At 42.1% G+C, this 60948-nt stretch overlaps 1 protein-coding gene and 1 long non-coding RNA gene across 4 annotated transcripts in view; both read right to left on the bottom strand.

The window, feature by feature from the left end:
• Positions 1 to 450: 450 nt before the first annotated feature.
• Positions 451 to 5982, bottom strand: LOC142106955 (uncharacterized). Its single transcript, XR_012679825.1, has 3 exons — positions 4588 to 5982; positions 1837 to 1947; positions 451 to 900 (listed from the first exon to the last, which is right to left on the bottom strand). It is a non-coding gene; the product is annotated as an uncharacterized LOC142106955 (long non-coding RNA).
• Positions 5983 to 39334: 33352 nt separating this feature from the next.
• Positions 39335 to 60948, bottom strand: part of MFSD12 (major facilitator superfamily domain containing 12) — a 65453-nt gene continuing 43839 nt past the window's right edge. For 2 of the 3 annotated variants that reach the window (XM_075204739.1, XM_075204738.1), the window contains one exon: positions 39335 to 39637. In XM_075204739.1, coding sequence (XP_075060840.1) covers positions 39561 to 39637 — 77 coding nt within the window. In that variant the 3' untranslated portion in view covers positions 39335 to 39560. The remainder of the gene's footprint in view (positions 39638 to 60948) is intronic. The other variant, XR_012690818.1, reaches the window with a different exon arrangement.

Genomic DNA, 60948 nt, shown 5'->3' with positions numbered 1-60948 from the left:
CATTTTACTAGGCTTAAAAATGTTTATATGTGCTGCTGCAAAGGAACATTGCATGACTACACAATATAGTGAAAGTGTAACATATGAAAAATAGCGTATGAGGTCACCCAGCAGTGCTGTCCAAAAGGGACATTTAAAAATATGTTGTGACCAACTCCAACAGATGCCTAACTTGCATCTGACTCAAAGACTTTGGTCTTTATTATGTGGACTTTGTGTGCAGCATTTGTCTGTGGCCACGATTCCAAACAAAGCTGCATTTGAGTTGCAAGTGTTTTTGGCCCTGTTGCCTTCTACAGGTCCTAGCCTAGGAAGTGTGCCATTCAATGCCATCAACATTTAAGAAACACTTTGACAGAGGTGTTGTGCAAATCTCTATATGTGCACAGACCATGTTGAACGTGCACAATATCACATTTTAAAATTCACCACAACCAGAGACTATACTAAATACACAAATATCTGTAAAATTAAATGAAAACCACTACAAATAGTGTGAATTCAGGGGTCGACCAGTATGTGGCTAAGGGGCCAAAAACCAAACATGGCCACAATATATTGGACAAGTAGACCTGTCCCTAAACATGCCCCAAAGGACTATGTATGGATTATTGGGTATGACAATACAAAGAACAGCAGTATAGTAGTCAGCAGATACTTGATTGGGACTGATTGATGACACTAATACATGGTCACATTTATTGTAAACAAACATGAATCTATAGTTTCAGCACAATACATAGCAAATAAGACAGTGGTCTTTGTGGCAAAGTTACTTGCATCAAGAGTAGACAATCTGGCCAAAGTCAAGAAACATAAGCAGCCTAGGAGCATTGGATAAATACTTCAACGTGTAGTGAGACACGAACTGCTGAACTCCAAAAGGAACACCAGCTTGGCCTGTAGAATGGAAAAACAAAACATTACTTCTGCAAGATTTGCTCAAATACTAAATTAAAGAATGTACTTAGTATATGCATTGGTGCACATGAAGGTGTCCCCTGTAATGTAACCTGGAAAGCTTGCTTTAGCTGTGTGTTTTGCATCATTGGTGGCTTGAAAGTCCTCCCACAAAAGATAGTTTCCAAATGTGCAAAATGCCTATTGACCACAAGGCCGAGCAGCAAATTAATCTCACACATGTACTGTTTTGTTGACACTAAAATTTAAACCAGCAATACCACTTTACTGTAACATATTAGGCAAAACACTAGACTTTCATTCCTCCACAGCATACCCCATGGCCACATCCAGCCAAACATTGACGACAGCTGGTGTTCCATATTAATCTATATCATTTGTACACAAATGATTTCTTGCCATACCTCAATAGAGAGATATTGGAAGGGAGATTTTGCAACAGGTGCCTATAGTACAGGAGCAGTTATCTAGGTAGCAAGTGACCCAGAAGAGACCTGTGTCTAGATGGACAATGGAGTGAAGGATGTGTAGGGTGTTAATCAGTGTTCAAAGCAGCAGAGAGTTACAATTGAATGAGTATCTACAAAACATTCTACATAATAATTGGGGATAATACATTTACAGTAAGCAACTGAAACATTAAAAAACTATTAAAACAACTTCTTTCTAAGCATTGCTTAGAAGTGTAGCAAGGTAGCTCATGCAGGAACCCAGAATGCCTGTCTATGTTTCAAATATCAGATAGAAAGCAAACAACCTTGGGCCAATTTAAAGTAACAATTATTGCCTGTGTTCTTTGTACGCCTGTGTTCTTTGTACACACCTGTACTTTCAAGCATTAAAATCTACAATATGTTATCTTAACTGTAACACAAGTCCACAAATGACATAATAGGACCATAAATATATACTTACACGCTGAAAAAGTCTACAAGTCCATGTCAGTTGCCTTCTGGATGCAATGGACATTTGCAATCCACCTTGATTAATTATTTTCAGGTGAGCCAGACATGTCCCAGCCAAGGCCTGTTAGTACACAAAGGAAAGCCTTTAGTTTTGCTATAAACACAACAATCATCAACATTATTGTTCAAACTGTTATGCCTATAAAAGGCACATCTGATAAGCTCCATAATTCCACAAAGCCTTCCAGCAGCACTTCGATTTAGCAGAAATCAAAGGTACACTTTTGATTCCCTCCCAAGTATCTGGTCCCAAACATTTGTATTTGTTTCTTAAAAAGAAAAATCCATCCCAGAACAATCAATAAGGCATAAAATACAGTAAAACAAAAAATTAAGGCGCTAGGAATCAATTAATAGTATATGGTGTTCGGACCGCAGCTCCCTTCAAGCAGAAATCTGGATCTGCTTCATAGTAAATAGTAACAAAAAGCAATAAGGGGCGCTGTATCCAACAGTTTCTATTTATTGAATATAATAGCAATAGCAAAATCGTTAAATGCAATAAAATAATTATACAAAATCAACATACAGTGGACATCAAGTGATCCCAAATACAAATCCCCTAAGGATCACAGTATAAAAATGCATCAGCTGATTTGTTGCCCGTGAGTTGCATTTTTATACTGTGATCCTTAGGGGATTTGTATTTGGGATCACTTGATGCCCACTGTATGTTGATTTTGTATAATTATTTTATTGCATTTAACGATTTTGCTATTGCTATTATATTCAATAAATAGAAACTGTTGGATACAGCGCCCCTTATTGCTTTTTGTTACAATCAATAAGGGGCCTCAAATCAGCATTCCCATTTAAATGGCAGTCTTCACATTTTTTGTTATTTTGGGGTTTCTATCGCAAGGTCCAATGACCAGCTATTCCAATTGAATTTCCCTCCTCTTATAAATAAAATAAAAAAAAAAAAGACTTGGCAACCTGGTCGTCCTCCAAATTCTCATGGTTTGGCAAAATGAACATCATAAAAATGAATGTAAGCACTTCCGATTATAATCCCTCAGAGATTCCTTGACAGTCTCCAGCGCTTGATACGCGACTGTCTGGGGAGGTAGGAGACCCCGATTTAAGCATGCTCTTCTTTATAGGCGGAAGCATCAAGGAGGGGCGCAATTGCCGATGCTCCAGGGTTATCTTCAGGCAGTTTTTCTTAGCAGGATAGTGGATTGGACCAGAGGGGGTGACCTCAAACAATGGGTGGTTATTGAAAATGAATTTAACACAACTCCGCTAAATGTGGTACCTTGGTTATTTAAGATACCCAGAATCCTCCACCCAACCATCGGTCCAACCTTAAAGGTTTGGAAGAAAATCAGTTTTGGAAAAAGCATCTTAACCTTTCCTTCACCTATCACCCCCTTCGTGTTCAATCCAGACTTCCCACCAGGCCAATCGGGTTCTGACTTCAGAAGGTGGTCTCGGGCGGGAATAAAGTGCCTCGGCCAGCTGGTGACGAGTGGTAGACCTCTCTTTTGCGGACCTACAGTCAGCTTTTTCGCTTCCCTCCATTGAACATTTGAAATATGTTCAAATCTTTCGTTACATTAGTTCTATTGGAGGAACCAGAACTCTTAACAGACCTCCAACTCCATTCGAAAACCTATGCTTGTCCAAATCTGCTCCAGTCCATATTATATCTGAAATTTACAAAATATTGATGAAGGACCAGTTCAGTTCTCCGCCTCCTTTTGTTAGATTATGGGAACGGGACCTAGCTCCACATATAACCCCAGCATCCTGCAAAAAAATTTCACAAATACACACTCCTGTTCACTAAGCATCTCAGTAATAGAAACTCACTATAAGCACTTGACCAGGTGGTACAGATGCCCTACTCTGTTACATAAATTTAATCCCCAGTTATCTTCTTCCTGCTGGAGATGCTCCCATTCCCTGGGTTCTTTAATTCACATTTGGTGGGAATGTCCACTTATTACCCCATTCTGGAACGAGGTCATTAGATTATCCAGTATTATTGTGGGACATGAGGTTCCCAGGGATCCTGGCTTCTGGCTACTTTCATACTCCTCTACTCAATCCTCAAAATATAAAAAATCTCTACTAAAACATCTCAACAATGCGGCTAGGGCAGTTGTACCGACGCGTTGGAAATCCCGAACACCCCCTCTGATTATGGACTGGTTCAATAGAATTGACTATTATATGTCCATGGAAGACATCATCCTCTCAGCCAATGACAAATCCACAGAATTCTTGACCACATGGTTTTCCTGGATTGAGTTTAAAAATTCAGAGGATTTCAAGAGTTTGTTCTTTACCTGTCTGCGCTTGTTAGCTCCCCTCTCTTCACCTTCCTTATGTGTCCTCTATCCCCCCCCCCCATTTCCCCTTTCCTTTCTTGTCCATCTTTGTCTCCCCTGTTTTTTCTTTCTGAGTCTGTGCCTTATTACCAATTTAAAACTTTTGCGTAGTGAGTTACGTCAATGCTCCGGGCTATTGATGGTCCATTTGTTACAAGTGTTTTGTACTGACAGTATTTTTTCCTAATGGATCATTCTTTTGGTCAAGTTTGTAATAATTCTTGCTCACTCGCAATGAAAATAAAGAATTTAAAAAAAAAAAAAAAAAAGAAAAATTCATTAACATAAATCCCAATACAATAGTTTGTGTGGACTGACAGATAGTACCCAAAGTGTGAAAAACCATATTTGATGGTGTTTTTTACCTTGCAAATCAATGTTGAAGGTTAAGTGTCCAGGCTGCACATTTTCGTGAGGACTGGTGATCTGTGGAATAAACATGCACCATGGCAATTTGGCTATACCACATAAGAGTTTAAATAATAGGTATAAGACTGAAATGCTTCACAACACCACACCCCTAAAAAAAAAGATTACAAATCAATAGTCAAATTAGACACATTAAAATGCTCATTAAACCTGCAATACAAAATGCACGGTTATTGTGTAACATCAAACATCTTGAAAACATTTAAAGTGCCTATAACACAGTAACTTTAAATAACACGCAATACAAATAAAATGCAATTAAGGAAACCAACAGCAGCAAAACACAGTACTACCTATTGCTTTCTAATCTAACAAACTTTTAGTGTGCATGAGGGTGTATTTTATAGGTGATTGTAATGAGCTAAGTATATGCAGGTGTATAGGCCAGGTATCAGCTGACGAGATCTGATGCTGGGTCTATGCAATGGTGGTTATGAGTAACTCTCTTTTATTTTATGCTGATTAAAACAAGTTTGTGTTTAGTTCTTATAGTATAAATATCTGATATTCATTAGACTACACATTGCTTTCTTGATTTTCACATCACCAAACATGATCCTTTCTGTCTGTTACTAAGAAGGTGTGTTCAAGTGTTCAATTAATTCTGTTGAAGGACATTTTTGTGTGCAAATAGTTCATGTGCAGTTTGGTGTGGGTGTTTCCATCTGAACTATACCTTAGTGGCTAAAGAAACGAGCTGTCAATGAGAAGGTAAAGAGTTTGAACCTTGAATGATGCCTGTATGTGGCTTAACTTTGTCTCTTTCCATGTTTCACTTCATCTATTACACTCTGTCATTTATCTAAGAGTGCTTTAGTATGTTTTGGTGTGTAATATGCATGTTGAACAGTGTGGTCAGCTACAACAGAGAAAAGCAGTTGGTGCAAATTACTTGATTGCAAAGACATAGGAAATCTCTACTGGCAAAAGTGGAAAAACCTAAGTGTCCAAAATCACCTTAGAGACAAAGAAATAATTGGAAGTGCTAGCAATATTATTATACTTTGGGTTTGTATTAATATACATGGCTACATTTCAATATGCAGACATTTTCACTCTGCATGTAACAAATCTGTATGTGTTTAATATTTCTAAGTATTGGCCTTTTAACAAAGTTTTATGAAAAACAACTTATGAATGAAGTAGGTGGTCAGCTTGTAGTTTTATGACATTTCCTTGACATGTTGTTTTCATCACTTGTACATTGGCGTAGCAGCTAGCTATTCTACCTTGCAAACCTGCATGCGTGAGTTCAAGTCCTCACCGATGCTCTTGTCTCTGAGGGATCATTAATATACTTGCCATATTTGTGTTGATGTTAAAAGTGTTCCTGGTTAAAGTCACATATATCATGCGTGTAATTTGCAAAAATGTAATTTTTTTCCTTTTGCTTCATATTGGTTTTGCATGCAAAAGCACCATCAACAAGTGTCACATTATCCATTTCAAATTGACAGTAATTAGAATGGTGGTTGTGGTGATTGTAAAGAGAATTAACATCAATATTTATACCAACGTTGACTGTTAGTGCTATAAAAAAAAATTTTTTTTTTAAATCATGCACACTGCACTCCATTCCGGAAGCCACAATGAATGGCAAATGGAGTGTGCACTCCATTCCGGAAACTGTAATGAATGGGGAATGGAGTGTGCACTCCATTTTGGAAACTGTCATGAATGGGGAATGGAGTGTGCACTCCATTTTGGAAACTGTCATGAATGGGGAATGGAGTGTGCACTCCATTCCGGAAACTGTCATGAATGGGGAATGGAGTGTGCACTCCATTTTGGAAACTGTCATGAATGGGGAATGGAGTGTGCACTCCATTTTCAAAACCGTCATGAATGGGGAATGGAGTGTGCACTCCATTTTGGAAACTGTAATAAATGGGGAATGGAGTGTGCACTCCATTTTGGCAGCCGGAATGGATAGAGAGTGATAGTAGAAAATATATCTGTCTAGCATACCAAACTGCAGTGTAGAGGCCTATAAAAGCCAGGCCTCTTTACTGAAGAGGCAGCAAGCAGCATAGTGCGCTATATTATATATATATATATATATATATATATATATATATATATATATATATATATATATTTTTTATTATTTTTATTTTACATTTGTGAATAAAATACAAAATATTAATATGTGTGTTTGTTTAGCATATTTTGTTTTAATTTTTCATACGCAGAGTATGCTTCTAAAGGCTTTTAACAGTTGTTTGCGCTAGGTGTTTTGGATTTAAATATGACCCTGGCCTTCCTTAACTTTTGTGAAAGATTTGAGACAGGAGTGACGTCAGTTTCACTTAACTGCACAGAGGGAACGCCTACTCTTCTCAAGTGAAAAAGCAGAACGCCTACCTTACTAAAATGATATCTCATCTCAGCCCAGTCCGCGCCTACTCTCTGCCCATTCCCACCCCTTTGTTCTCAAGTGGTCAGCAGCCATTTAAAATCTATTTCCGTTGGACTTTTAGGTTGCGTTGACTTTGAGAGTAGTATCTGCTGTGATTGCGTAGCGTATGTTGTGTTTTGCGCATCTCAAGTGTCGTTTCGCGCATGCGCAGATCAAATTAGCAGATGCGTTTGTGTTCCTTGATGAATCGGGCCCTTTATTCTCAGTCATCCATTTCAATGGAGCATGATCCGTAATCAAACAAAATTTTCCCCCCAAAAGGTAATAACTTATTTTTTCCAGTGCCCATTTAATTGCCAATTTTTTCAACAATGCCATAATTTCTTTTGTGCATATTCAGCTTTCTACTTAAATAAATAAGGGGTTGTTCTTAACCATCTTTTAGGGACAGAACCTCACCTATCCCTACATTTGATACATCAGCCTGAACAACAAATTCATTTTTAAAATCAGGTGTCATCAAGACTGGTTGGGTGCATAATGCTACCTTCAACGCCTGAAAAGCCTTTTATGCCTCAGGATTGCACTTAACCATAACTGATTTTTTCCGTTGGTAAGGTCAATCAAAGGGACAGCAGCAGTGGCAGAATTGGATATAAATCTTTTATAATACCCTGTGATCCCCAGGAAAGCTTCCGTATGTTTTTTCCTTAGAGGTCGTGGCCATTTTTGTATTGCCTCAATTTCATTAAGAAGCGGCTTTATCAAACATCTGTCCACGGTATTTCCAAAATATTTTACCTCCTCCATCCTAAAATAACACTTTTGGAGTAGCTGTTAATCCTGCCTCACGGATTGAGTCCAACACTGCTTGTACCCTGGGAGGATGAGATTGCCAATCAGGACTATGGATGACTACATCATCAGGGCAAACAGCAGCATATGGTCTATGTGGCCTTGGTCCATTATTCACTGAAAGGTGGTGGGTGGCGGGTGGTAACCTCTTATATTGGAACAGAACCTCCAGGGCTGAAAAAGCTATTTTTGCTTTGTCCATTAACGGCATTTGCTAGTACCTTTTAGTTAAATTTAGAGTAGTTATGTACATTGTTGTTCCCGGATTTTCAATGAGCTCATGCACATGAGGCATTGGGGAAACTTAGACACGGGGGCGGCTGTGGTTTTGCTTCTGACGGGCATCGGGTCTTTCTTGCAGGTCCGCCGATACAATGACGTCACGCGAGAGAAACTTGCTGTGCTCTCGCGTGACTTAGTGGTGCTGCTTGTTTACTGCAGCGCGCCTATAAAGAGCGCGAGTCACGAGGCTGCCTTCATTCAGTGCAGGCTGCAGCTGGGGATATCTGTTACTGTGAGGTGAGTAAAACTGGAGGATTGGGCTGAAAATTATCAAATATATAAGCTGCCAATGCCATAAATTTAAATAAAAGAATAACATTGGAAATATTCTTACTATTTGATGTGTATAATTGAGCAAAAAGGGAGGTCCATTATGAAACTGGCCAAAGATTTGTGACTTCAAGGGGAACCGGTGAAGGCTGGAGCAACTTTATCTCAAATGCAACCAAGGTAATATGTTTTCTTATAAAGGATAAGGTATTTGCGTTGCTTAGAGGTATACTTGGAGATCCGATCCAAACCCATGACTGCTTCTTCCATTATCATGTGTATACTGCAATTAGTTAATACCCTATTGAGCTTCCAGGTAGCTAGCTTGGTGCGTCCAAGTCTTGATGAGACAGACAGAAACTAAGCAGCAATCCCTCCTTCATTTTAGGGTAAACTTTGCCATGGATTTGTATCATCATAAATCTGGCGCACAGAAACGTAAAGAAAAAAAAGCAAGAGAGAAAAGGACCAGTGAAGGTCAGAGAACTCTTGAAAGTGTAGGATTTACTGTTTCCTCTCATTTGTCTGAGCGTGAAGGTCAGAAGTAGGTGGCTGGATCTTCAACAATAACAAGTGGAATTGATGAAGTTAATGAAAATCGAACTGTTATTGTTCTTAATGATGATGATGATGATGATGATGTCAGTGGTTCAAGTAGTATGCTAACATGTACTTCTGGCACAGACACTACACTGATTTCAGAACCACATACAAGTTCTGCATACTTAACTTCTGCACGTAAAGGTGATGTTACTGAGGTTTGTTACACAGCTTACTCAGAGGGGGCATCTGATATTGAAATAGATAGCAACAGGCAGTTATTGAAATGTGATATAGGCCTTCTTCAACCAGGTTTCTCAGTGGCCCAAATAGAAGATGCCATACGACAAGGACCAGAACCACACCCAACATTTTTCTCACCTGATAAACATGGCAGCCAATTTCCTTTTTATATATTGAATTTTCACTTAAAAACAAAGAAACATTTACTCGTGACTGGTTAGTTTGGAGTAAGAGTAAACAAGCTTTGTTCTGCTTTCCCTGTTTTTTATTCAGTAAACTCCCAGTAACACATCGTTCAGTTTTGACAGCCGAAATTGGTTGGGGTCCTTCGAAAGGCTATAAAAAACTGTACAATAAAATACCTGACCATGAAAATAGTAATAACCATCGGACATGTTATGTAGAGTGGCGAGATTTTGATACCAATCTTGAAAAAAACATGACAGTTGATAGTTTATTATGGCACAAAATCCACAATGAAACAGAGGTTTGGAAAGCCTTATTGCAGAGATTTCTGGATGTAGTTCTGTTTCTTGCAGAACGTGGACTGGCTTTTAGAGGATCAAGCAACCTAATTGGACATCCAAGAAATGGCAATTTTCTAGGAATGTTAGAAGTTGTAAGCCACTACAACCCTTTGCTTACAGAGCATTTGAAAAAAGTAAAACAGGCGCAAATGGAGAAAAAAAGATTACAAGTACATTACTTGTCAGCAGAAATTTAAAATGAATTTATATCATGTTGTGCCGAATATGTGTTTAACTGCATTTTAAAGGAAAGAGAAACTGCAAAGTATTTTTCTATTATTATAGATGCAACACCAGACTCAGCACACATGGAACAAACTACATTCATTTTGCGTTATGTTCTTGTCGTAAACAATGAATATCAAGTTTTAGAATGATCTTTGGAATTTGTCAACTGCAATAAAAAAACAGGGGAAGCTATTGCAGATTTAATTCTGGAAACACTTCAAAAACGTAGTATTCCAATAAATGATTGTCGTGGACAAGGCTATGACAATGGTTCTAATATGAGTGGATGTCACTCACCGGACTGTGAGTGCTTCTTCCCGGACATTTAGGAACCGTGGCCGTCCTCCATCCTGAGGGACTGCGCATGCGCAGCCCTTTCCAAACCTTCAGTGTATGTTCCTTTAACTTAATTGGCAGATCAGGCAACCTCCCTATATTAAGCACCTGTGGTCAACACCACGTTGCCTGATCTTGGAGTCTCATTCCCCATGAGCCTCTGAAGGTGTTCCTGTGTTTCCTTGTTTATTCAGCCCTGCTGATTCCTGTGGTTTCCAAACCACTTCTACCTCTGTGGTTTCCAAACCACTTCTACTACTGTGGTTCCCATACCACTTCTACCATCTACTGTATCATCGTGACTGTGAGCTGATTCCTATCCGCTGCCTCCGTGCACTACAGTCTTCTAATCACTTCAACTCTACCATTTATCATTGGGACTGTTAGCTGATGCCTATCCGCTGCCTCCGTGCACTACAGGCTTCAACCACATCCACTCACCTGTTCATGATTGTGACTGCCAGCTGATTCCTATCCGCTGCCTCCGTGCACTACAGGCTTCAACCTGCAACTCGTCTGTGTTTCATCATCGTGACTGTTTGGCTGATTCCTATCCGCTGCCTCCGTGCACTACAGTCTTCAACCTGCAACTCGTCTGTGTTTCATCATCGTGACTGCTAGCTGATTCCTATCCGCTGCCTCTGTGCGCTTCAGTCTTCAGTCCTCGTCAACTCTACCGTGTTTCCTTGAGTTTGCTGCCACTATTGCTACCCGCTACTCTCCGTGATCATCTGTTCCAGTTCAACTCTGCTCCGGGGTCCCATCGTTACTGCACCTGCTGGTTGCTATTGGTTACCTCCGTGTTCCCGCAGAGACCCGCTGCTGTGACTTCTCAGCGCTACTCATCCATCTACTGCTGATCCGCTCTCCACGCCTTCCTGTGTTCCCTGCTGGTCTACCTACCTGTGCGCTGCACCTGCTAGACCCCCGCTTCACCCATCCAGGGACTTGTATCCTGCTGGCCTCCTGCCCTTCAGGTATCTCTGCACTCCTGTCTGACTGCCCTCTCCTGAACCACGGTATGCATACTTCCCATTGACTGTGCTGTGTATTGCATACCTTGCTGGACTGTGTTGGTTCTCCTCTGGAGTGTACTATCCGCTGAGTCTATTGCCATCATTGACTGTGTTGGTTCTCCTCTGGAGTGTACTATCTGCTGACTCTACTGCCATCATTGACTGTGTTATCTCATGCTGGATTTCTTCAAGAGACTTTCTATATTGGCAGTGTTGTTCAGTCATTTATACATTTATATTGTGCATATTACTGTGGATCAAAGTCAAGGTGCCCGTGTATATATTGTGTTGCAGTCTCTCCCCGTGCACCTCCTCACATATATATTCAGTGGTACAACTTGCTAGTGGCAGACCACTGACTCCTGTTTACAGTTTCACCTGTTCCAGTATCCTCTCACATAGCAGTGGTACAACTTGCTAACGCAGACCACTGACTCCCCGGATACCTCCACTTGGATTCCATTCCTTCACTCAGACAGCGGTACAACTTGCTATCCGCAGACCGCTGACTCTCATCACCTCCTCGTTTCTGTTGGACATTCCTCCTCACTATAGCAGTGGTACAACTTGCTACCGCAGACCACTGACTACCTTCACGTGTCCTTTGTCCATACAGTTCCTCGTGTATTACTACCTCCATATTGCCAGTGCTGCTAGTCATAGACTTTCCTGAGCATCTCATCATCTGCTATTTCCTGTTCCGTGATCACCCTGCTACCAGAGTACCATATTACCACCTATACTGCTCTGGTAAGCCTATCACCTGGTGATCCCTGGGTAAAGACTCCTAGTGCCCGTGACAGTAAGATCAGGCCATGACAGACCCAGATACGGAACCTACTGCTAAAGAGATGCTGCAGCATCTGGTCAGCCGTGTGGAGCAACAGGATGCTCGCCAACAGCTGTTACTTCAATGTTACCAATCGTTAACCTCCCAAGGAACATCTGGACAGACTGTTACAGCTAGTATTGAAGCTCCTGTGCTTTCCTCCGTTTCCCCAGTGCCATCCCAGGTGTCTACAGCTCCTACGCTTCACCTGCCTACTCCGTCAAAATATGACGGGGACCCCAAAACTTGTAGAGGTTTCCTTAACCAATGTTCAGTCCATTTTGAACTCCAACCTCAAAATTTTTCTACCCATCGTTCCAGAGTGGCCTATCTTATCTCATTGTTTTCTGGACAAGCCCTGGCTTGGGCCTCCCCTCTGTGGGAAAGAAACGATCCAATTCTACAAGATAGTGCCAAATTCATTTCCACGTTCCGAAGTGTGTTCGATGAACCAGGTCGTGTGACCTCCGCTGCTTCCAGCATTCTTCGTTTGCGACAAGGCTCCCATACAGTAGGACAGTATGTCATTCAATTTAGGATCTTAGCCTCTGAACTTCAGTGGAATACTGAAGCATTAGTTGCCGCCTTCTGGCAGGGGCTCTCCGATAAAATTAAAGATGCACTGACTACCCAAGAGCTTCCTTCGTCACTAGAAGATTTGATCTCTCTTTGCCATCGTGTAGACATGAGATTTCGTGAAAGAGAATCTGAGAAAACAACTTCTGCTAAAGCACCTCTTCGTTTAAACCCTCAATTTCGTCCAGTTTCACCTTCTGTGATTCCCATGGAGATAGGACGTTCCAAATTATCTTTAGAAGAGAGGAAACGAAGAGTAAAGAATAGACTCTGTATCTATTGTGCTGATTCCACACATATGCTCAGTTCTTGCCCTAAGAAATCGGGAAATGCCAGGCCCTAACTAGTTCTGGAGAGGTGAAGTTAGGGTCCCTGGAGTCCTCTCCATTGTCTATGAAATCTAAAGTCTGCGCTTTCGATGTTACGATTTCCTTTGCTACCAAATCCTTTGAGTCACAGGCATTGATTGATTCCGGAGCAGCAGGAAATTTCATTTCTAAATCACTAGTGAATCAATGGTCCCTACCAGTGATCACTTTAAAAACACCCATTACTGTGACGGCTATAGATGGATCACGTCTCATCAATGGTCTCATCACCCAGAGTACGTCTCCAGTAACCCTTCAGATTGGTGTACTACACCATGAAGAAATTTCGTTTTTAATTCTTCCTGTTACGACAAGTCCGATTGTCTTAGGCCTTCCATGGCTTCAATGTCACTCTCCCCAGATTGACTGGCGCACCCCTCAAGTTACGTCTTGGGGGCCTGAATGTCACCATCGTTGTCTCTCTCAAGTTATTCCTCTTAAAGTACAGCAATCTTCCATCTCATCTTCCTCCCCGGGACTCCCTCCTCAGTATGCTTCATTTGCCGATGTGTTTGATAAAGCTCAGTCTGAACGTCTTCCTCCTCATCGTTCTTGGGATTGTCCGATCGACCTTCTACCTGGCAAGACTCCTCCCAGGGGTCGGGTCTATCCTCTCTCGTTACCTGAAACTCAAGCCACATCTGAGTACATACAGGAGAATCTCCAGCGTGGGTTCATTCGACCTTCCACCTCTCCCGCTGGAGCTGGGTTCTTCTTCGTCAAAAAGAAGGATGGATCATTACGCCCTTGTATAGATTTTCGTGGACTCAACGCCATTACTATCAAGAATCGGTATCCCATTCCGCTGATCACTGAGCTATTTGATCGCATCAAGGGAGCTCGGATATTTACTAAGTTGGATCTTCGTGGTGCCTACAATTTAATTAGAATCCGTTCCGGTGACGAATGGAAGACCGCGTTTAACACCAGAGATGGGCATTACGAATATTTAGTAATGCCCTTCGGGCTGTGTAATGCCCCCGCGGTTTTCCAGGGTTTCATCAATGAGATCTTTCGGGACTTATTATATGTATGTGTCGTTGTCTACCTGGACGACATATTGATCTTCTCACAGGACCTGCCTTCTCATCACCAACATGTGGCAGAGGTCCTCTCCAGACTACGGAAAAACTCGTTGTTCTGTAAATTGGAAAAATGTTCATTCGAGTTACCCCAGATTCCATTCTTGGGGTATATAGTTTCCGGAGTTGGCCTGAAGATGGATCCAGACAAAGTAAATGCTGTACTACATTGGCCTCAGCCAACTACTCTTCGTGCCATCCAGCGTTTTTTAGGTTTTGCCAATTACTATAGACGCTTCATTCAAGACTTCTCATCCATTGCATCTCCCATTGTGGCCTTAACTCGGAAAGGGGCTAATGCTAAGCAATGGTCATCTGAGGCTCTCCAAGCCTTTCAAATCCTCAAAGAGTCCTTTTCGTCTGCTCCCATTCTGCGACAACCTGATGTGACACTCCCCTTCTTCCTAGAAGTAGATGCCTCTAATGTGGGCTTAGGAGCTATTCTCTCCCAACGCTCGGAGCAACAAAAATTACATCCTTGTGCCTTCTACTCTCGGGGTCTTCTGCCCGCAGAGAAAAACTATACTATCGGGGACAAGGAGTTGCTGGCCATCAAAGCTGCATTAGAGGAATGGAGATACTTGTTGGAAGGAGCTCGCCATCCGGTGACGATCTTCACGGATCATAAGAACTTGTCATATTTGCAATCTGCTCAATGCTTGAACCCTCGTCAAGCAAGATGGTCTCTTTTCTTTTCCCGTTTTGAATTAATTATAACCTTCAAACCAGCTGCTAAGAACAAGAAAGCTGACGCTCTATCTCGAGCTTTTGTGACGTCCTCTGATGTAGAAGAGGTTCCCAACCATGCTATTCTAGATCCCAAATGTATTTCTCTGGCTGCTTCATCCACCAAAATGCTACCATTTGGGAAGACCCTCGTGCCTCCTACTCTGAGGAGGAAAATCCTTTCGTGGTTCCATGCCTCTCGTTTTTCTGGACACGCCGGTGAACATAAGACCTTTGAGATTCTCTCTCGTAGTTACTGGTGGCCTTCAATGAGGAGAGACGTCAAAGAGTTTATTGCTTCCTGTGATTTATGTTCTCAGTTCAAATCCTCCCGCAGAACTCCAGCAGGGTTGCTGCGACCACTACCCATTCCGTCCAAGCCTTGGACCCATATTAGTATGGATTTCGTTACTGATTTGCCACCAAGTAAGAATCACAATACTATTTGGGTAGTGGTAGACAGATTTTCGAAGATGGCTCATTTCGTCCCTCTGTCCGGTTTACCTTCCTCGTCTACTCTGGCTGAACATTTCATTAAAGAAATCTTCCGCATCCATGGATGTCCGTCTGAGATTGTGTCAGATAGAGGAGTACAATTCGTTTCCAGATTCTGGCGGGCCCTTTGTAAAACCTTGGGCATACGATTAGCACTCTCATCGTCTTACCATCCGCAATCTAACGGACAAACGGAACGAGTCAATCAAGATCTTGAGACTTTTATTAGGATGTTCTCTTCAGCCAACCAAGACAACTGGGTAGAATTGCTCCCTTGGGCTGAATTCGCCCATAACAACATGTACCATGAGTCATCATCCAAAACTCCATTCTTTGTGGTCTACGGTCACCATCCGTCTTTTCCGGAATTTCCTGCCCTCCCGCCCACCCAAGTTCCTGCTGTGGAGACTGCTTGTCAGACCTTCAAAAATATCTGGTCTCAGGTCAAAACCTGTTTAAAGAAGACATCTAACAAATATAAGTCTTTCGCAGATAAGAAGAGGCGGGCTATTCCACCACTAAAAATTGGAGATCGTGTCTGGTTATCTACCAAAAATATTCGTTTGAAGGTTCCATCTATGAAATTCGCCCCTCGTTTTATTGGTCCATATAGGATCATTCAAGTTATCAATCCAGTATGTGTTAAACTTCTTCTTCCTAAGAATCTTCGGATCTCCAATGCCTTCCATGTGTCCTTGCTCAAACCTCTCATCATCAACCGTTTCTCGACTCCTTCCTCAGCACCGCAGCCAGTTCAAGTTCATCAGGAGGAGGATTTCGAGATTACTGAGGTATTGGATGCAAAAATTTCGCGAGGAGTCCTCCGTTTCCTCGTTCATTGGAAGGGCTTTGGTCCTGAAGAGCGTTCATGGATCAAAGCTGAAGATCTTAATGCTCCTGCCCTTCTGAAGAAGTTTTATTCCAAAAATCCGGACAAGCCCGGTTCCAGGCGTTCTGTGCCCACCTTTAAAAGGGGGGGTACTGTCACTCACCGGACTGTGAGTGCTTCTTCCCGGACATTTAGGAACCGTGGCCGTCCTCCATCCTGAGGGACTGCGCATGCGCAGCCCTTTCCAAACCTTCAGTGTATGTTCCTTTAACTTAATTGGCAGATCAGGCAACCTCCCTATATTAAGCACCTGTGGTCAACACCACGTTGCCTGATCTTGGAGTCTCATTCCCCATGAGCCTCTGAAGGTGTTCCTGTGTTTCCTTGTTTATTCAGCCCTGCTGATTCCTGTGGTTTCCAAACCACTTCTACCTCTGTGGTTTCCAAACCACTTCTACTACTGTGGTTCCCATACCACTTCTACCATCTACTGTATCATCGTGACTGTGAGCTGATTCCTATCCGCTGCCTCCGTGCACTACAGTCTTCTAATCACTTCAACTCTACCATTTATCATTGGGACTGTTAGCTGATGCCTATCCGCTGCCTCCGTGCACTACAGGCTTCAACCACATCCACTCACCTGTTCATGATTGTGACTGCCAGCTGATTCCTATCCGCTGCCTCCGTGCACTACAGGCTTCAACCTGCAACTCGTCTGTGTTTCATCATCGTGACTGTTTGGCTGATTCCTATCCGCTGCCTCCGTGCACTACAGTCTTCAACCTGCAACTCGTCTGTGTTTCATCATCGTGACTGCTAGCTGATTCCTATCCGCTGCCTCTGTGCGCTTCAGTCTTCAGTCCTCGTCAACTCTACCGTGTTTCCTTGAGTTTGCTGCCACTATTGCTACCCGCTACTCTCCGTGATCATCTGTTCCAGTTCAACTCTGCTCCGGGGTCCCATCGTTACTGCACCTGCTGGTTGCTATTGGTTACCTCCGTGTTCCCGCAGAGACCCGCTGCTGTGACTTCTCAGCGCTACTCATCCATCTACTGCTGATCCGCTCTCCACGCCTTCCTGTGTTCCCTGCTGGTCTACCTACCTGTGCGCTGCACCTGCTAGACCCCCGCTTCACCCATCCAGGGACTTGTATCCTGCTGGCCTCCTGCCCTTCAGGTATCTCTGCACTCCTGTCTGACTGCCCTCTCCTGAACCACGGTATGCATACTTCCCATTGACTGTGCTGTGTATTGCATACCTTGCTGGACTGTGTTGGTTCTCCTCTGGAGTGTACTATCCGCTGAGTCTATTGCCATCATTGACTGTGTTGGTTCTCCTCTGGAGTGTACTATCTGCTGACTCTACTGCCATCATTGACTGTGTTATCTCATGCTGGATTTCTTCAAGAGACTTTCTATATTGGCAGTGTTGTTCAGTCATTTATACATTTATATTGTGCATATTACTGTGGATCAAAGTCAAGGTGCCCGTGTATATATTGTGTTGCAGTCTCTCCCCGTGCACCTCCTCACATATATATTCAGTGGTACAACTTGCTAGTGGCAGACCACTGACTCCTGTTTACAGTTTCACCTGTTCCAGTATCCTCTCACATAGCAGTGGTACAACTTGCTAACGCAGACCACTGACTCCCCGGATACCTCCACTTGGATTCCATTCCTTCACTCAGACAGCGGTACAACTTGCTATCCGCAGACCGCTGACTCTCATCACCTCCTCGTTTCTGTTGGACATTCCTCCTCACTATAGCAGTGGTACAACTTGCTACCGCAGACCACTGACTACCTTCACGTGTCCTTTGTCCATACAGTTCCTCGTGTATTACTACCTCCATATTGCCAGTGCTGCTAGTCATAGACTTTCCTGAGCATCTCATCATCTGCTATTTCCTGTTCCGTGATCACCCTGCTACCAGAGTACCATATTACCACCTATACTGCTCTGGTAAGCCTATCACCTGGTGATCCCTGGGTAAAGACTCCTAGTGCCCGTGACAGTGGAGCATACAAAGGTGTCCAAGATTGAATTTTACAAGTAAATCCGCTGGCTATTTTTTCTCCTTGTGCCTGTCACAGTTTGAATCTGTGTGGTGTCCATGCAGCAGAATGTTGTCCTGAGGTTGTGTCATTTTTTGGCATTGTACAAAAGCTGTATAATATATGTAGTGGCAGTCCTCAGTGGTGGGAAATTTTGAAAGAAAACATCGGTGCTTCACACCACTCCATGTCAAATACACGTTGGTCTGCAAGGGTAGACAGTGTCAAACCCTTTGCTGAAAGACAATTGAGTCAGTGTTGGAACTAAACCTAACCTCAGAAATCCGGATAGATCTAGATTTTGTAAGCATCTATTTGGAGTCATTTGATTGTGTTTTGATGGCATCTATTTGGCTAAAAGTCCTTACAGCTATAAATTACAGAAGCACAGTTTTGCAAGTACGAAAGACCACAATTGATAAAGAAGTTGAAAATCTTTCCAGTCTGGTAGATGAATTAAAAGCAATCAGAAATAATTGGCAAGCTCTCTTAAATGAATCCAGACTGGTTGCTGAAAATTTAACTATACCAACTGAGTTTAGATCTCTTCAGGAAAGACGTCAAAGAAAAAGGAGAAGATTTTTTGATGAATCATCAACTGAAGAATCTTTCTCTAATTCAACCCCAGAAGATATATATATATATATACACATATATATATATATATATATATATATATATATATATATATATATATATATATATATATATATATATATATGTGTGTGTATATATAGATATATCTTTTTTTAACGTATATATATATAGGGGCCCCGTTGCACTGGCTTGCCTGGGGGCCCATAATGTTGTTAAGAGGGCCCTGCCCCAATGCAGGAAATCAAAAGGCGAGAATTCCATGGAAGATTGTGTCTCTCTAATGGCCAGTAATAAATAGAATAACAAATAATACCAATTTTTCCATCTAAATTGAAATTAGCATATTCTTTAATATTTTGTTGAACTTCTTCACTAAACTATCAGTCTGAGGATGAAACACAGAGGTCCTTAATTGAGTAATCTTAAACAGGCGCCACAAATCTCATGATTTTGGACATAAATGTGCTACCTTGATCAGTGATGATTTCCTTAGGTAATTGCACTTAGCTAAAGACCTGTTCTACTTCCCTAGCAATTGTCTTTGTTGAGGTATTGCGCAATGGTATCGTTTTCGGGTATCTGGTAATGTAATACATTATCACCAAAACATACTAATGATCCCTGGCAGACTTTATTAGAGGTCCGACCAAATCCATTGCTATTCTCTCAAACGGGACCTCAATGGATAATGGAACAAGCAAACATTCATAATGTAGCCTGAGAGCATGGAACTGACAGGGCAGGATGTTCAGGAGTCAGATACATCTTTATGGACCCCTGGCCAGAAAAACTGCTGCAAAATTCTGTCTGAGGTTTTTATCTTACCCTAGATGCCCTACAGTTATGTGACCATGAGCAAGGTCTAACACCGTTCTTCTATATGCCTTAGGAACTATCAGCTTTTCCACAATACCTTCTCCTTTTTTAAGACATTTGATACAACAACCCTTGAGGTATTGCCATGTGAGGGTATGACCACTCTACTGTGTTTACATCAACCACTTTTACATTCATTCATATAGCCTCTACTAGAGTGGGGTCTTTTAACTGTTCTGAGGCAAAAATACATTTTCTCACTTCAAGATCAGGAATACAGAGAACAGGTTTAACAAAATTTCCTACTTCAATAGGAAGTACACTATCCTGCGCTGCATTGCTGCCCTCATCATTTTCTGACTCCCCGATCATGCTTGAAAATGGGAACAATTAAGACTTTATCTGCAACATTTTCAAATGGGCCTGGGTTACACAATTTTGAAATCAACTGGGTTTCCCACAGCTTCCAGAAGTGGGAAAAATCTCTCCCCAATATAGAATCAAACAAGGAACTAATCCCACAGTGAGTACCAAGGGACCACACAGTGTTTCTGTGTTCAATTAAGCAGTAACATAATGCCGAGTATCTCTATGTATACAGGTTACCACAACAGACTTCCCTTGATGCTTTAATAGGCTCACCAACTCGGCTTTTACAAGAGTAGCCATACTACCAGAATCTAGCAGAGCCTTTACCTGTTTGCCTTCTACAGGAATTATACATATTTGTTTGTCTGGCTCAGCTAGCTGGGCAAAGAAAGATACTGTACGATGTACATAAATATTATCAGATTGCATAAGTATGTGGACAATTAGCAGCAACATAGCCAAAGCCACCACATTTAAAACATCTGATCACATTTTTATCAAGTCTTATATGAGGCTGGAAGCTTCTTGGCATAATTGGCCAGGTTCTCCAGTTTCTGAGCCTATAGTCTCTGGAAGTTTAAGTTTATTCCACCACCCAGCACCCTTTTCCCCTGGAACAGTCTTACCGGAAGTCAGTGGATATCAGTGTTGCAGAACTAGGGGACGGTGGGGTGCATTCATCAGTTCCCCAGGTGCCATATACCACTCTAACTTCTCTACAAGCTAGTCTGCTGTTTTAGGGCCCTCAAAGCTTATCCACTTTCGCAGAACAGCAGGCAGGAACATAGATATCAATCCATAATGACCCTTTCCACAATATGTGGCCCTGTCAAAGTTTCAGGTTGTAGCCACTTCTTGGTGAGATAGATGAGGTCATGCATTTGAGAGCAGGGATGTTTGTCCACCTGGTATCCCCAGCGATGAACGCTACACGTGGCATACTGCGATCGCACGGTAAAATATGCACGTACACACTCGCATTACAACATTTAGTTATTTATATAATTCATATTCATATTGAATCTATTCTACAGTGATTTATGAGCAGATAGCATTTAGTTTATTATTAGTTTATATATTATGATTATATGTACACCTCAGTGTTATTTAAGGTTCAGGTTAAAGGAAATGTGTCGTGTCTGATAGCATGTTAATCCCCTTTACATCAGCAGCTGTCCGGTGCATTCGGCCAAGAGATTGCACATTGCATACTCTAGTTATTGATGTTCGGGAATAAACCTTTAATATGATGCTGACTATAAAATGCTAATAGACTAGTTGTAACTGGAGTCGTGGCGGGAACAAAGGAGCACATCCCCTGGAGAGATGATCCCCACCTTTGGATTCTTTAGTTTGAACTAGCCTATGTCCTGTTTACCCTGGACCCACCCGAAGTCTGGACCTATAGAAGCAAGCCACGTCATCTGCATTGTTCACTCTGTAACACTGAATGTATATATATCATAGCTGCGCTCCGACTAGCTCAGTCTACTCTGACCACAGTATTCAAGTGTGATACTTCAGAGGCGCCGCCGGACAGACTATCACATGATCACTGACGTTCCCGGGTCGCTGAACCGCTGACTAGATTACAAAATCTAGTCAGCAGCGCCCTGCATGTCCCGGCGCCCTAGGCAACTGCCTAAGGTTGCCTAATGGGAGCGCCGGGCCTGCTGGCAGGCTTGGTCTTCTAAATCTGCAATCACATTGTACTGTGTTATATAGGTAAAACACAAAGAGGAGAGCTCCATTGCTAATTGTCATTGCCGAAATAGAAATAATAGGGCTGGCAGTGTTGTTCTTAATCTGCAGTCTCATTGTACTGTGTTATCAAAATGGATTCACAGCAGTACACATAAGACCAGGAGCACCAAGCAGCTGATGGCACCAGTCATGATGATGGTAACCCCTCTATGTCATCTGCTAAAGCCTATGTCAAAAAACACCTTTTACCTTGGTCAAGAAAAAAAGATTTGTAATCCAGGCAAAGTTATCTGCAGAAAAAAATAAAATTGCCAAAATGCCATTCTACACATGCAGTGGCAAGGAAAGAATGAGGCCTTCGCCTTTCTCTATGAGTGCTAGTTCTGCAACTGTCACTGAGGCATGTTTTTGTAAGGTCAGTCATGACCAAGCAAGACCTTGTCATTCGGACTCCAAAAGTGGTGTCCAAATACTTTTACGTGTAAAAGCCGAGCTGGAAGAAAACAGTAAGGCATTAGAGGAAAATGTATGTTCAGATTCAGAAATGACACAAATTCCTGAGGAGAGTCTATCCACGATTGCTATGTGTAATCCTGACCTGTCTGATAGTGTACCCATAAAGAAGGCCCCTTTCAGCATTTCTGAAGATGTGTGCATGAACAGCCCAAGTGTAGCCGGTGGTACACAAATTGAGGATGCCACTTTGGAATTGCAACAGGATGAGGGGGATATTTGTGTAGCTGACGTGGACGCTAATTAGGATGTTGATGAGGATGATGTTGTTTGTGTAAGTCCTGCACCAGTGGAAGCAGTTCTTGCATGTGATAAGAAGAAGGCCATTGTCATGCCTGGCCATAAGACTAAAAAATCCACCTCTTATGTGTGGAATTATTTTTATCCAAATCCTGATAACAGTTGTCTAGCCATTTCTAGCGTTTGTAAAGCCACAGTCAGTAGAGGTAGGGACCTTAACCATCTAGGAACCTCATCCATGTTACACCATTTGAAGCGAGTTCATGGCAAGCTGTTGGGAAAATCAGAAACTTATGCTAAAAAAATAACAACAAGCAGTCCATCATCAGCTAGGTCCCTTCTCTCAGCTAGTTCCCGACACCTGCAATCTACACCCACAACACCATCCTCATCAATAACCTCAGTAGCGATCGGAGTTAGCCCTGCACCAAGTTGCTAAGGCTAGATGACTCCTGCACTCTCCTAGATTCCTCAGAAGAATTCTTGAGCGTTAGTCCCACTGCTGTTGCTGCTGTTGGGGGTGAATCTTCATCCCAAAAGCCGACCAAGAAGAAGACTACTAGTAGTTTATAACAATTGACCGTTAAATAATCCTTTGCAAGAGTAAGCAAGTATGAAAGCTGTCACCCAGTCGCAAAGCGGATCACAGACGCTATGGCAACTATGCTAGTATTAGATCTGCGTCCAATATCCACTATTAATGCAGCTGGTTTTAGATAATTACTTGAGGTCTTGTGCCCCTGTTACCAAATTCCATCACGACACCATTTTACTACAAAAGCTATTCCTCACCTCTACCATAAGGTTTGTAAAAATGTAACTATTGGGCTACAAAATGCCATTCTACTCACTGTACACTTAACCACAGATATGTGGACAAGCGGAACTGGGCAAACTAAAGATTATATGACTGACAACCCATTGGGTTGGTGATTCGCCTTCACCAGCAGGAACAGCAGCAGCACATACCCAAATAAGCCATATTTTTCAGAGGCAGGCTACTCTGTGTATCACCGGCTTCACTAAGAGGCATACAGCTGACAATTAATCATTGCCACATGGCTTATCCCGCTTGGATTCTCCTCAGAATATGTCATTTCTGATAACTCCACCAATATTGTGAGAGCATTACAGCTGGGTGAATTCCATTACATTTCCTTTTTGCTCACACAATAAACCTGGTGGTGCAGAGCTTTTTGAAATAATGACAAGGACTTGCAGGAGATGCTGTCTGTGGCCCGTAAAATATCTGGACATTTCCGGCATTCGGCAACAGCATGTAGGAGATTGCAACAGCTACAAGAGCAATTTAATTTGCCCTGCCACCAACTGAAGCAAGAGGTGGTGACAAGGTGTAAGTCCACCCTGTATATGCTTCTGCTGATGGAGGAAGAGCGAAAAGCCATCCACGCTTACTCCACAAGCCATGACATTGGGAAAGGAGGGGGGATGTATTTTACTCAAGCGCAGTGAAGAATACTTTCCTTGTTGTGCAAGGTGCTGAAACCATTCAAAGTAGTCACCTGTTAAGTGAGTTCAGACACTGCTTGCTTGAGTCAAGTGATTCCCTTACTTTAGACTTTTGGAAAAGCAGCTTGAGAAACTGAAGGAGGAGATTAAACAAAGCAATTGCCAGGCGCCGTTCCCCATTCTGCTCCCTTGCCGGGGACGGACACCACTCTCTATTTCCTGTGTACCCCGTTGCTAATCAAAGGGACGCTTTCTCCGGCTGGACCCTGGGCGCATGCGCGGCCGTTGCTACGGCAACGTGACGCATTCCTCGGCTTCCAGTCCACCAATGATAGTACACCTACCTCTATATCTGGGAGACTCTGGCACCATTAGGGTGCCAGAGTATCTAGGTCCCTCTATGCTCCAGCACTTCTGTGGTCATTACTACTTCCTGTCTGATTTCCTGTGTACTGAACCAGCTTGTCCTGACTTCACTTTGGATTCCCCTCTGGTCTGCTTCGCATTTCCTGGTTTTGACTCCTGGCCTTCTGACTTCGCTTTATCTACTCCCTGGTACCTCGCATGCCCACACGGTTACAACTCCTGCCTGTACGATGATTGTTCACCACTCACCTCGCTGGTAGCTTCCTGGGAGGGCTGCGACCTGTATGCCACTTGCAGCGAAATCCAAACTCCCTTCTAAGGGTCCCTGGTGAAGACCAGTGGTGTGTTAGACTCTCAGCCTGAAACATTCCGTGACAGTATTCTGTAACCATGACTTCTGAAGTACCTGGTGAACCGTCGGCTCGAGATTTACTTTTGCATCTCGCCCACAGAGAAACAAGAATCTGAACAGGCACAACTGCTGCAGTGCATCCAAGGGGTTGCTGCTAGACTTGAGTCCCTCCAAGCCTCTGTGGCCAGCTCTCAAACGGTACTGGTAACCTACTCCAGAGCTTCTCCTGCGACCTCTTCATATGCCGTAGTATCCACCTCTTCCCTGCGTCTCCCTCCTGCGGACAAGTTTGACGGGGAGCCCAACAAGTGCAGAGGCTTCTTGAATCAGTGTTTGATCCTCTTTGAGTGCAAGGCAGCATCCTTTCGAGTCAAGCGAGTCAAGGTTGCCTTCATCAACTCCCTGCTGTCCGGGCAAGCTTTAGCATGGGCCTCTCCCCTTTGGGAACGGAACAACCCTCTCCTGCAAAACACCTCGTCATTTGTTGAAGCCTTTCACAAGGTCTTTAATGAGCCCGGTCAGGTATCCTCTGCGGACTCCAGTCTTCTAAATCTGTGCCAAGGGACTTGGATGGTTGGTCAGTATGCTATACAGTTCCGTATGCTTTCCTCTGAATTAAAATGGAACAATGAGGCCTTAATGGCAACCTTCTGGCAAGGTTTGGCAGATCGTGTCAAAGACGAATTAGTCTCCCGTGAGCTCCCAGCAGATCTGGATTCTCTTATTTCCCTGTGCAACAGGATTGACCTGCGTTTTCGGGAGCGCACTATTGAGCGGTCTTCTACCAGACGGCCCTCCCCTCGTCTAGCTCCTCTCTCTCAGAATCCGGTGCCTCCAGAGGAATCCATGCAGACTGGCCACACCCGACTCTCCCCTGAAGAGCGAGAGAGACGCTTCAAGCAAAATCTCTGCCTATATTGTGGGGAACCTGGTCATGTTTTGTCTACAGAGCCTCCCCTCTCTGCCTTGCCTTACACTGGCTCCCCTTCCCCTACAGAATCCTTTTCAAACTCCTCACCACCACTTACAAGGCTCTCTCCAACTCTACTGCCCCTTATATCTCTAACCTCCTCTCCATTCACACTCCTGCCCGCTCCCTGCGCTCGGCCAACGACCGCCGCCTCTCCTCCACCCTTATCACATCTTCCCACTCCAGAATCCAAGACTTTTCCCGTGCAGCCCCCCTTCTCTGGAACGACCTGCCTAGTTCCATCCGTCTCTCTCCTACCCATCTACTTAACCCCCATCTCCTCCCTTTGCTCGTCCTCCCTTCTCTCCTCTTGCCTCAACTAGCTCCTCTTGTGCCTGGTCTGTTTACCCTCCCTTAGGATGTAAGCTCGTATGAGCAGGGCCCCCTCCCCTCCTGTCTCCATACCTGTTCTTCCGCTCCGTTTTTACTGCATATGACTAACCGGAGTTTCTGAAGTATTGGTACTTTTTGGTCATTGTTCTGTATGGTTTCACCCTGTATGGTTTCACCCTGTAAATGTGGCCCAGCAGGAGTTTTGGTTGTGGCAAGGGGGCAGCGCTGTTAATGAAAAAAAAATCCTGCAAAAAAAAAAGAAGAAAATACTTACCTTGCGGTCACGTCAGCTGGCGCTCCGGCTTTCTCCCTGGTCTCCTCCTCCGTGCGGCGCTCACAGTGAATGTCAGGGGTGACGTCATCACACCCGACATCCATTGCGTAGCGCAGCACAGAGGAGTCACCCGCGCGAACTATCAGCAGCAGTGAAAGATTATCCAGTATCTTATTGTTGTTACTCTGAATTTGGACTTTCTGCACCATGCAATTATGAACTAGCTGTGTTCTCTGTATGAATCTAATATAAATATTAAGAGATGATTGTATTTTTAATATTTTAAACCATTTTAAATGTGCAGTAGTGAGTAGGGTGAAAATATCACCCACTGTTACCCTCATCGGAGGTTGCTCCATGAGCCATTTTTCCCGCCACCTTTAAATCTCTGTAGATTTCTATTAGTCCTCCTGATGCTACCCATATCTGTGACCATTTCAAACTGGTCAATAAAAAAAATGATTCATGGGTGCAGAAAGAGAGGAAAAAAAATGTTTTGGGCATTTAATTCCCCGAACCCCACTAAGGGTCAGATGCAGGTAAGTTAAATTGTAGCTGGTAATGGGACTACTGCTTTAATCATGATTCTGCAACAGGTTTCTTAACTCTTACTAACTTCATTTCCAAGTAAGTTTAATATGTTAACAATGTTTTCTATGTTTTTTTGGATGATCAGCTATCGTTAGTGTTAGTGTATTTTATGTGCGGCCCAAACCAACTAGTCGTCTTCCAATGTGGCCCAGGGAAGCTAAAAGGTTGGACACCCCTGCTCTAGAATGTCATGAAGAGTGATCAGCTGAATTACAATTAATTTCAAAGTCCCTCTTTATCACGACAATGAACTTTATCCCAAAAACAACATTTCCACTGCATTTCAGCCCTGCCACAAAAGGACCAGCTGACATCAGGTCAGTGATTCTCTCATTAACACAGGTGAGAGTGTTGACGAGGCCAAAGCTGGAGATCACTCTGTCATACTGATTGATTTAGGATAACAGACTGGAAGCTTTAAAAGGAGGGTGGTTCTTGAAATCATTGTTCCTCCTCTGTAAACCATCGTAACGATGGTTAACAAGGAACCAAGGAAACACATGCAGTCATCATTGCTTTACACACAAAGGATCATCAAGAACTTCAAGGAGAGAGGTTCAATAGTTGTGAAGAAGGCTTCAGAGCGCCCCAGGACCGTCTCCTAAAGTTTATTCAGCCATGAATAAAGATGATGATGGTGAAGAACAGTGCCTTTTCCAGCATGATAGAGCACCTTGCCATAAGGCAAAAGTGATAACTAAGTGGTTCGTGGATCAAAGCATTGAAATTTTACGTCCATGGCCAGGAAACTCCCCAGGCCTTAATCCCATTGAGAACTCAAGAGGTAAGTGGACAAACAAAAATTCTAATAAACTCCAAGCATTAATTAGGCAAGAATGGACTGCCATCAGTCAGTATGTGGCCAATAAGTTGATTGACAGCATGCCAGGGTGAATTGCAGGTCTTCAAAAAGAAGGTCAACACTATAAATATTGACAAATATTTACATAATGTAATTGTCAATAAAAGTTTTTGACACTTATGAAATGCTTGTAATTTTACTTCAGTATACCATAGCAACATCTGACAAAAAGGTCTAAAAACAATGAAGCAGCAAACTTTGTGAAAACCAATACTTGTGTCATTCTCAAGACATTTGCACATAACTGTATTGGAAGAATTAGTGAGGTACTCCATTTGTTAAGCAAATGTAAATCTAGCTCAGAGCTCTTAAAATGTAGGATATACTGTGTACTGTGAATACACAGTCCGTTTGATTACACAGGCCTGTTTCCTGTGTAGATAGTTGGCTGATCCAATCTGATTCACTGTCTTCAAGTCTTTTTACATGCAGTATTCTGGCTGGCAACACACCGCAGCTCTGCCGCAGTCTATCTGTCAGCAACAACACTTGCCTCACTTTTCCTCACAACAGCATAGCAGAAAAACGTGTCTCTTTTCACAAAATGTATCCTCAGTATTTACTCACGCCGAGGCTCCTCCTTTCAACAATCTCTGTTACAAAATCCTGGAGCTTTCCAGCAGTCTTAGACTGGACTTTTTGTGGGCCCTAGAGTCTCTCCTGTATCATGCTGTGAGACAGTCCTGTTCCACTGGTTACTAGTGCCCAACAGTTTTCTGGGTATCACACTGAGTGACAACTTCATTGTCCCTCCTGTTTCTTAATTGACCAGGGGCTAAGTGAGATTTAAGTTTTCTAGCTTTTTAATAAATCATACGTGGTCGTTTAGGTAAATGTGGATCCAAAATGGGGTCTTTAATATATCCCAATGTTTTTTCAAGATTATTATCTATTTTATAAAGTTTCTGTTATACCTTGTAATAAAGGGTCGATTCTAAACCAATATCTTGTGTATTACTTTCATGCTTTTTTTTATACCGTAATAACTTTGTTTAACCCATTGATAACGCTTTATAAACGTCCCCTTAACAATTCAACTGAATAGCCTTTCTCCAAAGGTTTTGAAGTCAATGAATTGGAGTTTTCCATGCAATCATTGTAGTGTCTGTAAAAGTACGGATAAAAAAATATAAAACCATTGTAGGTAATATAAAATGGAAATATATAATTAAACATCGTATGACATGTATTTCCACATATGTGGTGTCCATGATTAGATGTGATTGTAGTTTAATTAACATTGGAAACTGCTCATAATTTGCAGCGTTTAATGATAGAATGATGTGTACATATTTGATTGTTTTTTGAATAATGTTTTTTGGAATAACATTTACAATTTTTAATATGACAATTCGGATTGTTCTGTAACTAGTAACCACATATGTGAACAATTTCTTATAACATTGTCATTTTTGATTTGGTAGTTAGCTATGAACATAAAATTGTATTAAATGGGTGGTTCTAATATAGTTTATAAGTTTTGGGGTTTGGCTTACATCATATGTTAGAAATAAGAGGCCAACATATTATTATAGTTGTACAGATATATATAATGAAAGGACTCATCCCATGATTGACAAAAGTCGACTGAATTATATTTTGGATAAACCATTTAATTGGGTATTTATTATGATATCTCTGCAGCATGTTCAAATTCCTTTATTGGTATGCCTAAATTGATTGTTAGTGAATTATAAAATGATTTGAACATATTAATTTATTTGATGTTTGAGATATCTGTATTGTGATCGTGGTATATTAAATGATTTAATTTCAATTTAAATTGCATATATATAGGGCACAACTCCTATTATGATTTTTTTGTGGTCAATATCAGCAAATGCTATGCATGACATCTTGAATATTTATGGATACGACTTGAATACTTGTGCATACAAAAGTATGATACATTTAGAACAGCCCATTCATTTATATGAACTTTTCTTTTAATGGCTATTTCCACCTCTGTAGTAGACATCTTGAAATATTAATATCCCCCCAAGGAGGTTTGGGCTGGTAGGTTCACAGTCGCGGTCCTCTGCCCTGTCTCCAGGTGTGATGAGCTAGTGACAAATGAAAAGAAGGGATTGCTCAACGAAACTGGGACTGATACATGGATGGGAAGCCAGGACAAGCTGGTTCAGCAATCATCAGAACCAGAAGCAGTACCAAATGGCAGACAGAAGTGCAGTTCTGAACTGTCTGGGTCAGAATCACAGGAATCCGTCACAAGATGCCCATGGAGCCTAATAATCTGGCACAGAACTGTGCACAGCGCAGGTTTAAATACGTGAGCAGATTGAATTGGGCAAGCTTGTGATATCTGTGTTCACATGACCACACGCCCCCTGCTATACAGAGCGGAGCAGCGGTAGAGGAGCTCATGTCGGGAGCGGAGACTAGAGGTAGCAAACCAAGCATTAGGTCCAGCACATGAAAGCCCAACTGCATGACATTATGTTATTTGTATTGTGATATAGAACAATGATAAATTTATAAATAGAAGACAATAATTATATAAAAGTTACCTTATCTGATTGGTTACAGTTTGTTCTGTCCCTGCCTACTTCAAAACCATATGTATATAATAATTTAAAGGGAACTTTCTCATCTTCTTATATACATTTAGGTATTATTATCATCATTGGAACAAGCATTTTTTTTTAGTGTTAATATGCTTTTTCGTACTACCTCTTTCATACTACTACTGGCAAACCTACATCCTGAGGTCACATTGTCATAATGTGACACAGTCCTAAGCATGTGTCAAAAAAAAAAAACGCAGCCCCTTTTAGCCCCGGGAAAAAAATGGCCTTGTGTTGAAAACATTGCACCTTTTCCTAACACCCCTAGCCAGTGGATGTTGGAGTAATAAAGAATTTATGTTAGGAATTAGCATTTTGGTTTGAGGCACTACTGGTACCAGCAAGTCATTGTAGCCATAGTTTGGCTATGCCTACATTTGTAGAATTACAAGTGTTAGCATATCCATAGCTGCCAGAGCATGCTGCCACTAGTATTCTGACATTGAGTGGGCCCTCGATGCCAGAAATGCTCTGGCATCCAGGGCCCACTGATACCTGGAGCATTATATGGAAAAAGACTGTTAAAAGAAACACCAACACCATGAATTTTTTGTTTTTATTTAAATAAAAATTGACGCCAGAAAATAAAAAGTCACACATCTTACAATCCCCTTACCTATCTTTCTCTCTCTCTGCTTCTATTAGCCGGTGATATATCCCCAAATCCAGGTCCCCCACACTCCTCACACACACATACATCAGAACCCTACCACTCTATAGCAAACCTCAAACACATCACCTTTTTCCCCTCTTCCAAAGTCCTTTAAATATGCCATTTGAAATGCACGCTCTGTATGTAACAAACTTACCTCTATACATGACCTCTTCCTCTCAAAAAACCTCAACCTTCTGGCAATAACAGAAACATGGCTCACACAATCAGATACTGCCTCACCTGCAGCACTTTCACATGGCGGCCTCCATCTCACCCCACCTCCTTGTCTGAAGGTTTTTAACCCATTCTCTATGCGAGTTGCTGTCATCTATCGCCCCCCTGGTCCACACCAACAGTTTATTGAGGATTTCTTTGCATGGCTCCCTCACTTCTTATCTTCAGACATCCCCAACCTTATCCTGGGTGATTTCAATATACCTATTGATAACCCACCTTCCAAACTACTCTCTCTACTCTCCTCACTTGACCTCTCCCAGTGGATTGAATCATCTACTCATCAGGATGGCCATTGCCTTGATCTTGTTTTCTCTAGACTATGCTCACTTTCAAATTTTCTTAACACACCCTTCCCCCTCTTGGATCATCACCTTATCAGCTACACACTCACCCCCACTGCTCTAACCTCTCTACTGTCTTACTCTACCAAGCCTCCTCATACCCGCAGAAATCTTATTTCTATTAATCTTCAACAATTTTCCACCTCTCTCCAACACATTCTCCTCCCCTGAGATGGCAGTACCTCATTTTCACCAAACCTTAACAACAGCCCTTGATCAAGTGGCTCCGGCGACACTACATACTACACGTCGGCTTTAATGTCAGCCGTGGCACACTACAGCAACGCAAAATCTTCAAAAACTTTCCCGTAAAGCAGAACATTACTGGCGTAAATCTCGCACCTCACATATACATCTATCTACCGCTCCTATTGAAATGCTCTGGACACTGCAAAACAAACATACTTCCAATCTCTTATATATGCTCAGGCTTCTAACCCCAAACACCTTTTTAACACATTTAAATCTCTTCTCCATCCTCCCACCCCAAACCCTCCATCTACTATCAGTGCCCAGGATCTTGCTTCCTACTTCAAGGACAATATTGATAAGATCAGACTAGAAATGGTATCCTCTTCCTCGACAAGCTCAATTCCTTACCACAACCCTCTGACACCCTCTCTTCATTTACCCCACAAATGAACTGGAAATTTCTACTTTCTTCTTATCTTCCTACTCTACCTCCTATCCTCTTGATCCTATTCCCTTGCAAATTGGTAGATCCCTGTCTCCTGTGCTCATTTCACCTCTAACTAAAATCTGTAATCTCTCGCTCTCTACTGGCATCTTTTCATCATTATACAAGCATGCAGTGATTACTCCTATTCTAAAAAAACAAGATTCTGACCCAAACTCGGTCTCAAATTACCGTCCCATCTCTCAGCTCCCGTGCCCCTCCAAGCTTCTAGAGACTTGCCTACACTCGCCTCACATGCTTCCTTTCCGAAAACAAACTGTTGGATCCTCTTCAGTCTGGCTTTCGCGCTCAACACTCCACAGAGACTGCGTTGACTAAGGTTGGCAATGATCTGATCACTGCTAAAACTAAACGCCATTACTCTCTGCTAATCCTCCTGGATCTCTCGGCTGCATTTGACACTGTTGACCACTCCCTTCTCATACAAACGCTGCAATCCCTAGGTCTTCAAGACACTGTTCTATCCTGGTTATCATCCTACCTTTCTAATCGCTCTTTCACTGTTAATTTCTCTGGGGCCACCTATGCTCCGCTTCCTTTATCAGTTAGAGTACCGCAAGGTTCAGTGCTAGGTCCTCTGCTGTTCTCTATCAATACCGCTTCTCTTGGAAATCTAATAAGTTCCTTTGGATTTCAGTATCATCTCTATGCGGATGATACCCAAATTTATCTATCCTCTCCTGATCTCTCGACATCTGTGTTGTCCCATGTAACTGACTGTCTTTCTGCCATTTCATCTTGGATGTCCTCTCGCCAACTCAAACTTAATCTTTCTAAAACAGAGTTAATAATATTCCCACCCACCAACAATAGCATACTTGACATTTCTATCTCTGTTGATAACATGACCATAAATCCCACCCCACAAACTCGCTGCCTAGGTGTAATCCTTGACTCACACGTATCCTTTGTTCCCCACATTTACTCTATATCTAAATCATGTTACATATATCTAAAAAACATTTCCAGAATTCGCACATATTTCACGCAGGACACTGCAAAAACTTTAATTCATGCACTTATCATCTCCCGCATTGACTATTGTAATTCCCTCCTTACTGATCTTCCCCAAAAGAGACTCAAACTCCTACAATTTATTTTGAATGCTGCGGCGAGATTGATTTTCCTTGCAAATCTTTATTCCTCTGTATGTCTCTACACTGGTTGCCTGTTTTCTACCGAATCCAATATAAAATACTTTTACTAACCTGCAAGGCCATCAACAAAGCTGCCCCAACATACATTTCCTCTCTTGTCTCAAAATATCTCCCAACTTGCCAACTCCGTTCTGCACAAGATCTGCGTCTCTCATCCACCCTCATTACATCCTCCCATTCCCAGTTACAGGACTTTTTTCGGGCTGCACCCACTCTATAGAATTCTCTCCCTCGGACAATAAGACTCTCCTCTGGTCTACAAACTTTCAAGTGTTCTCTGAAAACCCACCTCTTCAGACAAGCTTATAATATTCCTCAACCACCCTCTTAACCTCACTAGATTACCCTATTACCACACGTTACACAATTTCAAACAAGATAACTACCCCTTGACCAACATTGTTGTGTGACAGGATCATTTAGCTTATGAGTCACTTTTACCTTTGCAGTCTGGCTGGGCCGAAATACAAAATGTAGACTTAACCTTATGTGTCAAACTCCCATTGTCCCATAGATTGTAATCTTGCGAGCAGAGCCTTCTCACCTCTTTGTCCGTTTTACCCAGTCTGTTTATTAGTTTACTGTTTGTCACCAATTGTAAAGCGTTACAGAATATGTTGGCGCTATATAAATAAATGATGATGACTCCCACAATTACACTTTAACTTGGTTAAATATAACCAGTTTATTGTTCACCTAAATCCATTTTCTTTCTTCAGGCTTTTAATCCAATGGAAATAAAAACAATACACACTGATGACGGTAACTTGCTCTTTGCAGAGCCATGGTGCAAAATGACAGACCAGAAGACTTGTCACTAAACAACAAAATTATACCGAATGGCCTCACTTTGATTGGACAGTAGATACCAAGTAGTTTATTGATACATTTTATCAATATGAAAGGGATTCCAGGGGACATCAAGTTCAAATATCTGGATCTCTATATTACCTGCTTCTTCCACTAATTGGTTAGATGGAAACCAAGTGGTATATTGGTTCTATTTATGTGCATTTGCTCAGGGCTTGTGCTATTTTTCCTGTTAAACTCCTCCCACAACATCACCATATCCATCTTCTGCCCTGTGGGTGACATCTCATTTAACCACTTCAAAGGGCTTGTTGTCCTTCCTATGTTATACATATTTTGGTCCGGTTGAGACCCATTCATTTTTCTCCTTTCTTTACCGCAATTAGTTCAACCCCTCCAGCCCACTTAATTATATGTTGACATATCTACAACTAGCTTAAATCACTGGGAGAAGGCAAAACTTGGTTTAGGATGTTATCAAAACCTACTTAATTTAGAAAGATATCTTGCTGCTCAGAATTTCACAATGTGGCCCACAGGTTTGAAAAATATTTCCCTTTTGATGGTTATTTTTAAAGATTGATATATTTATGTTCTGTTCTGTAGGGGAATGTCCTCTTTCAACTGCACCTTTTTTCACAGGCAGTTGTTGGGCAATTGCCATGACTGCGCGCCTGAATGGAGTTGTCGGCTCATGTTCCCCAAAACTGATCAAACAATGCCTGGCTTTGCCACCTGCCCCAACGGAGAATTCTTAGGATTCAAGCTTTATATTACAGTGCCTATGGCACTTAGAAATTAATCCCAACATCCCATATTTCCTTGATTTTCTACTAAGCCCAGGGGCCTCCTAAATATATTTTTGAAACCTTTGGGTATAGATGACAATTAGCATTCTCTCCTTTTATATAAAGAGCTTAAACTTAAATCTAGATATAATTTAATCCTCTTGAGAATATAGTTATGTGATTGTTAGGGCCCGCAATCACTAAGATGAGCTTTTAGAACGGATAATGTTGAGGTCTTCACCTTTAGCAGCCGCTTTTCCTGTAGAGCGTTATGTGCTCACAGGTACTTGGATGCCCCCAGATCTTAAGCTCAGTGTAGTAAAAGCTCATCAATGATGGCCGCAGCTCAGATGGAACCGGAGGCGTTAGCCCAGACTGGAGTGGGTTCTCAGAGACAGGCCGAGGTCAGGGGTCCGTAGCAGACAGGCAAATCAGTATCCAAGCAGAGGTCAGGGTCACAAGCGAAACAGTGTCCAGTATTCAAGCCAAAAGGTCAGGGCAACAGGCAAGGTACAGGCAAATGTCACAAGAGATCAGGCAAACAAGAGTCCAACAGCAGGTCAGCAACAGCACAAGACTGGAAATGCAGGGAGGCCCAGTTCTTAAATACGCAGAGTCACCAATGGGAGCAGAGCAGGCCAGCCTAACCTAATCATCCCCAGGAGGCTGATAATGAATTATTATTTAAAGAGCACGCATCCATCTAATTTGCCACCGGGACGCCGGGGGCAGAGGAGAGGCACGGCGGGTATGGAAAACGTGTAACAGTACTCCCCCCCCCCTTGAGGATGGACAACTTATCTCGGCTCCAAACTTTAAAAGGCACTTCCCCCTACAGCTCAGTGCCTGTTGATTGTGTTACCTGTCTAGGTATCAGACATGGCTCCATTGCTTCCTGTGCGCTCCATTGGTTGTCAGAGCTCTTGCTCCACCACTCCGTTGTACTGCTGTCTACAAGAGCTTACGCTCCATCTTATCTCGCTGTACCATTTTCCAAAAGAGCTTATGCTCCATCTCATCATGCTATACTGCGGGCTACAAGAGCTTACGCTCCATCTCATCCCGCTATACGGCTGGCTACAAGAGCTTACACTCCATCACTCCGCTGTACTGCTTGTCTACAGAGCTTACACTCCACCCCTACGCTGCACTGCTTGTCTACAGAGCTTACGCTCCACCCCTCCGCTGTACTGCTTGTCTACAGAGCTCACGCTCCACCACTCCTAGTTTCTCAATTGGCTCAAAGCTTGTGCTCCATCTCTCCTGCCATTACCTGCTATCTGCTAGTTTCACCCTTCTTACTCCCCTAAGAGATATCGCCCGATACTCCTAGTAGGGGCCGCGACCTGCGGGCGGACGCAGCTAAGACCAAACCACCTTGCGTCAGTCCCTGGTGAACACCGTCCGTTCGACCCCGCGCCTTGCTAGGAGTAGTGCTAAATTGGACAGATCAAGAATCCTATCTGCAGAACCGTGACACCTCTTCAGTAAATTCACTGGCCGGTTATAATGTTAGGGGCCGCGACCAAGATGAGCTTTTAGAACGGATAGTGTTGAAGTCTTCACCTTTAGCAGCCACCTTCCCGTAGAGCTTCATGCGCTCACAGGTACTTGGCCGCCCCCAGGTCTTAAGCTCAGTGTAGTAAAAGCTCATCAAGGATGGCCGCAGCGCAGATGGAACCAGAGGCGCTAGCCCAGTCAGAGACAGGCCGAGGTCAGGGGTCCGTAGCAGACAGGCAAATCAGTATCCAAGTAGAGGTCAGGGTCACAAGCGAAACAGCGGGGTCCAGTATTCAAGCCAAAAGTTCAGGGCAACAGGCAAGGCCCAAGGTACAGGCAAAGGTCACAACAGGAGATCAGGCAAACAAGAGTCCAACAGCAGGTTAGCAACATCACAGGACTGGAAACGCTATAACTGGCAGGGAGGCCCAGTCCTCCCTGCATTAAATACCCAGAGGAGCCAATGGCAGCAGAGCAGTCCAGCCTCACATAATCAGCCCCAGGAGGCTGGTAATGAATTATTATTTAATGCACACGCGCCCGGATAATATCCCCGCTGGGACGCGGCGGTCTGATAGTGCAGCCCTAGCAACGGTCGGCCCGGAAAGTGATTTTCCCAGTCGTCAAGGAGGCGGCTCGTAACAGTGATTCAGTAATCATATTTCTTAATTGCCCATCCTGAATTAAAATGCAAAAGGTTCCCAATGTCTTTCCACCTTTGCGACCCTCATCAGAAGAGATGTTAACTATCCTTCTAACACATCATTTGACTTTTGATCTTTCGAAAGCTATTATGGACAGATAACTTACTATGTTGAGTAAAACTAAACTACCTACCTATTACTCTGGCAAATGTATAGCCAGATTCTAAGAGGCCTATAAGGCTGGGTACACACTACAAGGTTTTCAGCCAATTATCGTGCCAATCACATGATAAATGACCATTCGGCCCGATATAACATTAGTGTGTACACTCCAACAATGAACGATAATCATTCGAAAGCACATTGTATCATTTGAAACCAGATTAAAAATCTCGTTCAACGATGGAACAATGCCACTCTAATTCTGCACTCACGACCAGCAGATAGATCTCCATGTAGTGCGAGGAGTCACAATCTTTTCAGCCTTTGGTTATGATAGATGACAGAACTAAAGGTAAATCTTGTAATACGTGTATAGTGTGTACAAAGGAAAAAAGTGTCGATCAGCATGCCAATTCATGTCGTTGGTAAAATCATTAAAGATGTTGCATCGGTAGAAATTTTCTGTAGTGTGTACCCAGTGTAAGGGTGTAGGCAGAGGTCATTTGACTTGTCTTGGTGGCCTGAAAGGTTTCGCAGGAGCTTCTTCTAAATCATTTAAGCTAATACCTATGCCTCATCCGGTCTCCCATTTCAATAGTATTTTAGTGGTCAATACGTTTCTCCACAGATCATCGAAGCAAGGAACTAAAGAAAACTGTTCTAGCTAATGTTTGTGAAGGTCCTTGCATCCCAATTAAATTTCTTTCTTCCACAATTGATCCAGAATGATCAGATTGGCTTAATTCCAGGAAGGCATTAACTCTGAGGCACCCACTGCACTGCTATTAAATGCAGAGAAGGCCTTTGACAGAATTTGAAGGACTATATTTTATACTCCAATGAGATCTATTGAAAATGGTGAGAGGCCTACCAACATTAGGGCATACTATGCCGCAACCCGTATTCATCATATGGGCAGCTCTGTGGTTAGCACGTCCTCCTCACAGCACTAGGATCACGAGTTTGATTCCTGAATTAGGCTTGATCTGTGTGGAGTTTGTATGTTCTCCCTGTGTTTGCATGGGATTGCTCCCACACTCCAAAAGCATACTGGTAGGTTAATTGAATGCTGACAAATTTAACCTTAGTCTGTGTTAGGGAATTTTGACTGTAAGCTCCAATGGGACAGGGACGAAAGTGAAGGACAAATATTCTCTGTGAAGAGCTGCCTAATTGGTGGCGTTATATAGATGGTGATGATAATCATATGGATCTCTCCTTCCAGCCTTAAGAGCTGGGTTCAAATTGAGCAAGTGGTTGTGGTTAAGACAGATAAACTTACCTCTCCATACACTTCTCATCAGATCTGGTTGTTTTGCAAATCTAATTACAAGCTGACATTTATTTAATCTCTGTCCCATTAGGAATGGACCACACATCTTTTTCGATCCTGGCAATACATTTGAAACTGCTCTGTATTTGACTTTTAAGCATTGACACTGGTGCTTACTAGTAGATCTGATACATAAATATCAGTCCTCAGATTAAATGTGTTTGAATACCCTCAAATAAAACATTATATACACTCCTTAACCAGACACTCTAAAAGTCACCTTTGTCTGCCGACCGTTGTGCGCCTGTTTATTCCCCATCCTAAAGAGTATTATTTAAAATAACATTTTGTTATTTCCTGAAAACTCTCCTCAGCAAAAACACTAGTTAGATTGGGAAAGAGACCTTGGACCTCCGTCCCCCCAGGAATCCTAAACTTGAGATTGTTTTTGTGGAGACTCTTTACCCCCTTATCCCCTTTCCTTATTTATTCCCTTTCTCTTCTCCTAATCTTTATTAGTCTTTTGCTTTCCTTATTTAAAACATATTAAACACTGCCGACTCTGTATGAATGCGAGTTTGTTTCGTACGTATATTCTTACCCATGGAAATTGTTTTGTCTGCATTTGTGACTAAATAGAGAATTTAAAAAGAGTTGAGACACGCTGCACTAGATTTTGAACTTCAAATCAGAATTCGAACATATTGCTGTCAAAGGTGACAATCACTTTTCATAGAATTTAAGAATATTCACACAGGCAGTTGTAAAATGATTTTATTTTTTTTATTGCTTTTTCTTTCTCCTGACATGTGCTACTCTGTCAAGGACACAGTTTGCAGTTAAAAGTCCGTAAGAGAGATTTTATACTGTGATAATGTTGCCTCCAATTTACTGGCCAACATAGAGGATGCAAAGGAAAAATACTTTGTGAAAATGCATGTGCAAAATAAGACAAGTACATTAAGGGAGATATTTATGAATCTCAGGTGCTCACTGCACTGATTTCTTGTGAACTAGGGGTCCAGAAATTATTCTGTATTGAAGATGTTGAGACTTTACCTAAAAAACAAAAAAAAAGATGGTCAGAGGATTACTGCTGCTGTGTTACTGACACCATTTAGAGGACAGAGATGGAAGAAGAAAAACAGCAGATATATTGGACAGTTATTCAGCAGTTATAATGATCGTATGAACATGGAGTAGTATGCAGAAGCATAAGGGAGAAGAAAGAAATAGATGGAACAAAAGCATAAAGCAAAGTAAACAATATTATACAGAAAGCTTGCAGAATTCTCAAATATATTCCTGCTGCATCCCACTAAACGTATGCTCACATACACACCCAGATCTGTCTATTATAGCCAGCAATAGACTTGTCACAGAATCACATTGATATCTGCTCAGAGATAAAGCCGTGTGATAAATTGCAAAGGAAAGGTGAGATCAAGGTTAAATCTACCTAATCAGGAACAGATGACTGATTAGATTTTTTTTTATTTTTTTTTTAAAAAAAGGAGAAGATGAATGTTTCTACTTCATGCACCTTTTAGCTGTATATCAGATGTAAAAAAAAAAACAAAAAAACAAAACAAAACACCAAAGCGTTCCTCTAGTTCTTACAGGGAAATTGAATTCAACATGGGAGTTCCCCCCCATAGAGTCAATCTTTAAAAAAATACAAAGTATGTTAGAATCAAATTCAGTAAATAGGATGTGGGGGAAATTGTAGTGTTCCAGTGTCTATGACTAATGCACTCATATCTACCAACTGTCCTGATTGAGGTGGGACAGTCCCATCATCCTTTCAGTCGACCCAGCTAACTGAATGCTAAGAGGTATGTACTGTGCTGCTCTGCACAGCTGGAGGTAACAGGTGTCATGGCAATGAAGAGGTCTATCTAAGGGAGGGGGACTGGGGTGGGATAGCACATTAGGTTTCCCATTTCCCAGCCATAGAATGATAGGTGTTATATGTTGCACCTGATGTGTTTAGATATCCCAGCTTGGCAGCAAAGTGTTTCTGGAAACTATAGTGTTGGCAAACATGCATCAGCTGAGTGGAGTTCACATGGAACAAGCTCCCCCGCTCCATCAGAACTTCCCCTTATCTGTCCTCTTTCAAACAAACAATAAAAAACCCACCTTTTCCTTAAAGCCTTCCAGTCTCATGCCTAAACTCCCACCGGTCGGCTACCTCTCTTTCTCATCCCTTCTTCCCTTCTCCCCCTTCCTCGACTCCGTCTCCGTTTCTCCCGTCTCTACGTCTCATCCATGTGTCTGTCTGTCTTCCCCTCCCTTTAGATTGTTCGCTCCTTTGAGCAGGGCTCTCCTACCTCCTGTTTCCATCACTTTTAACTGCGCTCTTCAGCTTCTCTGCTCACCTCCTCTCGGTCCCTCTGCCCTCTGTCTCCTCTCGCTTCTCTCCGCTCCCCTCAGTGTCTCTCAACCTGTCATCTGTGCCCTCCCTCTTGGGCCATAGTTACCTGCCTATACTCACTTTTCCCCTCCCTCCCTCTCTTTCATGCTGTGCCTGAGCCCCCAGAGTTATAGTGCTTACTGTTACTTGTACTGTGCTGTTTCACCTTGTACTGTGCCATTGTTTGTCCCTGTACGGCGCTACGGATACTTTGTGGCGCCCTATAAATAAAAATTAATAATAATAATAAATGGAGCTCTGCTCGCCAGGTAAAATGTTATATACAGCCACTGGCAAAACTCTTTGTGCAGTCAAATGGAGAGGACTAGGAAGTATAACCTTAACATTGTGCTATCAAAATTTACTTTCTGTTTAGGTCAGTACACCTAAGAGGAGTTGCAGCATCAACTGTTGTTTAGGATCATGTTGGTCATGTAACTCTACAGGTCTGTAAATGTTAGGCATTAGGAATTGTCATGTGGATTCTCTCCCTGTACTGGACATTTGGCTGTATGTGAAGGACAATTGGTGCTATTATGCCCAATTTTTTGCTATACCAAACACTACAATTACATACTTTTGTGCACTTTTATGCTGCAATAAATACTTTTTGGGTCTATGACAGATGTTTATCTTTAAATGAAGTTTATCTTTCTACACTTTATCATGCATTGTGCAGCACACAGCATAGGAAGTATATCCGTACAGTAGTGATAAGCTATACACAGCATGTTAATGTAAACTTTCTGCTGTGGACTTTGGGCACCATACTAACTTAACCTTTCCTCATTGCTTTTTTTGAATACCTGATAATAAAGATCACAAGAAGTGCAGTTTAGTAAATACGGTTGTGTGCAAATCTGTCAGTGAGATAAGTCAAAAGAGAAGGACAGCACATAATAGGCTTAACAAAAGATAATCAAATCAGTTTAAATATATTTTGTAATTGGAACAGCAAAAAACATTCTATAATATAAATGTGTGGAACTCATGGACCCACCAGTCACAGACATTAACAAAACAGCAGCCTGATGGTGTAGTGGTTAGCACTTCTGCCTCACAGCAATGGGGTCATGAGTTTGATTCCCAACAATGGCCTTCTCTGTGTGGAGTTTGTATGTTCTCCCTGTGTTTGCGTGGGTTTCCTCCGGGTGCTCCGGTTTCCTCCCACAATCCAAAAACATACTAATCGGTTAATTGGCTGCTATCAAAATTGACCCTAGTCTGTGTGTGTATGTTAGGAAATTTAGACTGTAAGCTCCAATGGGGCAGGGACTGATGTGAATGTGTCTTCTGTACAGAGCTGCGGAATTAATGGCGCTATATAAATAAATGATGATGAAAACAGATAGGCTGCACAGTGACATCCCAAATCAGGCACATAGGCTGGCATCTGGAAAGAATCAGAACCCTACCAGGGGAACCACTCATCACACAAACACGACCATCTGCAGGGTTTATATATGCCTGTTAAACCTCAAAACTCTGGTAGGGGCAACTTTTACTCCCCAGCAAAGGGTGCTATATTGTTTTTGTTCCATTAGTGTAAATACATACTATATGTTCATGTGAAATAGTTTTTATTGTAATAAAGGATTTACACTATATACCTATATATTTTCCAATCCTATATGCATATTCACAGAAATTGGAAGGGCCAAGGAAACTTCTGAGATCAGAAGGAAGAGATATCCTGAGTTCTCTGAAAGTCTGAATATAGGTTTGTTCTTTCTCATAAGAAATTTATGTGAGTGCAATCACATAAAGGGTTCCTTTAATATATATAGGAGATCTCCTATTTTTTTCTAGCTGATTTTGGGATTTAGAATTCTTTCAGTCACATCCTGAGGTTGAGGTTTACTCCAGAAACTGTTCTACTTTTTTTTATTGAAAACAAGTGGGTGTGAAATTTCTTTGGATCCATGGTGGATGCATGGGATGATAAAGTGATCTATCTGAACATACTACACCATTGTTTTTCCTTTTTGTATTTTTTCCTGTTTATGTTTGAGGAAACTGTGTAACCGCACTTCCAAGAAAAAATAAAGTAGAAGACAGTAAACATATAATCTGAAAATAAATATGAACTGTGGCCATTTCTGCATATAAAATAAGTATAAAACATATGTATATGCTTTGAATATTTGTTTATGAAATTATTAATATCTTAGACTCAAATCTGAATTCAGATGTGGATATAGCATGTTCATGCTATATGGGTGTATTTTGGGTCTGAAAATTACTGATTATGTGTGAGGTTCAGCACCTTTATCTATATTTTACTCCATATATTTTTCACATTGTTTTGATTTTTGAAACCTTATCAGTACAGAATTAAACTGCAGACTTAAAAGTGCCTAGTAGACCCCTAAAAGTTTATTGTATAATTACATAAGTCACATGCCTTTGCCTGTTTTGTAGAGTGCATGAAAAATCTAAAAGGTTATGGGTAGGCCAACAGCAAGGTAAATCTAAGGTACTATTAATATCAATCTTGTATAAACTTAGAGAAAAGCATAATGTCTTATATTTTTATATTTACATGATTTTTCAAAATAATAGTGCATAGTCAATAGCGAATAACCGTTAGAAATTGTGAATGATACATTGGTAACATATAATTGTGCCAATGCACAGCATTTTTAAACACCAGCTAGTGATGGTTGTGTATAGCCAACTTCCAAGTAACTACAATAACGGCAGACACTGTTAAAAACATACAGTAAAACAAGAGAGTAGTTTGAAAGGGAAAACTAATAGGAAGACTGGGTGCAAAAAAACACATTTCTTCCAACTTCCAAATGCCAGTTGAGTGTTATGTACACTAGTTCTGCTTTGGAAGCATTTTATTCTCAGCAAATGTACATTTGTTTGTTTTTTGTTCTGCAGCTATACGTCTTCTGCTGGACTGCATGCCAATAAAATCGGTCAGACAAGCTTTACCATTGGCAACCAGATCTATGTCCAATTTGGCCACCCATGGTTTGGTGAGTTCAATAAGTTGGCGCATTAAATGGACACATGCAGCTAGTCTCATAAGTATTTTAGAATGCTGTATTTTACCTCCTAGAAAATATGGTGTTCAGAAATGTGTTTACTGACCCATAGCATATGGTGGGAAATGTGGTTTCTCGTTCACAAAAAACCATTAAAAATGCTCTGAAACACTCTTATGCAACAGCTTTTGACTATGAAGTGACATTTAAACTTTTGCGACACTATATCACAAATAAGCTTCTACACACCAGTTTTCTAGGATTCTAAAATGCTCATTGTTATTGCTGCTTATTTATATCATAGTTGCCTGCTCTTCCGGAATGTCGGGAGAGTCCTCCCGGACTCCTGAGAAAGCAGGGCAATCTCCCAGGTCCTGCCAACTTCGTTGGTGAAGTAGCCCGCCCCCACCATATAGTCATATAGTCACCATATAGGGGGTGGGGCCAAAATTATGTGATTTGCCAGGCCCCGCCCCCACTTACACATACCCGCCTTCACATGGATCTCCCAGAGGCCAGTAGAAAAAAGTTGGCAAGTATAATTTATATAGCACCAATCATATTAGGTAATATAATTGTTAGGGACTGAATAATTCCCTTCAATCCCTACCCCATTGAAGCTTACAATACAATTACCTATCAAACTTACACACTAGGGCCCATTATGTCAGAAGCCAATTAACAGACCGGTATATTTTTGAACTGTAGGAGGAGACCCATGCAAACACACAGAGAAAACATACAAACTCAACACAGACAAGGCTTTGATCGGAATTGAACTTATGACCCCAGTGCTGTGAAACAGCAATGCTAACCACTGCACCGGTTTAATGCAACATCACAATTAGGGTAGATGTACGCAAGTACTTTGTTTGGTTGCACATAACAAAAAGATAACATCTCCCGCAGGTTGAGGAGGAAGAACATTTAACCACGGCAACTAAACTCTGCAAGCAAGAGATCATCTTCCTGGAGCGTGTCTCATGGCACCAGGGAAGCGCCATTGATGCATCACCGGGGAAAAGGCCCCATACAATCATTTGGATGTCTATAACGCTTTTCCCGCAATGAATAGGGGTTGGAGCATGGCTGCATGGTGGATGCCACAAGTGCTAAGTGTGGAAAAGAGGTGGTACCCCAAGAAGTGGCACCAGTGGGAAGTGGGTGTGTGGTGGCTGCCATGAGTGCTAAGTGTGGACAAGAGGGGGAGAATCCTCACAAAGCAAGAGCACCAACAAGAGAGAGGAGAGCTTTTGGAGGGGATTGCCTGGATAAAAGGCATGGATGGCCTGACATTATTTCCCTAGAAGCAGTGAGTTTGTGGTTAGTAGTCATAGGGTGTGAGAGAGAACACTCTATAGATTCCGCTTGGAAATTTTTTCCTAAACCATGAGGGTGTGGGGGTGGGGTAACATTGTATGAGAGCCCCCTTGTAAAATTCTCCTATACATACCGTGGCTACTCTAGAGGGAAAGAGTGCCCACAGTGAGAATGGTAAAAATTGCTGTGGTGAAAGGACGGTGTTATTTCCAGTGGCAGAGTCCCTGGTTATATGGACACTGTGAGAGAGCTGCTTGAGAAAGTTAATGCCTTCCATTTAATGCACAGCAGCAATGTAGTTCCTATGGAGATGGGTTCCTGGATAATGGGATGTTATATGTTGACAGCAGTGTAACTAGGAGTAGGAGAGTCCCTGTGAATGGGATGGTGTGCACAGAGACAAAGAGAAACCCTAGATAATGGGATGTTGATTAGGAGAAGTAACGCTGGTTATGGGAGTGAGCGCAAGAATCTCGAAATTATAGCCATTATTTGCCGGTACATGAGAGTGAGTGCAAAGTTTATTTAAGGGTGTGTGGAACTACTGCACCCAGCAACCCCCAGGTATGAAACTGTAATATTTATTTGCAATTGAATCAACGAAGAACAGTGCATGTGAACAGGGCAGCCAAGAGGAGTTCAGGGCCCCGGTACAGCAACTTCATGGGGCACCCCTTACAGTCGAGCATGGTAAAAAAAAATGTGCCGTTGCTCTGCCCAGCACCTTTAGTCACACATGTTCCCTCTCTGCCCAGCACCTTTAGTCACACATGCCCCCTCTATGCCCAGCACCTTCCCACATGTACCCTCTCTGCCCAGCACCTTTAGTCACACATGTTCCCTCTCTGCCCAGCACCTTTAGTCACACATGTCCCCTCTGTGCCCAGCACCTTTAGACACACATGCCCCTTCTGTGCCCAGCACCTTTAGTCACACATGCCCCTTCTGTGCCCAGCACCTTCCCACATGCCCCCTCTTTGCCCAGCACCTTCCCACATGTACCCTCTCTGCCCAGCACCTTTAGTCACACATGTCCCCTCTCTGCCCAGCACCTTTAGTCACACATGTCCCCTCTCTGCCCAGCACCTTTAGTCACACATGCCCCCTCTCTGCCCAGCACCTTTAGTCACACATGCCCCCTCTCTGCCCAGCACCTTTAGTCACACATGCCCCCTCTCTGCCCAGCACCTTTAGTCACACATGCCCCCTCTATGCCCAGCACCTTTAGTCACACATACCCCTTCTGTGCCCAGCACCTTTAGTCACACATACCACTTCTGTGCCCAGCACCTTTAGTCACATGCCCCTTCTGTGCCCAGCACCTTCCCACATGCCCCCTCTATGCCCAGCACCTTCCCACATGCCCCCTCTTTGCCCAGCACCTTCCCACATGCCCCCTCTTTGCCCAGCACCTTCCCACATGCCCCCTCTTTGCCCAGCACCTTTAGTCACACATACCTCCTCCCCATCACATTTTCTTACCTTTTCTCCACTGCACAGCACAGGTCTAGATCTGGCCATGCTCCCCGCCGGTACCTGGTCCGGCTCTGAACACAGCCCCCTGCACTTGCAGGTGAAAAGAAAAAAAAAGTAGTTCTAAATTTTTTAAACTATACAACTACAGTGGGGCCCCGGGCCCCCCCAGGCAGGTCCGGGCCTGGGTAATTTGTACCTGCCCTACCCCTCTCTTGGCGGCCCTGCATGTGAAGTAAAGAGGTGTACTTAAGAGCGATTAACATCTGCTAAAAGATTGTTCTTGAAGAGTAGGTGAAATTGTGGTTGTAACTATGGTGACCTTATGCTTATGTGTTAAAGAATTAAAGGATTTTTTAATAAAGTTTTAGCTTATTTGAACGGAGATGGCTGGTGGCTAATTTTATAATCATTTTTCACTGCACCACCACTAGCATCCATTCTACACTGATTATTATGTATTAAGCACCCTTGTATTCTGTGGGCCCTCTGGTGGTATATGCTACATCCACGTCATAGTCTAAGGTAAAGAGGAGAGATACAGCAAGGGGGTACCCTACATCCTAGCATGCCAAGTAAGTGTTCCTGCAGCAGCAGAAGGGTTTTACAGCAAAATTGCTGGTCTTAAAGTACACTGTCTATGTTCATCCATCCCTAACCTCCCACGTCACGCCCTTCAAGCAGTAGGCAATCATGTTATTTGCGTTCAGACATGAAGTGCATGCAATTGCGTTCATTGGCACATGGTCCGTTTCTGAACATGCGCAGAGATATTTCGCGCAAACGGACTTCCATCAGAAAATGAATCAGGATCTAGCTCACATAGTGATGTGATTTTGTGATTGCTGCATGTAGCTTTACAATTTTAATGTGATTTTTAAGATTGACTGATAAGTTCAGTGGATTTACAAAATTGTTTGCATAATATATATATATATATATATATATATATATATATATATATATATATATATATATACACATATACACATACATACACACACGTCGAAGTCAGATAATTGGATATAGTCATTTCAATTAATATCCAACAACTTGATTGTCTTTGTTCGAAATTATGCGTATTGCATGCTATGGAGGAGCGTAATTAACCGCAACACGTGGCAAACACTTTTACACACATTTACACTGTAAATAGCTTATATTAAAAGTAGTTGCAACACAAAGTTATTTGTACTGAAATGTAGCAGAGTTTATGGTGAAATATTATAATGTTATATACATGTTAGTGAGATCTAAGGTTCAGGTCACAGGAAACATATCATGTTTAGTATCATTCTAATCCCCTATTTATCAGCAGTTGTCCGGTTCATTCGCCAAAAGGATCACACATTGCGTATGCTAGTTATGGATGATAGGGAATAAATGATTAGAATGATATTGTCTGTGTAATGCGAAAAGACCAGTTTGTACAAGTTCTTGGTGGGAAAATTAAGTATGCATCTTCTGGAGAAGTCAAGCCCACCCCTGGATGGCATCGTTTCAACTGGCCAATGACTTGCATTACACTGGACCTTCCTGAAGCCTGAAGCCACATCATCTATATTGTTTTCACTGTATCACTAACTGTATATAAGTGGTAGCTCTGGGACCAGTCTTCAGGCTACTTGACCACAGCCTTCAGACCTGAATGACTGTACACTGGATCCAGAGCGCCTGCTAAAAGTAACGGCTGTACTTATTTTATTCTGACCTGTTATTCTGCTACTTTTGACTATTAAATCACATTGTTTTTTGGAACCAGATCACTGGAAGTGGACAATCGTTATTGGATAGAGACTAGACGCTCATAACACACACATATACACACACATACATATACAGACACACCTACACAAATACACATTCATATATATGTACACACATACATACACACACAAATTATAATTATCGATTCACAAGGTTAAAATCTTTAACATTATAGCTATTTATATCAATGTGGCGAGTTTAATCATTTGATCAGCATACTTTTACATACTAGACATCTTGGTGCTATTTTCTACCTTTTTTGTTTGCAAAGGTCTTTGGGTATCAGCCTATATGTTTAAAAGGGAAACCATTTTGCACCTTCATGTCATACTTCAGCAGAAAAGCACATTTATACACCAAACAACAAAATAAAATACTTTACAAAAAAAACTCATGCATGAAATATAACTGTTAATTTGAGCCATAAATGAGGCACATTGTAACAGTTTTTTTAGGAAAAACAGTTAAAAACTTAATATGATGAAAGGGATGGTTTTAAACTGGATGGAGGTTTGACTTTGATGTGATATTTACACTTTGTTCAATGCACTCCTTCAGAGGTTTCCGCACACCTAGGCACACTCCTAGTCTGCAGAGCCGTATCCCGAGAAAAGGCATACATCTTGACATGCAATGGGTAGACCATGGAGAAGTACCAGTCCAAAACCAATGCAGAATGCAGTGTGTGTCAAGTATTCTTCGTAAAGGAGACCCATAATATTGTGGCATCTTTCTGTGCAGTCTATGATCAAACGTATGGGCCAGCTGTGAATATTCATGACTTTTAATGAGTAGCAACAGGCCATGCACTGGCAGGAGCATGCTTCCTGTGCTACTAAGAAACATTCTGTGATAGATTCAGGGTGCCATGCAGCCTATGAGAAGGGGGTCATACAGGGTTTTTTTTTTGTTTGTTTGGTTTTTTTCTGCAGTTCTCCCCATACAAGGAGTTGTTTTCACTATAACAGGGCTACCCCAAACTTAAGGTCTCAATGTTACAGTGGAGACCAGACCAGTATGTTCAGCTGGGGCTGGTTGTGGATTTGAGGTAGCTGCACATGCAGAATTGTGAAGCAGAACTTGTAGATTGTATCACTGGCCGTTTACACCACTGAGTGGCCAGTTCAGGAACAAAACCAGCTCATGTAAAATTTCCTCATGATTTCGCTCATCTATACTTACATTTTCAGATGAGAGCAGTTAAGTAAAATACATTGAGTGCTAATGTGACATGCCTCTGCAGCTTTATTAAAGATTAATAGTTGATTAGTAATATCTCTCCACTCTATTACAGAAATCTTACAGACATCTTTAGGACATAAAGCAGACATCACAGTTATTTGAACTGCTACGACATAACTAGCCCTGTCCCTGAATCGACAAACCTACACAGTGCATTTGTGCAGAACACATCTACCAGCCTGTCAATTACTGATGGGCCTCATCGCCAACACACAGAACAACATCCTCTTTGGTGACACTGTGCACCGCAATTTGCACAAATTTCCCCCCAAAGAGCATGGGTTTGTGAAGCAAGACATTGGTGTTTGCAGAGGAGCAGTCGTTTGCACTGGCTAAGGTGAGAAGTAAGGTGGAGTGAAGGTGTTCCTGGCCAAGCACAGAGTAGATACACTTATGCAACTAGTTTTGTGAAGCAGAGGAGAGATTTGAAATCTGTGTTCCTTGCTTTGTGGAAGGACTTACAACCATTTTCATGCTGCAAAAACACGGAGCTGTCGGCTCCGTACCTTTAATATAGTGCATTTTGCATCTTCCAGTTGCACTGCAGCTGAGCATTGTATTTCTGCATGTACATTGCCCCTACAAAGAACCTTAAAATCCACCTCACAAAAGTGACAAATGTAATAAAGGCATTCCGAATGTCTTCTCAGAGCATTATATTAAAAGAGAAAAAATGGAGACCTTTAGTTGAATAAATGAGTGGTTCTAAATTTGTAGGAGGTGAGTGCATTTGATTTTAACTGGATTTCAGTGTAATTTTAAGCATATATATGCTAATCTGACATTTACACTTTTGGACATTTGGCTTATAGAGAAAAACATTTGCAGATCTAGGCACACACTTGCAGTAATGAGTACGCTTTGTTGTTTGCTGAGAAGACCATCTTTGTTTCTTGTGTATTTATTCATTACTTGTTTACCATATGGAATGTTATATATAATAATAATAATTATATTTAGATTTTATCCATACTTGTTTGCGCTCCCAAAATGTCTAGGAGTTCCCAAGGTTTCAGGGACTTCTCCCGGAGAAGCAGGCATACTCCAGGACCCCTGGCAGAGTCTAGGCTAATTGTATCTGACCCAGCTCCACACCGTGAGAGACCATGAATCACAGCATTGAACAATAGGGAGTGGGTCTGCTTCACTAAATCCCCTGTTGAACTTGCCCCCAGCCCTCTCTGTCGTGATCTCTTGGAGGTAAGGTAATAAAAACTTTGTTATTTATATAGGTTTTTAATACAATATAAATTTTGATGGAATGCTGATGTTTTGGGTCAAAAATAGTACACACACACTTTGACTTGTAATGGGAACTCAAAAGCCCCAGGGTGTTGGTAAAGCATACTTGCCAACTCTCTCGGAAAGTCCGGGAGACTCCCGCATTTTGCGAGAGTCTCCCGGACTCCCGGGCGAGTGTGGCAATCTCCCGAATTCTGCCCACTTCACTAGGAAGTGCCCCACTTCCTAGTGAAGTGGACAGAATTAGATCCCAAACGCCGCAATTCCCGGTGAATCGAGGCTTTTGGCCCTGCCCCCCGCTGTCAAATGTGTAATGATGTCACAGGGGGCGGGGCCAAAATGGCACGATTTGGGCCGTCCGCCCCCCTCCGCTGGCTGGCTCCCGGAAGGGAGCTGAAGAAAGTCGGCAGGTATGTGCTAAAGCTGTACTAGCATACATTGTGTTACACAATACCTCCCAACATTTGAGTAGGCAGCATCAGGACAGGGACGTTTCCATATCAATTTGTGGGCGTAACCCATCAAGATGGAGAGGTGAGCACATTAGGCTGCCCCGTTCTCTCCTCCCCTCGCAAACCCCTTCATTGCTATGCGCAGCACCTGTTCACCGCTGCTCTGCCATGCAAGCAGTAGTGAACAGAATACCTCTCACCTTTCCCACTGATCGGGACAAAACCTTCCTGATCATTATAGCAGGACAGTGACATCAAATTGAGACTGTCCCGCCTTAATCAGGACAGTTGGGAGGTATGGTTACACAGTACTGTTATGAGACCCAGGGGTTAAATATTCAATGGTACGCTGTCCCACTAAAACTGAAGCAAACGCACAGCCATAAAATAAAATACTTGGGCATCTTTCTGACCAAAAATCTCTCCCATCTATTCCAAGCTAACTTTCCCCATACCCTATCCCAAATCAAGAAAGATTTTAACACCTGGTCCCAATTTATCTCCTGGATAGGCCGCATAAACTCAGTTAAAATGAATATCCTCCCTAGACTTTTATACCTTTTTCAAACCCTCCCTATCCGAATTCCCCCCTATGTATTAAAGTTCCTTCAATTTGAGTCATCTAAATTTATTTGGGCAGGTAGGCGCCCTAGAGGACGTCTCAGTGTTCTGCAGAGTTCCTAGGTATACCGAATTTTAAAAAATATTACCTATCCCAACTTGCTCAATGTGTCTTATGGAACGGTCCTACCTCGGCTAGGGTCTGGGTGACATTGGAGGCTGAAGGTCTGGGGATGCTTACTCCTGCCTCCCTTCTGTGGAATTTAAGGGCATGTCGTCCCAAAAAAGTTCTCTCTCATTCCATAATCTCCCACTCCCTAGCTATATGGGACTCATCCATCAGGCTCTATGGTCTCTCTCCGCATCCTTCACCAATATTCCCCCTTTTTAATAACCCTGACTTCCCTCCAGGCCTACACCATTCCGCATTCCTTCCGTGGCACTCCCGAGGGATGCGTTTCCTAAATGACATAACCCGCAGTACATAATTTCCCCAATTCGCGGACATTCAAGCTAAAATTGACCTACCCACACGGATATTTTATCAATTCCTGCAAATTCGCAATTTTCACACCATCACCAAATTGCGTCTCACTTCTCGACCTCTCACAACAATCTAAACATTGTGCCTTCGCCAGGTCTTATATCCAATATCTACTCTAAATTAATCGCTCCCTCTACTCCTCCTCGAGACCCTCATGAGTTGACATGGGAACATGACCTGGGCTCTCCCCTTGATTCGGAGGAGTGGTTGGAAATTCGGGACAATGCTGCCTCCAGCTCAATCTGTGTCCGAATAAAAGAAAATGTTTACAAACTCCTCTTCCGGTGGTATTATGTACCTACAAGTCTTCAAAAGATACTACCCGATTCCTCAGATAGATGTTGGTGTCTATGCTCTGGCGTGGGCTCTTTCTTACATATATGGTGGGACTGTCCGAAATGGATTCCCTTTTGGCGTGAAATTAAAGCTTTAATAGAAATGTTGAACCAAACTCCTATACCCTTTGACCCTAAATTTTTCCTTCTACCCCTCGGGTTTCCCATGGCCACTAGACACCAAAATAAACTTGCCCGTCATATTATCTCAGCTGCCACATGTCAAATTGCCCTGGATTGGAAGCAGGTTGTCCCCCCCTCATTTACCACTGTAACTAATAGGATATGGCATACGTATAAGATGGAATTCATGACTAGCATTATACGAAACACGGCTAAAACCTTTAAGGTGTGGGACCCCTGGATGTCTTATTTCCAACCCAACCCATTTGCTACCCCTCCCCCCTCCTAACTCACCGCTTCTGATTCAAGACTGATCTCTCCCACACCTCCCCTTTTCCCCCTTTATTTGTCTTTTTCTTCCTCATTTTCCTTTATCTCTTTCCTCTCCTTATCTTTCCTTTCTTCTCTTCTAAATATAAAAAAAATACTGGTCTTTATTTAATAGAATCTGAGCTATTTTCTCTCCGTTTCACGGGGAGCTTTGCATTGTTATCCCGAGTACTGATTCTATTTTGTTTGATATTACATGTATTCGTATTGCATTGTTAATTCTTTATGACCTTTAATAAACACTTGATTTAAAAAAAATACAAAAAAAACCCAAAAACAACTGAAGCAAACAAGTAGGAATCTGGTCCAGAATTAACCTTGACCCTGACTTGGAAGGAATTCCACAGGTAACAAATTCCACCTGTTCAATTAAAAAATGAAATAACTGCTAGTTAAACCTGAAAGCAGGTTTATTAAGGGCAATCTATACCATGAAAAGGAGCTGCACTACTCAAAGAAGGGCAAAAAAATTATTAGGAACAATAAACCAATTGCTGCTGTAATTAAATTATATTCTGTTTCATTAAGCTTGTGTGGCAAAGTTGCTGTTTTTAACAAGGTATAATAAACATGTCTGAAGCAAGTTAAAAGCCATTACACTGGCATTTGCACAGTTCATCTGACTAAATGTTGCCTGACTAAAGCATTCAAAACATGTAAAATTAAGATCAATTCTATTCTGTGTACCCATACCTATATGCTTTCATACGTACATCATGCAAAGCCCCCCAATATGATAAGTACACTCTGCAAAGCCCTAATAACCTAATTTTCCACTAAAGCAAATGCCCACCATTGCATAGACAACAGCCATCGCCATTACCATGCAGCATGTGCTGGCTAGATCACAGTGCTTTCCGTGATTATGTCCTTCAGTGAACTCCAGTTGGCTCCTCTCTTACATATCATGATTGTGTCGGAGACAGACTAATTACTCTGACTGCTGTGGTGTTGGGTATGAATTAATTGACAGTCATAATATCGACACAGTTAAAAGGTTGACACCGTTAAAATGTAAAGAAAAAAAAGGTAAAATGCAGACAGGGTTGTAAAGTCCACAGTCAAAATGTTGACATAAAGCACTATATTTAAAACAATATTACATGTAAAACAACAACTAAAGAAATGTTAACCGACCCTAATGCTGCAGTACTAGCATATTAGGAAAGACAAAAAGCACTATTACTATTACCAGCACTAGGCTTCGACAGCATGGGCTGGTGGCACTACAGCAGGGAATCAGCGTTGGGTCCCCCTGCCATAATGCCAAACCAGCCCCAAGCTGGTCAGTGTGGGGCTGGAGTCCCTAGGGAGATCAGGTCTGCAAAGAAAAAAAGTGGTCCCTTTCCTCCTCCTAGGTTTACCCAGCGCCGTAATGATAGCATTAGAGCTCTTCCCGCACCCCTGGGCGGTGGTAGTGGAGTAATAATAATGTTTTTATAGTAAGAAAAAACAATTTGTGTCCCTGGTGCACAACAGGTCCCTGTTTGCTAAGGTTGCCATTAAGTGTTTGGGCATGCTCGCTTGAAGAAGTACTACAAGCACCAGCATGCCCATGAATGCCAGGACATCCTGGAACTGGTGGAAGCACAAGTTCCAGCATGCTCTGGCACCCATGGCTGCTGGGACCCGTACTGCAGCAAAGAAAAATGTAAATAAAACACACACACCATTTTAAACTTTACTTTAATTGAAATAAACACACCCCTAAACATCCCTCTTTCACCCTATTTGTTGCTCACAGTCATGTAATTTTTTTTTTTTTCCAAGCAAGGATCGTTTAATTCTATTACAGATGACAACCACTGGAGATAGGTGAATAATAAATAAGGTGACAGAGGGATGTCGTTTTTTAAAAAAAACAAACTGTATTGCCAGTGGTAGTGCCGTCACTATTGCACGTTTAAATCTAACTATTTATGTCGACATTATAACCTGTTGACATTCCCAATGTCGTCATTTTAACCCTGTTGTCCTAATGAACATTTCGACATTTTGAATATCAACATCAACATATGGGTTTAAAATTCCAGTGAGAATTTTGGGCAGCCCAGGGAGGGAAATAAATTTGCGATCTATGGTGAAATATATGTCAACTCTTTGTGTGGTACCTAAAAAAAAAACCATCCTGCATTTAGAGTGCTAAACAAACTTTCATACCTGGAAGGTAGGTCTCTTAATGTTGTTGTTGTATACCACTTTGCCTAACCTTTTGTAAAGCCTTGTCAAATGTGGGAAGGGAGCATTCATGGCAAAGGCAGATATAGAGGCGGTATTTCGGTTACTCGTTATATACCACCTTGTTTCCATTTGCTTAGCTGTAATTTTAATGAAAAATACTTACATAGAAACCTTTGCATAGACTGTGCTATTTCTTTTAGGCCATTTAAAACATTCAGTTGCTTTTTAGAATGGGTTGAGTCAGAATGGCATAAGGCTTTGTGTCACTACTCGGATGAATTTCTATTTATGGGTTGTGCAGGGTTCTCAATTTGTGGCGACATGGTGGTACTTTTCCAACATATGGCCAGAGCCTTTGGAGTGCCACTTGCAACAGAGAAATTGATACCTGCCCTTCTGAGCTACAGTTATTTACTGATGGAGCAGGCAGTGTGGGGTTCGGAGCTAATTTTGTAGGAAAATGGTGTGGAGAACAGTGGCCGTTAGATAGGGCAAGAGCTAACCTGAGATTTAAAATAGCACTATTTGAACTTTTTACCGTTTTGGTAGCAGTGGCATTATGAGGAGTAGAATTGTAGAATAGGCAGGAGGAGAAAACAGAGTTGATGTGGAGGTTTTAAACACTCTTTCACCAAAAACACACCCAGTACTGGCATTGTTGTGGGTTCTGGTGATGAGAGGTTTGATGCAGATTATTAAGTGTGAGGTAGGCACATTTCAGGGTTTAGCCAACAAATGACGGATTAACTATCTAAATTTAATATTACACAATTTTGTATATCGGATCTGCAGGCAAATGTGACCCCTTACAAATGCCCTACTCACCTTTGACTGCAGAAGTGTTGAGCTAATCCAGGGTTTTATGGCATGGAATACCTGAACAGCTACTGTAGGTACTGGGATGCCAATGTGGCTTGCACACAGGCAAAAGGGTTACGATCGCCAAGGAAATGCTATGGAGTGGTTGATGTTGGAGTTGTGATGAAGTGGGGAGGTGGTCAGCTCAGTAGAAAGTTTTGGACGGTCTTTAATTTTTCCAACAGTCTTCGGGTTGGCCATATGTGGCAACAGACATTAATGTAAGGAGGATGTTGGCAGAATGGAAGAAGCTCACTGTGTCCCCAAATGTCAGATGAACTATTACACCAAAGTTGCTAGAGTTGATTACAGAAAGCTTTCAAAGTTGGTGTGGTGGCCTCAATTTGAAACAGTATTATTTTGTGCAGTGTTTGTGCTGTCATTCTTTGGTGCCATGTGGGTAATTGAATTAGTCAGCTCCAACAAAAGAGATGTTTAAGGGCTAGATGTGAATGATGTGAAGGAGGTCTAAAACTGACCAGCTCGAGTAAGGCTGATGAGTCAAGATAGGAAAGCTACAGCCATATGCCACATAGATAGGGTAAAACTGTTTTTGCACATATGTCAGCAATTTACTGGCTGTTTATGTATTCATGAGGATTTATCAAAGTTACAATGTATCAGTTTACAAGTGTGATGAGAGCTAGTTTTGGAGGATACAAACTACTACACATTTGAGTACTCAGGCATGGATGACACAGCTATTAGGAGTATAGGTAGATCCAATGGGTACCAGCAAAATATACAGCCATAGAATGGAGATGTTAGCATATATATTTAATAAAGAAAACTGGATGACAACAAGGTTGAGCAGGGCTAAGTAAGGGCATTGGCATTATACAGGTGGAGACAAAAATAGTGGGCTGGGTAGGTCAGATTTTAAAAAATTCTGAAGATTTTAAAGTTAAAATTATATCAAATATAATAATACTGATGAATTAATAATCACTATTAAGCAGTCTTAATGAGAAAAAAAAGAGAGGAAGGATTAGAGTTTAGTAATGGGATGTAAATCTGTGTGGTTACTCATGGATGCTGAATAACTGGACTGTATTTTATAAGTGCATACCCCATTAAGGTATAGATATGTGGGGACTCCTACATTCATTGGGCTGGTTTAAGAGCAGCGAAGAAGCCACTGGGGCAGTACCCGGGTTTTGAATTTAAGCAAGTGGAGCCGATGTGGTTTAGGAGAAAAAGGTATGTGGTGGGCCCAAGTGATCCCTGCACTGGCAAAACTCCGCTGGAGATGGACAGATCTGGATGCTATTATACTGCATGTAAGGTGTAATGACATGTAGAATATAAAATCCCTAGAGTTGGAGAGTGCCATATACAGTGACCTTGTACAAATCATCAACATGTTTGATGGGTTTATGGTGGTGTGGTTGAAGATGGTGCAACTCTTGGAGTGTCACATTAAAGCAAAATGGACAGTCCATTAAAGCAAAAGCAGTGAATAAGAGCCTAAAAAAGTGAGTGGTCAGCTTTCTGAGTATGATGGGTCGTTTACCAGAAGACATTAGATGAGGATTATACAATAATGTTGCATACGTCAGGTGGAGTGCATTTATTGGCATGGCTATGGAATATTTAATATACACATATAAGAAGCAGTGACGTGGATTAAGAACAGAAGCCAATTGTAGGTGGAAAATTGGCCTCTTGTGCTGGGTAAGAGGAGGGGGATATTGATAGTCTCTGGTGGAAGCAGGGCTATACCGTTATATCTATATGTAGATGATTGGGGGAGCACCGGGATTGGCTGGGGTGGTATCCATGGGGGTTCTCAGACCACGGTTTGAGTTACTATACCCCGAATTTGGAGTAGTCACAAGGATGGGAGGTGTCATGTGGATAGATACTGCTAGTGTGACTCTTGGATTGTGGGATAAAGATTAAAATCTGACATATTTAATAAAAGGTTGTGTCCATTTTCTGCTTGGTGCAGTGTCTATTATCAGTAAGAGTGATGATTGCCTGGTTGCGGGACAGAGAGGCAGATATTACCCCTGTCTAATGTCATGGAAAAGTCTACAGTTTATATTTTTAAATCAAAAAGATAGTGTTCTCTTTCTTCCTATTTCTTTTAATAATACTTAATTTTTTGAAAGTAACAAAAATGCTATCTTTAGGCTGCAGTATGTAATGCCGGCCTAATATTTCAACAACTTGAATCTCATATTCGGTAACCAAATACAAAAATATAATGTAAGTGGCTGTTAGAGAAATTATCTCAAAATCAGAATTCAAACTGAGCTTTAGTTTTAATGGAAATCATACGGACATAAATAAATTTTTCTTAAATCTGTTTATGGAGTAGGTACTTATAATATTCATTAAGAACAATTTCCTTCCTTATACCTATAATTATTTTTGTGAGTTATATAAGCCCCAGGAGTGCTTTTTTGGACAATGATTTTCTTCTTATGTTGTGTTATATGTATTTATAAATTTCCACTAGCATTTAAGAATTAGTTTTTTTTTTTAAAGAACGGAGAACCCACATATGGTTTAGCAATAATTACATAGACAACAGTGTCAATATGTATGCTTTTACATTCCTGTGTAGAACACAAAAAAGTTCTGTGATAGAGATAAATCAAGTCAAAAAAGTCAAACTGTATTACAAATTCATTTCTTTGAAGTGCCCATGAAAATTAACATCATGCCATTTTGAGAAGAGTTGCAAATGACATATAAAACTATCTCAGCTTATAAACGTGTGTAAAACATAAGGTGCCTTGACCACACAATGACAGAAGCAACCCAGAAAGTGGAAGGCATATGTCAAGTCATCAATTACACCAATTAAAAACAATGTGGCTGCTCAAGATGTTTCCATAATCCCAACTCTTCACCAATGCTACACATTGTCACACATCGGGGTCGAAACCCCACTTACCTGGTCTAGCAGCATCACCCCACGGCCATCTGTGTCCCTGCTGGCCGCCTATGGTACTCCTGAGTACTGTGTCACTCTCTGTAAACAAACACACACTGCTGTTAAGCTTCATGGGCGTGACCATCTTGTATTGCACCACATGATCCAATCTGACAAACCAGTCTCCAGCAACTCCGGTTACATGACTCAGTCAGCCTATCAGTGTACAGGGCACCCTACTTAAACCAGGAACTGCTGGTTGAACATTGCCAGCATAACGCCCAACCTTTAGGTGAAGGTCTCCTGGCTGATTCTGTTCCTGGCAGTAGTATCTCCTACTAGCCTTACCAAGCGCACTGTTCCTGACTGCTGTATTGCCTGTCAGCAGTACTATGTGCTTATGGTCAGGTCCACAGCATCCTCCTCCTGCATCCATCTCACACACTTCACTGTGGGTTCAGTATCCTGTTGGCTGCTTCACTGGGTGCCAGTTCTGAGTTTCCTGTGGTTCGTTGTCGCCCTGTGCGCAGGTTTCAGTCCTAAGTTCTCTGGTTCAGATTCCAGTTCTGAGATTCATATCTCAGGCCACCAGTACCCACAAAAGCGGTGCCAGGGTAAGGCCCAGATGAGCAGGAGCTTCCTGTTACAGTCACTGAGGGCAACTATCAATCAAGATTGGTGCAGGCCTTCCCAAGGATGCGGATTCTAACGGAAATCCCCGGTCTACACCAAGAACTTCCACAAGGCAGGATGGATTTGGCTGCCGAAGCCCGCAGGTTGCGCCCTTCAGGGTAGCCCCGATGTGAAAGGGTAGATGGACGGATGCTACTGGATACAAGGGAGAGATAATGCGAAACCGCAGAAAGAGTCTGTGTCCCAAAAGAGCAGCTAGGATAAAGGCGATATAATATTAGTGACATAGTGTCACTAATTCCGCAACGCTGTACAGAAATCCTTGAAGACCCTTGAGGTCTTTCCTGCAGGCCTTTTTAAAGGATACAAGTTTCCCATGCTGTGTATGCCTCCCTGCATGGTTGTCCACAGGTTAGCAATCCTGGAATTGGAAGGAAGGTGCCAGTGGGATGGCGATGGGCAGGGACCAGGATTCTAACCTTATGCAGTCCTCCCCTGCTGAGCTAGTGATTCACTATCTAATAAAGTCCAGGGGAAAACAATGGTGGTCTGAAGTGGTTAATGATATTCCTAATCCCTGTTGATGAAGAGCAACTCCTTTTAGCCCTTTACAAGCATTTGTTTTGTTGAAGGGGCTGCTCACTTCCTGTAGATTTGAGGAGAGTTGGTGGGGGATAGAGTCCAGGAAACAGTGTTGCAGCCAACTTATATCCCAACTGGTCCTTGTGCAGCACACTTGCATTTATTTAAAGAACTTGAGATTGTAGTCCAGCCAGAGAAATAATAATAAATAATAATAATAATATCATCAACCAGAGTCTGTAGCAACCAGGTTCAGTCTTTAGTCCATAGTGACAGATGGCGGATGTTAATTGTAACCCCATCTCATCAAATATCTATTTATAGCTATTTTGATTGAGAGAAAGAAAAAGAGAAATAGAGAGAGAAAATATATAAAACAAACATTATGTATAAAATGTATTTTCACACAGAACAATGTTACCACCAGTGCT

This window comes from Mixophyes fleayi, chromosome 1 (genome assembly GCF_038048845.1).
Source record: "Mixophyes fleayi isolate aMixFle1 chromosome 1, aMixFle1.hap1, whole genome shotgun sequence".
In the NCBI taxonomy this organism is placed as follows: Eukaryota; Metazoa; Chordata; class Amphibia; order Anura; family Limnodynastidae; genus Mixophyes; species Mixophyes fleayi.
The sequence above is the reverse complement of the archived record's forward strand: the minus strand, read 5'-3'. Positions and strand labels throughout refer to the sequence as shown.